General features: G+C 38.1%; 1 protein-coding gene across 1 annotated transcript; it reads right to left on the reverse strand.

Annotated features, from left to right (window-relative positions):
- Positions 1-22,863: 22,863 nt before the first annotated feature.
- Positions 22,864-24,033, reverse strand: LOC111917679 (F-box protein At2g27310). The gene has a single exon (XM_023913341.3). It carries the CDS (start codon positions 23,907-23,909, stop codon positions 22,875-22,877), a length of 1,035 nt encoding a protein of 344 aa, XP_023769109.1. The 5' UTR covers positions 23,910-24,033; the 3' UTR covers positions 22,864-22,874.
- Positions 24,034-72,089: the final 48,056 nt, after the last annotated feature.

A 72,089-nucleotide genomic window follows, 5' to 3' on the forward strand; every position in this document is an offset into this window, starting at 1 on the left:
CTAAGTTCCACTTTTACCACTACCGATTTCTACAATGATGTTACACACTAATGACTCTCTAATCGAAATCTAATACTAGTATACTTCACTTCTACAATAGAATTATGTCAATATTGTGTCAAAGTTAGGCTTTGTATAAGTTGCAAATACTTTTTCGAAAATTCATATTTCCATATACCAAATGACTTATTGACATTTGCAAGTGACAAATCCCATTTTGTGTTATTATTTTTAATGCATTTTAGCACTTTTGGAAGGGCTTTAGAAGCTAAAAATCCAAAACTAAATCAAACCAATTCTAAAAATTTCCAAACATTATATTTCAATTCTAACTATAATTTAGAACCCTCTTGAAATTTTTCATGATTTTTAAATATGTTTAACTACTTTTCCACCATTTAATTCCTTGAAAGCATCATAAAATCGTGAAAAATAATAAATAGTTAACAAAAATTCCCAATCTTTTTGTAAAACTATTATAGAATGTATATAGACTAGGAAAAATACTCAAATTGATTATCAAACAATTTAACCCGATTTTATGATTTTTGTGTGTTTATTCTAACAAAAATAGTGATAATTAGAAAACAGTTTCTAAAATTTCCCAAACTTTTTGTACTAGCGTTATTAGATATATAAAAGTTGGTAAAATATAAAAGTTGGTTTCTAAACAACTTAGTGATTTTCTTTGTTTTATTCACTTAAATAAGCATTAATTCTTGGATAATTATTAAAAAGTAAATGAAATAGTGTATATAAGCTCGGAAAATTAGCAAAATTGATTTTCATATAATGGAATCCGAGTTTTCGATTTATGCACATTTACTGTAAGAAATATATCATAAATAGCAAAATGATTCATTATTGCGTCAAATTTTTATATAATTATCATTTGATGTCTGCAAATTGGGAAAAATATAAAAACTGGTTTTTGAATAACATATCCTGTTTTATGATTTTTGTGTATTTATTCTATTAAAAATTAAAATAAATAATAAATTGTTTAAAAATTATCCAAGCTTTTTATTTGTGGTTAAAATGTAATGCGCGATGTTATGAAAAATTATTATTATTTTTAGAATAGTTTCACTATTTTTCCCTGATTTATTCTCATAAATGAGCATTAATTCATGAAAAATTAGTAAACAATAAGATAAATTCATTAAACTTTTTTTTTCGAAGTTAACATGTATCATAATAAATTCTGGTAAAGGTTTATAATTTTTGGTCAAGTATAACTATTTCTTACCAATTTAACCCATTAAACAATCATTAAATCGGGGAAACTAAGAAATACTCATGAAAAAATATGTAAATTTTGGCATGCAGTCTTTATGACATCCAAAAAATGAGAAATTTATTAAATATGTTTTTGGACATTTATAACTAAATTTTACTATTTATTTCTCTTCAACAAAAATAAATTCGAAATCAATAGAAGACAGTCACATAAATGCATGAAACTTCATGGAACATCTTTAATCAGTACATGAGTAATATAAGAAATTTGCCAGAATTTATTGACCGCACAAAAGTATTTTATGTGAATTATTGCTCTATTTTCTTGCAAAAATTACAATAAATCGAGAAAAACGATTTATTTTATGAAAATTTACAAATCATCTTATTTTATTGTTTGGATTCTGGGAAAAATTATATTTGAACAGAAAAGAAGTTTTAGATATTTAGTTTTGAATAAATCTTTTATGAACATATTTGAAAGCTTTTAACAACAAACTTTGATCATCTAGCATCTAAGCTTGAAGATCATTACATGCATGTTAGTTTGATGACCATTCATGAGTTTGAAATGTTTAAAAGTTGTTTTTGAAAGAAAACTTAGGGTGCATGTGGTGATTTTCCACCAAAACTTGTAGAAAAGTGCATTATGTTGATGTTGACTTAGGTTTTGGTCATGGGACTTCACCATTTACAACATGCATGTTGTTTTTGGGTGAAATCTTGCCACCATCAACATCAAAACCGAAATTCATGGTTATGAACATGAATGTTCATAAAGAATGGTGTAGAAGAAGAAGAAAGTGTGAGAAACTTGTAAAACTTTAAAGAAAAGTGAAGAAGAATGACACAGAGATTGAGGTATTTTACCGAGAATCCGATTTTAAGCTTCAAGAACACAAATGAATCTTCAAAATTTCGAGATTAAAGGCTATTAATGACTGATTTTAGAGAGTGTTTTGAGAGAGAGAGAGAGAGATAGAGAGAGAGAGAGAGAGAGAAAGAGAGAGCGTCTTCTTGGAAGGTGGAAGAAGTGGTGGAGTGAATTTTAAGAGAAAATGAGTGAATATGTGGGTTTCCAAGTAAGAAAGGGAGAAAGAGAGAGAGAGAGAGAGAGAGAGAGAGAGACAAAGAGAGAGGTGGGAGAGAGAGATAGATGAATTTCTTGGAGGGAGAGAGGGTTTTAAGAGGCTTTGAAAGCTTTAGTTTGAATAAATGTGGCATCTTAATCATTTTTATAAAATCACCTTTAGTTTTTATAAAAATTCTTAGTGCATTTACAAGGATCATAATTAAGGTTCATATTGTAAGGTTCATAATTATTTTCATATAATTTTGAGGTTAAGGTTTATAAAATCAGGTATTTAGGGTTTTTCAGATTTTGCTAAACTTTGAGTATCAAAATAAATTGAATTTTTGAGACTGCAAATTATTTTTGTGTTTCCTAACTCTTATTCAAGTTAGAAATAATGTTTTTAATTTACTTTTATTGGTATATTGGCATTCTATGTAGTGGTTCCGAGATTCAAGTGAAATTGAATAGCCAAGTATAATAGTCATAGTTTCAACTTTAACTTAAGTTCCTACGAGATTCAGACCTAATTTATACTACTAGGTCAAGTACTTAATGTGTCTACATTAGTATACCAAAATGCTCGAGTCAAGGAATGAATCAAATGTGGATAGTTGTTACAGTTAAAGTAACTATAGAAGTCACGTATCAATGTGAAATCTAAGTACACTATCCATCGATTCTACTTGTTTCCATGTTTCTAGTAGGTTATAACTTAGCTTCTAGTTACAAGGTGTAGTATGTGTCGTGCCTATGCGTGTAACTAGGTTTTGTCAAATCTCGAACCGACTCAAATATTTAATGGTTGTCACAGAAGTCCACAAAGTAACCTGGGTGAGAAGTCTCAAGAACCAATACCAGACTCCTGTATCAGTTTACAAGAAACATAGAGGATACAATCTGATAACATTGATGTGGTGGGATGTTGGGATCAATGGATTTTGAATTTGTTGTAATCCTAGCCACTGGTAGATCTAGTGGACTTCTAAGCATTTGGGATAGTCGATTGTTTAAGGTCGATAAGGTGATTAAATATCAACACTTTTTAATTATTAGTCGTTCATAGAATGGAATTCAAGGAGTAGTAGTCTTTGTCAATATATATGGACATCAAGCATTATTAGGGAAAAAGGAAACTTTGGGAAGACTGGTTACAAATCAAATGAGAAAAGAGTGGAACTTGGATAGCATTTGGGGGCTTCAATACGGTCAAAAGCCACGAGGAGAGATGTAATTCCCACTTTTTTCATCTACCACATTCTCGTTTAATTGATTTATCGAGGAGTCCATGCTTCATGACTTGTGAATAGATGGACACTAGTTTATGTACTTCTGCTAATCAGACTTAAAATTGAGTAAAATAGACTTATTTTTTTATTTGCCCTACATTCCTTACTAGATTCCCAGGCACTTTTGTAATGGCTCTCCCCTGAGAATTATCAGATTACTGTCATGTTCTTCTACAAACCACTACACCTGACTTTGGAAGCTGCCTTTCAGATTCTTTAACTCATGGGTGGATCGAGAAGGGTTTGACCAGGTAATATGAAATTGTTAACGTTACCATGAACGGCCACAATAAATATAACAGAAAGTATAACAGAGACGTTACTGCGCTAGAACCTTGGCCAAGACCCGATATCGGCCTAAGTGAGCCAGCACCAGGGTGACAGTTCACTTTGTCTCAAGAGGTAAGAATATTCCCCGTGATCCTCTCATTCACGCACGACCAATCAAGACGTGACAAGAAGCTTAGGTGATGCCCAGAACTGACGTCACCAGGCAGTTAGTTAACGTGGGCGTGATCCTCCTAGTCAGAGGAGGCCACGTCTCACACTGATTGGACGAGGTGTCCACAATCCGTTAGAAACCGGTATAAAATGATCTTTTCCGCATCAAGGAAGTGATCCATCTTCTCTCTCAAAAATATTACCCTAAAGTTCTCTCTCTCAGGAAACTAACTTGATCATCGGAGTGACATCCCGGGACAACACTCGGATGTCCTTTAACGATTCTTATGTGTTGTGTTCTCAGGAAAGTCTCCAGGACAGATCCATCATCCAACATCCTAACCCCTATGGAACATGTCAAAACATTTGGCACCATCCGGACGTATCGTCAGAGTGATACAACCAATAAACGATGCATGTTCTTTGCAAAAGGGGGATCTAAGCCCAATAGTATATTGGACGGCAGTAGAAGATCTGTTCAGAATACTGGTGATGTTCAACAACAACCACCGCGAGCGTAGAACATAGGCCCCACTCCAGGTGCTAATGGCACAGGTCCCACAGATTATGGTAGGAACAACAGAGCCAGTACTCCAGAGCAATTTCTGGCAACTATCTTCGAATGTTTCACTGCCTCAGATGACGATCACATCTTGATCTGTTGCAGAAAAATCTGTATGACGACAATTAGGTACTCACTATCTCTAACTCCCGTAAGAGGAACACACCTCACTACACAGAAGACGAGATTGAGGCACTCTCGAGAAGCCTACTCAACATCAGTTTCTCGAGCGGCGATCCCAGATCGTCGAACTGGGATCCACGAGACCCACTCCTTATATTTGGATTCATTCGTAGCACGAAAGTCCACCGAATATACATTGACAATGTTAGTTGCTCTGATATACTCTATGAGCATTGTTTCTGGCAACTACCAGATGCGTGGAAGGAGGGGCTACAGCCCCCAACCGGTGGACCATTGGTAGGATTCACTGGACATAGCTTGTGGCCATCGGGCACTATCCGGCTGCCCTTAACATTGGTCAGTCACGACGAGAGGGACCGAATCACAAGAACAATCAAATTCTCTATGATCCAGTACCTAGAAGAACACAATATTCTGCTCGGACGATGGGTAATCTCCTTACTGCACCTCATACCATCGACGATCCATGACATCATTAAATTTAGCACATGTCAGGGATCGGCAACGGTCCTCGCCACAAATACCAGGGCATAACATTGCCACCAGATCATAGCCACCTCAGAACTCGTGCATGCATTAAAGAAGTCTAAGGAGGGATTTTCTACCGAGCAACACCAGATAAACATGGAATATCTAGAACAGCTAGTGCGAATCAGTGCTCACTTATCAGACGAGACCAGGGCATGACTGATTGCACTCCTGAAGCAATACTCCACCATCTTCGCCTAGAAACCAATAGATCTGACAGACGTTGATCGACATGTTGTAGAACACAGCCTTAATATCTTTCCTAGAAGCAATCCGGTTAAGAAAAAAAAGAGGGGCCAGGCGGCAAAATGGAGCAAGGTCATAAATGCAGAGGTAGCCGATCTGCTAAGCACCGACATCCTCAGGGAAGTCATGTTCCCAACATGGATTCAAAATCCTATCATGGTAAAGAAAGCCAATGTGACATGGTGAATGTGCATTGATTATTGAAACCCTAACAACGCCTACCCGAACGATTGTTATCCTCTCCTAGAGATTGATCAAAAGGTCCAATCGCTCAAAGGATTTCACCTCAGATGTTTCCTTGACGAATACAACGTATACCATCAATTATAGATGAAACGAGAGGACGAAGTGAAAATTGCCTTCCACACTGAAAAGTGCACCTTTCGCTACCATAAAATGTTTTTTGGACTCAAAAATGCGGGTGCTACTTATCAAAGGCTTATGGACAAAGTATTCGTCGATCAAATTGGTAGGAATATCGAAGTCTATGTCGATAACATGGTAGTTAAGAGCCGCAATGAATAAGCATTACTCCACAATGTGGAAGAAACTTTCCAAACGATAGCCAAAGCGAAGATGAAGTTAAACCCAGCTAAGTGTACTTTTAGAGTAGAGGAAGGGCAATTCCTTGGTTATCAGATATCCAAGGAAGGAATTCTTCCCAATTCCACCAAAATCTAGGAGTTCCTCAAGTCGAAAACTCCTCAAAACCTCAAGGTTGTGCTGGAGATCAACAGCAGGTTGACGACATTGGGAAGATTCATCGAGTCGAAAACTCCTCACAACCCCTATACCAAACACTTAAAGGGTGCATAGACAAAAAGCAGTTTAAATGGACAGAAAAAGTGGATGCGGCATTGCAACAACTGAAAGATGCCATACACTAATTACCTGCTCTCGCCTGCCTGCTACCAGGGGAAACACTATAGATGTATCTAGTAGCTTCCGAAGAAGTTATCTCCTCTGTGTTAGCGGTGGAGAAGGAAGGAAAGCAGGTTCCCATCCATTTTGTTAGCAGGGCCCTACAAGGACCAGAGGCCAATTACCCGGCCTTGGAAAAACTGGTCCTCGCCCTGGTATACACCGTCAGACGGCTACGGAGGTATTTTCATGCCCATAAGGTGGATGTTCGGACTAGTTATCCAATTAAGCAAGTGTTTCTAAAGTCGGAAAAGTTTGAGCGCCTGGCCAAGTGGGCCATAGAGTTAGGCAAACATGATATCCATTATCACCCCCGGACTAGCATCAAGGTCCGGGCGCTCGCATACTTCCTGGTTGAAATTCCAGATAACATTAAGGGAGTGTCAACGACAATCTCCGTTGTCCCACTCGAGCCTGAAGCCAACAAAGAACTCTTGAAGCTATACACCGATGGTGCAACAAGAAAGGAAGGTTTAGGCCTAGGCCTGATCCTGCAAAGCCCCAAGGGTGAAGAGATCACTTACGCGCTGCGATTCTAATTCCAAGTGTCAAACAACGAGGCAGAGTATGAAGTGCTCTTAGTAGGTCTGAGGCTAGCCAAGGAGGTTGGCGCAAAACAACTAGCAGCTCTCAGTGATTCGTTACTTGTCACAAACCAAATAAACGGAACATATGAGGCAAAGGACCCCAGGATGCAGAAATACCTAGATGCAGTCCATACCTTAGCCAGTACATTCAAAAGTTTTTCAACAAAACAAATCTGTCGGGGGAAAAATGCAAGGGCAGACGCCCTCAACAAACTGGCCTCTACATCATATGATCATCTCACAAAGAAAGTGTTGGTTGAAGTACTCCCGGAAATAAGTATCTATAACCAAAAGTTCAATACAATATCGGCCCCTCCAGAAGGGACCAAACCCTATCTCGATTACTTGCACCATGGCATGCTCCCAGACGACCCATAGGAGGCAAGAAAAGTCAAAATCGGGCACCGCATTTCGCAATTAGGGAAAATAAACTATACCGAATAAGGTGTTTAAGCCCATGGATCAAGTGCATCTCTAAAGGAGAGGGGCAAGAGTTCCTCGAAGAAAGCCATTCCATATACGCTGCATACGAAGGCACTCACGCACTCATAGGAAAAATACTCCACCAAGTGGTATACTGGACAGACGTGTAAAATGACGCCACAACCCTAACCAAGAAATGAAAAGAGTGCCAAACATTCGCCCCTTTCCAAAATCAATCGGTCATACCGTTAACCAGCATCATCAGCCTCTGGCCTTTCCATCAATGGGGGATCAACATAGTGGGACCTTTCCCACTGGCGTCAGGAAGAGTGAAGTTTTTGCTGGTAGCCATGGATTATTTTACGGAATGGATAGAGGTGGAACCACTGGCCACTGTCACTGGAAAGAAAATGATAAAATTTATGACCAAGAACATCTTGGCCCATTTTGGAACTCCTAGGATCCTTATAAGTGACAACGACACACAATTTGAAGGAAGTCCCTTCAAGGAGTGTTGCAAAGACAAGAAAATCCATCGTCGGTTTACATCAGTAGCGCATCCTCAGGCTAATAGAGAAACTAAGATATCAAACAAAATGATAGTTAATGGTTTGAAGAAAAGGTTACTCAGATCAAAGTCCGCCTGGGTAGATTAGCTCCCGACAGTGATGTGGTCATATCATACCACAGCAAGATCAAGCATGGGATAAACACCCTTTAGTCTAATCAATGGGACAGAAGCAGTCTTGCCATTGGAAATAGTAGTCGGCTCCCTGCGAACAGAGAGTTTCGAGTAAGCATCTAACGAGGAAGGTCGACGCCAGGACCTGGACAAGCTCAATGAAAAGCGTGAGGCGACACAAATGCGCCAGGCACTATACACATCACAAACTTAGAACTATTACAACCACCAAGTCCGGGTCCAGAACTTCAAAGTTGGGGAATGGGTGATAAGAAAGAACGAGTTTAGCTATGTTGAACCATTGGGGAAACTCAGTGTCACGTGGGAAGGACCGTACAAAATCGTGGAAGCCCATAAGAATGGTGCTTATGTCCTAGGAGCTCAGAACGGGTGTGCCATTCCAAGAACATCGAATGCGCTAAACCTGCGTCACTTTTACTCTTAATACAGGTGTTAAAGGTAGAACAATGCTAGAAAAGGCATTGCGCATTAGTTTTAACATGTAAATGTAATTAGCAAAAAATATTTTACCACTCTCACTCTTATTACGCTCTAAACAAAACGAGAGTAAACAGAAAGGGCAATTTAGATGCTCCTTATTTTCAAGTTTGAAAAATAAAATAAATAGGCTGTCTACATTTACCATGTGACAACAAGGATTGATCATCCAACGTCACATGATCGAAATCATTACAAGGAGGCAGCCATGGAGTTTGCATAAAAAAAGGCTCATAACCTTTCTCCTAAAATGTGTTCATCAATTACACTATAGCGAACATACGAACAAACATGTGACATGTGTGTAGAAGGGTCATAACCTTCCACTAATAAAAAAACAAGTGAGCCTCAAGATCACAATCTTGGATACACCTAGGGTCTTTCAGCAGCAAATTAGAACAAATTTCTCAAAGACCAGCAATACTAAAGCATAAAGAGTTCACCAATAATAGAACTCAAACCAGGGGTACAAGCAAACCCTGCGTAAATACTATATGATGGCCAACATAAACCATACGTAAAGCAACCAAACAACAAGAATATATGAGGTGGTGGAAAACATTCATATCCAACAACCAAAAGTAGAAATTGTCGGATTGTCGGACTCCTGGACTTTCAGGTTGCCTCTGAGGCCAACAAAGACAAAAGAGAGAGAGAGAGAGAGAGAGAGAGAGAAATAGAAAATTGTTCACTGAGATTACATCACAGCAAATCAAATAAACAACGCTACTTGTGGGCAGGAGCGTTACCCTCACCAGGGGAAGAGCTTGGGCCATGGCCCGATCCATCACTCTGAGTATCTTGGCAAAGTTCGCGAAGCCCCACTATGTCCAGATTACCTAGGCGAAGATAGCTAGTAAAATCCGTTTCATTAAAAGCATCCAGGATATCTTCCATTTATTGGACCTTGGTGGCCATGTCTATCTCAACCTCTGAATTAAACTCCCCAACGATCACCAGCTCTTTAGCAGCCCTCTTTCCCTGCTCCACCTCCACCGCCACACACGCTACCCGCACCTGAACCAAACCCTGGAGAAACTAAGGGCTCTCGATCACCCTGTCCACCACCCGGTTGAGCCCGTCGCTAAGGATCCATAAAATATTCTTCTCCAGCGCTCCATTTGCATCGTTCTTAGCGACCAGATCGACCTCTAGTTCTGCCGTCCACCCGCTCAGACTAGCATTCTCCAAACTCAGGGATCCCACATGACCATTCAGGTGGCGTACCTCTTCATCTAGCTTTTCCACTTGATTTGCCTAGATTTCCTTCTCAAGAAACACCATCTCCTGCTTGGCCTCCCAGCTGCACTTTTCAGCTTCTAACATTGCCACCTGGGCTTTCAGCTCTTTGCATTCAACGCTCCTCCTATCAAAGTCAGACTTCAGGGTCTCCATATTAGATATACGTTCAGCGGCCGCGACTAAGTAATTGGGCGTCGGCGTAGCGCAAGCCATCGTCCATGTGTTCATCTGACAGGACAGTTAGGAACTCAGTGGTAGCAGGAGGAAAAGCATACCGACACCACTCGAGAGCGTTGTCGTGATCGGAGACAAGGTCTTGGGCAGTTAGCCTCCAAGCTGGCTTATAGACATCCGGATAAGAACCTACAAGAAGGACGATGGTTACAGTTGAGGCGAAACCTTGGGGAGGCGAAGATCCAGTCTTCGCCTCTGCTCCCCCAATCATGGGAACAAGGCTGGTTTTCTCGGTGCTTCCTTCTCCCATATGACAGGGTCGTTCAGTTGCCCTGGTTTGTGCCACCTTCAGCAGTTTCGGAGGACTTTCATCGGGGGCACGGTTGAAATCCTTGGTACCCCCAATAAGAAACTCAGATTACATTACTTACGAAGAGGGGGCCTGGTGTTGGCTGTCTCGATTCGACCACTGGAAGAGGCTTCTAAGAAAGCAAAATGCGTCTTGCCCTGGAAAAGACTCCTCAGGGACCTGGAAGGTGTAGGATCCTTCTGAGAAACACCAGTGATAACAATGTACTGCAGATCTGGATCCTCTCCGGCGCTGGTAACATTGTCAAAACCGACAGTCGCCTCGATTCCTCGGCCAGAAATAGAGGGTAGAAGAGCCTCCATAAGATCGAGATTACGACACTGAAGCTCACTGTCGAATAGACCCTAAAGAGATTTCACTAAAGAAACAACCACCTCCACACCTGGCAACAAAACAGAAAAACAACAGTTAACCAAAACGTCGAATAGACCCTAAAGAGATTTCACTAAACAAAAAGCATAACAGAGACGTTACTGCACCAGAACCTTCGCCAAGACCTGGTCTCGGCCTGAGTGTGCAAGCACCAAGGTGACATTTCACTTTCCCTCACGAGGTAAGAATATTCCCCGTGATCCTCTCATTCATGTAGGACCAATCAAGACGTGACAAAAAGCTTAGGTGACACCCAAAACTAACGTCACTAGGCAGTTAGTTAAGGTGGGTGTAATCCTCCCAGTCAGAGGAGGCCACGTCTCATACTCATTGGACGAGGTCCCCACGATCCGTTAGAAACAGGGATAAAAGGATATTTTCTGCCTCAATGAAGGGATCCATCTTCTCTCTAAAAAATATTACCCTAAAGTTCTCTCTGTCAAGAAACTATCTTGGTCGTCGGAGTGACATCCTGGGAGAACACCCAGACATCCTTTAACGATTCTTCTGTGTTGTGTTCTCAGGAAAGTCTCCAAGACAGATTCATCATCCAGCATCCTAACCCATGTGGACCATGTCATAACAAAAATGTATCAAGCTCTTTTGTCAGTTATGGAGCACCAGATGGGTACTTAAAAGCAAAGATTAAATTCCTAAAAAACGAAATCAAAAGTGGTGGGATTCAGATTTTTCCTAAGGAGACTATGGAACTTCAAAGGTTGAAACAGAGAATGCATGATCTTGATTTGGTTGTAGAGTTTCGAGACTCTAGTGAGATGGAGGTCCAGGAAATCAGGTCTGGGTTCCAAAAGATTTCAAATATAAAGGATGGTGGTTCTTGATCTCAAGCAAAAAGCTAGACTAGATTGGAAGATTGATGGTGATGAAAATATGCACTTCTTTCATGGGTACGTCAATAAAAGAAATTCAAGTCTCATTCATGGTCTCGTAATTGAAAAAACATGGAACACGGAGGTGAACATAATTAAACAAGATACATACCATTATTTGCTAAAAGTTCTAGGAGAAGTGGCCAAAATGGCCAAAACTTATAAGCCTTAAGTTTTGGTCCTTCGACCTACAGAATAAAACTAGTCTTGAGGTGCCATTCTCTATTGATTAAATTTAAAGTGTCGTATGGGGCATGTAGGAATGAAAAGTCTCAGCTCAGGGGTTAGATGGATTTATTTTTAAATTCAAAAAGAAACATTAGGAATTAATACAAGAAGATACTTTGCATTTGTTAAACACATGGAGAGACATGTGAGATTAAATACAGAATGTAATTCATCCTTTATCACATTTATGCCAAAAGTTATTCACACTTGGAGTTTTGGCTGATTAGTCTTATCAGGTGTCTTTACAAGATAATCATGAACACCCTTGTTATCCACTTAAAGAGTGTGATTGGCTACAATGTAGATGAGGTAAAATCGATGTTCGTAGAAGGAATAAGCATATTAGATGGTCCATTAATAATTAGCAAACTATGCTCATGGGAAAAACAGTACAAAAAGTAAATTCTTTTATTTAAAGTGGTCTTTAAGGCATCTGATAGAATAAATTGGGAATAACTCGACTCCAACCTAGATCAAATGGGATATGGAAGGAAATGGAGAATATGGATTAGGGGTGCTTACAATCGGATAGAGCCTTCGTGCTTTTGAATGGGTCCCCCACGGATGAGTTCGCAATGGAAAAGGGGTTAGACAATGTGACCCTTGATCATTTTTCTTGTGTATAAATTCAATGTACATGTTTCATGTATCCATGAAGATGATATGCGACATAGGCTTATTCAAAGGCATGAAAATTCCTAATATAGACATAACTATCTCTCACCTTTTTTACATGGATGATGCACTATTCATCGGTGAGTGGAATAAGAGCAATATCAAAAACCTTGCCCAAGTTATTAGGTGCTTCCATGTGTTTACGGAACTCAAACTCAATTTCCACAAATCTCGAATGTTTAGTATTGGGGTGAGCTTGTAGGAGGTGTCGAGATGGGCATCACCTTTTGGTTATGATTCATCATCGCTTCTATTCACCTATATTGGTGTGCCAGTTTGAGCAAACATGAACTTAAAGAACTATTGGAAACCAGTGGTGGATAGGTTCCATGCAAACTCTCATTATGGAAATATAAAACATTTTCATTTAGGGGAAGATTGACATCAATAAAGGTTGTTATTTGGAAATCTTCCGACCTTCTTTTTTAGATCTTTGTTGTCCTAGTAAGGGTAATTAACACGCTAGAGAGCATCCAGATACGGTTCTTGTAGAGATGCTATGAGGAGAAAAAGAAAGTATAATGGGTGGCATGGGAGAAAGTGATTGCTACAAAGGATATGGGCGAGATGCGTATAGGCTCACTGAGGGCCTTAAACGTCTGCTTATTTGTTTAATGATGGTGGCGATTTAGGGTAGAATCTTCATCGATTTAGGCTTGGGCCATTAAAGAAATCCATAATCTCCCAATTAGAACCTCCAACTATATCTCTAAAAGGTAATCATTGGAGTTTGGAACAATGTTGGAAGTGTTAAACAATCTTCAAGGTATAAGAGTAGAAATTGGAGATGTACTAGTGAAATAATTAGTAAGAGGAAATGATACAATGTTCTAGCTTGATCAGTGGGTTAGTAATAAGCCCCTAAAACTCGCATTTTCAGAGATCTGTCGAATGGAAAAGTAAAAACGATTCAAAGTGATGGATACATCACAAATTGGAGGCCCATTGTGGGATTGGTTACCACCACCATGTAATGACGAGCAGGAACATAAGTTATAGAGGATTTCTTCGCTACTTGTACCTTTCAGCTAATCATGATATATGATCATTAGAACTATGCTTTAACCTCTAATGGGATATTTCGTAAGGAGGCTGTAAGGAAGATGATCAATAAGCCTCAAAACCCATTCACTAGTAGGAAAATTGACTCGTTATGTAAGGTTCCTATCAAGGTAATTTTTTTTTTATTTGGAGAGCAAATCAGGGTCGAATTCCAACCTCATTTGAACTAGCAAAAATGTGAATATTAAATGGAGATCCGACATGCATCTATTGCTTAACTAAAGAGGAGACGACTGAGCACATTCTCATAAATTGCTTATTCGCCAAAACGGCATACGAGTGGATCTTTAATGGTGCGATATATCCACACCCGAGTTTACATCGATATTGGAGATTATGAATTTCTTGGCTATACGGGGCAAATGCAAGAAAAGGAGGAATAACTTCATTAACATATGCTATGGAAAGATATGGTGGATTTGGAAGGCAAGGTGTGATAGAATGTTTAAGCACCCTTGTGTTCCTTCGAAACGACAAGGTGACAGACAACATTAAATCCCAGGTTTTTACGTACGTAAAAAATAGAAAGAGAAATTTTAATTATAAGTGAGTTCAATGGGCCATTAACCCTTTCATTTGACTATAAAAATTGTTTGACTCTTTTCTTTCTCCTCTTCTAGTTCGTTGCTAGAAGGGTGGAGGGATCTTATTTTATTATTATTTGCAGGTTAAAAAAACCTATCATCTATCAACAAACATTAAATATGTTAATTAAAATGATTTTTAAAATTTTAGTTATAAGAACTAATTTATTTTACAAGAAATTTCAAATTAAAATTTGTAACAGAAATTCTGAATATTATATATATATATATATATATATATATATATATATATATATATATATATATATATATATATATATATATATATATATATATATATATATTTATATATAATAATGAAATTACAGGTCACTATAAAAATAGAAACATATTTCAAGCCATATTTTATTTTACCTTTCATTATGAAAGGTTTTCATCTTAAATCTTCATCAAAGCCTGGTATTAACACTCGGTTCATCACATGCATGTTCAATGTCCCAAACCAATCTTCTTTAACGCCAACTTCACAATTAAAGATCAAAACATCTAAATTCTAAGCTCAGATCGAGGCTGTAATTTTGACGTTCTCTTATTGTGTCCTAGACCTTATCAAATAGACAAATACTATGAAAAATAAAAATAAACACGCACCCCACCGCACCACATTAGGCGAAATTATTTCATTTTGTTGGAATTACACATAAATCAACATGAGAAAATCTATTTTTATTCGTAAGTAATAAACTATTGTATTTCTTCAATGATTACATACAAGTACTATTTTAATATAAAAATTGGACTACCCAACTCTAAAACAAAAAAAGAATGTTATCAAAAGATCCACATTATGCCCGCATCTTAATAAACTTTTATTATTATTATTATTATTATTATTATTATTATTATTATTATTATTATTATTTTGCTTTTTGGAAATAAAAACATAAAACATTGCGTCATCTATTTTGTATACGATGGCATGGTTTCTAAAAAATAGAATGCGGCATAAAAAATAATTTGTATATCATGACCTGGTTTCAAGTATTCTAAACATTTATGTGGTACGAGATAATTAACGAGTAATAAGAGGGGCTATCTTGTATAGGATGTAAAATTGTATCACGAAAAACCAACCAACATGTTACCAACCGAACAAATAAACTTGGTAGCCAATATATTTGGTAATCAATACGTTTGGTTGGTAGTACCGTACCAATTGATCAATGTTGGTACGGTAATGATACAAAAATTTGAATACCATGGTAATACCGTACCAACCAATTTATTATATATATATATATATATATATATATATATATATATATATATATATATATATATATATATATATATATATATATATATATATATATATATATATGAAATCATATATTTCAACTATTAATTGTGTTTAGTGTTTACAGTTTTAATAACATTATATTAGTCATTTGATTGTATTAGTCGATAATTATTACCACGTTAAAACACAAAATTAAAACATTACTTTAGCGTTACTTTAGTATAATTCTTTTGTAAACAGAAAGAACTACGTAACTAATTTCTATACTAAACATTAAAATCCCGATGTCTTTATTTTAGTAGAATTCTTTTGTAAACAAAAAGAACTACGTAACTAATTTTTATACTAAACATCAAAATCTCGATGTCTTTGCTTATTTTTAAATGTTACAATAGAAAATTAAAATAACTTGGTATATACCATTACCAATTTGTACTGACCAAACATGTTGGTAGCCAAATAAGTTGGTACCAAGTATACTTGGTACGGTACCAGTAGAAATTTTTTTATATCAATTATAGTTGGTACGGTACACGGTTTAGAGAAAAATAAATTGGTACCATACCAATTCTACCCTAATATGATGACATCGTTTCTAGAAAATAGATTGTGGCATAAAAAATAATTTGTATATGATGACCTAGTTTCAAGAAATATTTAGCTAAAAGTTGGTGGTATCTCACATATCAAATAAACAATGGTGTTATAACACCAATGATCATCATATTATAATAACATATAACAAAAACTTTTTTCCATGTCTTAATTTTTTTTTTTCAAGTTTTTTTTTTATTATTATAGTTAAAACAAATATATTTTAAATAAAACATAATATTTAAAAACTAACATAGCATTTAAATTGCACATAGCATTTAAATTGCACATAACATTCAAATTCAAAAAAACATTACAAAAAAAAATTATTTTATTTTTCCTAAACAACGCAATTCGTTATCTTTACCGTGGAAGATATAATCTGTCAAGTCCTTCCGAAGTTTTCTGTGTTTATTTGCGTCCTGAATGTCAACGAATCTATGTACTCTATTGTTCCCGGTTGAAATTAAACATGTTTGGGATCCGTTGGAATATAGTGTGCAATATTTTGTCTTTTATCTTCTACTACCATGTTATGCATTATGATACATGAATACATGATATATCGTAGAGTTTCTAAGTCCAATGGTCGTGTTGCATGTTCAACTATGTACCACTTCGCCTTTAGCACTCCAAAAACACGTTCCACATCCTTACATGCTCCTTTTCTTCTCTTAAAAATTTTATCTCTTTCTTCAACCGGGTGTCAGAATGCCTTCACAAATGTGGAATACTATGGATATATTTCATCTGTAAGGTAATACCCATATTTGTATTCGTTTCTGCAAATATACATCTCCAAATGTTTCAACGAAACTCTTGATAATGTATACAAACTCTCCCTTGTTGTTCTTTTGGACATTCTCATATAGCCGTCCATAGTGTCGGATAACTCCCCCATAGCCATTAAACAAATGGCCACAACACATTTCTGCAATGTTGTAAACCCTCGTCTACCTCTAGCATCATATCTCAATTGAAAAAATTCATACCTAAAATATAAATTAACTATAGTAAAAAAAAATATAGTACATTTGTATTAAAGTTAATGAAACATGTAGTACATTTGTATTTATTTCGTATAAAAGTATAGTAAATATCTATTAAGACGAAAGAAACGATACCGGCTTTTCAAGGAGTTGGTGATCCGTAGGAACAGATTCCTACTCAAACAAAATCTTCTTTTGAAGTCCTTCGACCCATATACATAATTATCCGTAAAGTAATCGTGATATAGATGTTCGTGTCCTTCCTTGTGGTTTCTGTTTAACATCACACGTCTTGTTAGTAGTGGAGTTGGGTTTGGCTGTAGCAACTCGTTAGTGTAATAATGATACATCATCCTGAAGAATATCTCGTCATCGGAATCATCGGACGAGTCGAAAGGATCCTTAATTTTTTTGAAGATAATTGAAATTATATAGAGAGAAAGAGAGAAATTGTGTGGAAAAAATTATATAGATAATAGATATTTATATAGGAAAAGAATAATTAAATTTAAAGTTATTATTATTATTATTATTATTATTATTATTATTATTATTATTATTATTATTATTATTAATTTGACCGTTTGAGTTTAAATTCAAACGAAATAATACGCGTTTCGCCCGGTGGTAACGAGTAGAGGTCTAATACAACGAGAAGAAATGAGGGGGGGGGGGGTGTTCCCCCCGTTATGACGTCGTTATGGCGTGTACACGTAGACCATAAAGAGCACGAATGTGCCCATACAGATCGCTCTAAACATTGATGTTGGTGGAGATAATTAACGGATAATAAGAGAGACTATTTCTCTTAGGCTAAAGGGAGTGATGCCGACTATACCGAGCTTCATCTTAGCTCCAACTAAGAAAAGAAAGAAGGAATAAAATAGGAGAGACTTGGTGCCGAGTGGAGAAGAAAAGATGGGGGTGAGACAAAGGGGGTGGAGGGAAGATGAGAAGGTGGAGACAGACTCGATAAGCACTTGTCGAGTTAGGCCGCCGAACTCGTGGCATAGTGTTTGCCTTGTCCACCTCGGATTTATTGAGCCTCACCGAGATCCACTCTGCCTGGCCTTAGGCTGAAGGGAGTGATGTCGCCTATACCGAGCTTCATCTTAGCTCCAGCTAAGAAAAGAAAGAAGGAAGAAGATATGAGGCATTGGGTGCCGAGTGGAGAAGAAAAGATGGGGGCGAGACAAAGGGGGTGGAGGGAAGATGAGAAGGTGGAGATAGATTTGATAAGCACTTGTCGAGTTAGGCCACCGAACTCGTGGCATGGTGTTTGTCGTGTCCACCTCGGATACGACAACCCTTAATTCCCTTTATCACTCCTAAAACCTAAATCAATAGAACATCACCAATGAATTCATTGTCCCTCACCTACCTGATTGGTGGCCACTGTCAACAACTCTATTGGAGTAGATGAAGCTCTTATCCATCTACCACACATCGTTGACGAAGGTCTTCTCCCTTCAACACCGTTTAACAAAAAACCCTTATTTGAAGCCCTTATCCCTTTAGTTCCAATGTTAAACACCTCTGATGACATACACTTTTGGTGAAAAACACCATTCACTCTTCTACTTCGTTCAACAAAAACTTAGAAATTAGAGTTATATCAACTAGATCAGATCACATATATAGTAATTCAGATTGCTTCAGACAACATCTAAAGTCATTCACGCTCTTTTCATCATCGATGATAAAGTTAGTCAGATGAGCTTTTTCCCAAAGATGTAAAAACTGATCCTTCTCTATAGTTTCCTGGTTTGATTTTAGGTTCCATGTCTAATTATATGTGTTTAGTTTGGTTACAGGTCTGTATTTTATTTTATTTTGATTACAAGCCTGTACTTTGGTTTCGATTGCGTATATGCCAAGTTTTTTGTAATTGTTCAAACTGAATTTTGGTTTTTGATAAGTACATATCAGATTTTAATTGAGTATACGTCTAATTTTTGTTTTGGTCGATTATAGTTCCAATTTCAATTGGGTATATCTTTGATTTTCGGTTTTGCTTGTGTACATGTTTGATGTTGGTCATCTGGGTTTTGTTTTCTGATTATTAGAGTCTATTTTTTTATTATTAAAGACGAATTTGCACATCAATTATAGGAGGATTGAGACAGAAACAAGAAATTTCTTCGATGAGTGGTGGTTGTTAAAAAACCAAAAGAAGCGAGGATCCTAGAAGATGAGCAGAGATGGAGATGCAGTTCCAGTTATGGTGGTAGTGGGGGTGGCCGGTAGGCTGATGGAGGTGTTGTTTGTTTTTTTTTTTTTTTGTAGAGGCAGAGGGAGAAAGATCAAGACAGTGAAGTTTGGGGGTTTGTTGGGTAGGGGTGGGCGGATTTATTTTTATTTTATAATAATAAAAAGGTAAAAGAATTAAATTAATATGTAAACGAAATTAAAAGGATAAAATAGACATTTTAAGTTTCACAAGGACTAAATCCATAATGAAACCAGCTTATTAAGACGTTCTATGTAATTTTTAAAGTTTAGGGACCCAATCCACATAAAATCGCAAACTATAGTGACAAAATTTGACGTTCTTTAAGGGTATGAACATCATTTTATTTTTCTATATATTTAGAAACATTAATATTAATTCCTAAAATTAGAATAAAAATAAAATTTTTAGATTAAAAAAAATCATGATTTTCATTACTTAAAAGAAACATAGATTTTTCGTTTTTTAAGTAGTATTTCTTTAAATTTCAATTTTTTAAGAAATGTAGATTTTTAATTTTTAAAAAAAAAAATTGTATTTTTTTAGCAAATAATAATTATTTTAAAATGATATTTTTCAAAAAGAAAATGTAATATTTTTGAACACCTTTAGATTTAAAAAAACTGTAAATTTTTAACAAAAACATTATTTTGTTCCACTTTTATATATATATATATATATATATATATATATATATATATATATATATATATATATATATATATATATATATATATATATATATATAGAGAGAGAGAGAGAGAGAGAGAGAGAGAGAGAGAGAGAGAGAGAGAGAGAGAGAGAGAGAGAGAGAGAGAGAGAGAGAGGGGATGAAGGGCTAGTGCACATGGCCTATTTTCTTTTTCAGGGTCATAATTTGCTTTACTAATTTTTCAGCCTAAAGCAACGATAGTCCAATATCCGAGAAGTCAACATTGATTGGTCACAACAAAACAATCGATCATTGATGATTCATACGGGTGGAGGGTTAGTGTGATTTTGTGAATGAGTTTAAGGTTAGAAAAGGATTTCAATAGAATGATAATCAAGGTAGATAAGAACTTAATCAACCTACATTTTATTCCACCTCAATGACAAAGTTTGGATGTCTTATGGCGTATACGTTTTACAAAAGTCCAAGTTTCACAAAATCAATAATGCGATAATCCAACAAGAATACTTCTAATTTCGGTACAAAACTAAGAAGAAATGCATTTGATTTATGTAAATATGTTTGTTCTAAGTTCTAGGTTCTAAGAGAAACAAAAATAACTTGGTGTGTACTCCAAAATTATGATGGATCTCAAATTTTAACATCCCAAATTTTAGTTTCAAAAGCTCCAAAAATTACATAACAAAGAACACCGAGGGGGTTGAAAAGTGATGGATTACTACTAAAAAAAACTTCCAATTTGGTATAAAAACTAACAAACATTGATCAAAATAGAAAACACAGTTGTAACTTCAACAAGCCGTTTAAGGTACATATAACATACATGGTGACTTGTTATCGTTGTTTAAAAAAAACTTTAGTTTATATAATTAAAATTTAATACGTTAGTTCCTAATGACATTTTTTCTTCGGCTCGTCCTAAACACGTGAATACTTCAAGGTCGGTCATATATATATATATATATATATATATATATATATATATATATATATATATATATATATATATATATATATATATATATATATATATATATATATATATATATGTGTATGTGTGTGTGTGTGATTTCAATTGAGAAAATAAAAAAGATAAAAAATGTGAGAATCATTCTCAGACAATCATTTATTTTTGCCGTAAAACTCTCCATCATATATGCGAAAAGGAGGAAATGAATACACATGTTTTCCAACCAAACATATTTCCGTAAATTATGTTAATCATTACCTTAATATAAACAAAAACATAGTTTTTTTAATAGTAATTTTTAAGAAGCTATTTTTATCGAAAAATTATTTTAAATATATCAAAATTCATAATTTTTATTCTTTATAAATAGACATTCATATTGATATAGTTTTAAGATAACATAAGAATTTTTTTTTTCTTTTTTTCTTTTTATAGTTTCAGTTCTTGTTATTCATAAGTGAATGAAAATGAATTAAATCTTTATTACCGTATATTCGTTAATCGCTTATAAAAAATAGTATTTTAATTTTTTATAATACAGTTTAAGTATCACTTATATATGAATATAACACGTAATAATTTTTTTATAGTTTACATTGCCCTCGTCAAATGTTATGTTCACATATGAGTAAAACATGAATTAACTTTTATCACAAGTTATTTTCATATATAAATAACACATTTATCAGAATTTTCTTAGAGTTCATTTTTTATTCATATATGAATATGAAGTTCGAATTTTCAAAACACTTATTCTTTTATTAACATACGACTTATTCATATATAAATATCAAATTAATTGTAACAAAAATCTGATAAATGTTTACTCATGTATGTATATAGCATATGACGAAAGCTAATAAACGTTTTATTCATATACAAGGTTCTAAATGGCGTGAGGCGTGACGTGGTGGCAAGGTCAAGCCTCAGGCTTAACGAGCCATGGCGAGCCATAGTGTTTTTCAAGGCGTGATGTAAGGCGGCGATTTTGTATTAATTTAAAACTATATTACCACATAAATATAAATTTATATTAAATATAACTACTTTTTATAAGTGTTAGATCAATAACTAGAAACAAAAATTTAACGAAAACCACAATACCTGTATCTCCGATTAAAAAAGACATAACAAAGAGCAAAAAAACGTGTCTCAAACGAAAAAACACGCGTCATAACGCACCATGGCGCGCCATATCACGCCTTGCCACGCGCCACGCCTAACAACAATGTTATGAGATTTTTCGTAACGGCGGAGTCACGCCTCACGCCATGGCGCGCCTTTTAGAACACTGTTCATATATAAATGTAAATTTGATGAAAGATGATGTAAAAAGTTATATTTTAGGTAAAAGAACTTTATTACATATTATATTCATTAATAAATAATACTTAAACGATAAATAAAAAAATTAAGAATATGTTTTGTTCATAAATGAATAAAGAAAAATTAAACATAAATTTTATTTATAAATGAATAAAGAATGTATTTCAATAAAATGTAATTCATTGTTGTTTACTTATCAATAACAAAAGTTGAAACTATAAAACAATAATATTTATAAAAAAAATAAATTATATATATATATATATATATATATATATATATATATATATATATATATATATATATATATTAAGGTAATGATTATTATATTTTTAAAATTATGTTTGGTTTTTAAAATTATGTTTGGTTTGAAAAAACATTTATATCTTTTGTCTATTTTCTTTGATACAACCAAATATTTTACGGCAAAATAAATATATGATATTTGGTTACGGCAAAATAAATATAAGATTTGGATTGTTTCACCGATTCATAACATTTTTATATATAAAAGTACACTATCTCGATTTATTCATATACAAAAGCAAGTAGTACAAGAGAATATAATTAAATTAGTAATTAAACCAAAAGTTGGTTGAACATCATATTATATTACAATATAATATATGCAAAAAGCAAAAGCACAATAAGAATGACACCCTGGGAATAATATAACAGTGACCCACGAAACCGCTAATGGTTTCATCACCTTTTACACATTTTGTTTGATTCCTTCCAGCCTCACACTCGACTACATCCCTCCTGATATTATATCTTTCCAAAAATGCCTTCCTTGTAATTACCAAAAAGTCCTTCCCGCTCAAATGATTACAAGCCACGTTTTGTACATTGACTATAACCTCCCTTACGTACAACGCGACCCCTCCTTTACCAGCGCCCAGCTTCACCTCTATTCTACATTCAACCGTTTCATTTGCGTTGCACCCGGGTAGAACGACGACGTATCGGAGATAGATGCTGTCAGTTATCCATGCAAGAACAGGTTTAATGCTGGATAGGTTTACCGCTTGTTTCAGGGTCGGATCAATTAAGATCCAGTTTAGTGTTATAGATTCTTGAAGGTGTGATATTGTTGCGTCGTCGGAGTCTACCACGTCCTCGACATTAAAGTCAATGGATCGAGGCATTCCGGTGACTTCTGGATCATCGTTTAGCACAATCTTGAACGCCGATGATAGAAAATCGGTTGTGGTGTCGGTGAATTCGGCTCTGGAGTAAATGATGTCGTCATGGTAGCGTATATCCACAGCCGAGATGAGTTCAGATGGAAAAGGTTGATGAGTTAAGGAGCAATCTGGGTGGGAGATAGAGTAGGAACGATGGTGGTTAGGGTGTTTGACGACTGTGATTGGAGGCTGAAAAGAGTCTTGGAAGAAAGAGCGGTGACCGGCGGGGAAGGTGGAGATGAGGTGGTGAATACGTGGGTGGGTTATCGACGGCCATGTGGACTTGCAGATGTCAGCCCAGAGCATGTCATCGGCGCATAGGGCTCGTATATACGATGATGCAGTTGCGGCGGAGGAGAGTGATTGACCGTCGAGTCGTGGTAGGATATGGGTCTGGATGATGAGTGGGTGGAGATCGGTGAAAGTTGATGGAGAAGAAGCAGATGCCATGGCTAACAGAAGTAAAGGTTGTCGGATTGGTATGGGCAGAGACGAGGTATAATTATAGCTGGGGTTTGAAAATGATGTGGATTAAAGTCGAAATATACACATAATAAAGTCGGCCATAAAAACAAAAATCGAAATTAAACAAGAAGACCACATGAGAATATGTATATTTAAAATATTGTGTAAAGCAGATTCGAAGACAGTGAACTTAACATCAAATTTAGAGTAAATTTCTTTGTGTAGTTCCAAACATATTTTGGGTCACCGCGAGAACAAAAACTGGACCCTTAAAATACACAAATTTCATCAAATTTTTTACAATAACTCAATAATTATAAGAAAATTATTTGTATTATCTTCTAAATATAAAAATTTCCATAAAAAATTTGGGCCCCTTTAAAAGATGGGCCCTAGACGGTCGTCCCTATTGCCCACCTTCTAGGACGGGCCTGATTTCTTCCGACGACCATTTATAATTTGTAGGTTTGGTCTCTAATCCTTTTTTAACTTTGAATGCCCATAAAATCAATTTTTCTTCCGCATTTAGTCCCTGTCATTCTTAAAAAAGATTATATAGCCCTTTTGATTTTATTTTTAATTTTCTATTATTTATTTATAATTAATCTAATAATAATAAAATAGTTTAATTACACAAATGGGACCCACCACCCACATTCATTACCCATACTTCACTTTCTCCATTGACTATCGACACCATCACCTGCGTACTTATCAACCCCGGTGAACACCAAATCTCCGACAAACTCCCCTGCAATCGTTCTGACACCCATATCCATCATCTGCGTATTGTCTTTCCCTTTTTTTTTTGTCCCTTACCCTTTTGTCTTCTTTTCCTGTGATCCATAAAAAAAATTCTGAAGTATTGAATCGAAAACGCCCCAAAAAATTAAGCTTATGCTGAAATCAAAATCTCCAATTAAACTTGAACACAAGATGAAAACAAAACCCAAAATCAAAATTAAACATGAATATAAAATCAATTTCTGAAATCTAAACCTGAAATTTTTGTTAACTGATTTCTTCTTCAACTGAAATCAAATTCATGGATTTCGACAGAATATAATCAAAATTGGCACCAAGTCATGGATGAAACTAAAAGAATATGGATGAATCAGAGTTGTAAATAGTTAGGCCTTTCAACTAGATATATTGGTATCGATTTTGTTCATGTTGATGATGTTCCGCCTACCCACACCACCGAACTGAGAATAGCTAAATGGAATTGATGGATGACGGTCACGACTTGTGAGGAGCTGAACAAAAAAGATGGGATTGTGGTTGATCGTGTGTTCCAAAACTTGACCTACCTCTTTGGAACCTCGAGGTGTGGATGTGACGGTGGTTATGGGTGGTTGTTTCATCGATTTAGGGTTACAATGTAACATCCATAAAAATTAGGCCAAATTTAAACTTTTTCAAAACATTTCAAAACTATTAATTATTACAAAACTTGTTTTCAAAATAGTATAATATCATAGTGTCCCAGAAACAAATCATAAACATGAGGAGCTTTATTATGATCACGCCTTTGCCTTCCCACAATCATCTGATGTACCTGAAACAAAAACTGAAACTGTAAGTCTGAAGCCTAGCGAGTCTCCCCAAAATACCCATGACATACAGATATAACCATAAACATATAAACATATACTCAGGGACTTCAGCATATCCGGACCGCTTGCTGGGCCTTCGGCCTGACTAGATTTGCTCGGCCCGGGCGTGCAGTCTACCCGGTCCACCCAGGGTATCTTGGCCTACTGCACACAGCAGGGTCTGCCACAACCCTTTCGCAAACCAACAAACATGTGCACATACATATAAAAAAGTAAACATGCAGATCTAACCGATCACTAATCATGGCAACCATCCTACAACCAGGATACCGATCTAACCGCTCACTAACATAATAACCATCCTATAACTAGGATACTGGTCTAACCGATCTCTTACATGGAAACCATCCTAACTACCAGGATGTAAATCAACAAACATATCATGCAATAAACCCAAATGCAAAAATCCGAAATGGGTCGACATTAGTGCCTTCGACCCTATTAGTATAGTGAGGACAACTCACGTCTCAACTATCGAATTAAAGTGATAACGCAACTCTTGAACCACGACCACAAAATCTACCACTTATATTTACCATGAGACCTTTTCCATAAATTCCAATATACTAAAATACCCTAGAAGTCAACTATTCAACCCTTGGTCAAAGTCCAAATCAATGGTCGAGGTCAACAGTCCATGTTGACCCGACTCGTCAAGTGCAGTTCATTGACTCGTCGAGTCCTTCCTGAACTCGAGAAACCGTGAAATCCCCCGTTGACTCGTCGAGTTTCCTTGAAACTTGCTGAGTTCATGTATGTCCATGATGTGACCTTGCTCTTGTTCTGGGTGTGAGAACTAGAATTTGATCAGTTGCGCAAGGACAAGGTTTGAGAATACAAACCTTGAATGAATGCTTAAGATTAATGTCTACCTACAATATGAAGTTTAAGTCTAGACTAGAAAGACCAGTCAAGTCTTAGATATTATATTCAATAAACGATCAAGACATTAAATGAAGAATAAAAGTTAATGATCAAGGTAAAGCTAATAAATGAAGAACAAGAAGAATGTTTGAAAAAGATTTGAGATAACTAAGTAATTGCCAAAAGATGAACAAAAGCTCTGTCTTTAATTTGTATTGAATGCTCCTTTATATAGGAGAGAATGTTACAATGACTTAACTGAGTAACTTACATCGGTCTAGACAATAGAACTATTTCTGACATTCTGATTGTCGAATACAACAAAAGGTTAAGTCCTATGTAACGTTACATCAATAGATAATAAATGACAAAAGACAAAAAGATTTTCTTCCGGATCAGCATACATTCCGAACGTGAGTGTCACTCCGGAATGTGTTCCTCTTCAAAATATTCTTCATCTTCTTTTCTTCAGCTCCAGACAGATTCCGGAGCACTTTTCACTTCGGAACCAATAAGCTTCAGAATAGGTACTTAGGATTGCTAGATGTTCACTTTCAGGTTCCAACAATCTCCCCCTAAGTGAACTTAGCAATCCAACAAGCTTAGATATTTTCTTCCTTGATGAAGGTGTAGGTCCGGAACAACTAATCGCGAACTTCAATGGACCATGCCAACTGACTCACGAACTTTGCCTTCACATGTTCCGGAGCATCAGACTTGGATGCATGTGAAATGAACTTCTTTAGAACTTTGGTAGGAATCAGGTGTTTGTCCAGGACTCGGAAGCAGTCCTTTTTTTGTTTTTCTTGTAGTGTAGATAAACCCTAGAACATGCTCTTCAATAGGACCATCTGTGAGGAGTTCAGCTTCCGGAAGGATGAAATCTATCTTAAAAACAAATTTCTCAGTTCTATAAAGATAGGCAAGTTCATAATCTCTTCCGCTGAACTCTGCAACGTAATCTTTCAGGAAGCTTAGTGCAACATGATAGGCTCCCATACTGAGGTCATCCTTCTGATTTTATCTGAAGTAGGCAGCCAAAGTAAGAATGCCATTCAGATTCATTGATGGCAAATTGGCATCAGTAAGTGCCAGGGGAGTGGGCTTGTTCCGGAGAATATGAAAACGGAACAACGGACAATGTAGTTCAAACTTCACCAGGATTTTTCTTCTGAAGTCATTGACCTGAGTAATCTTCTTCATCGACCATACTTCCTTGAATGGCATTGCATTCTTAGAGTAGAAAGTATCAATTCTTTCTCTTTATGTTCGAATGATCACTTCCGGAGGGTCTGTGGGATGAAGTGGAGCGAACTTGGTGTAATACTTGCTGTAGGGAGAGAGATGAAGATCAAGTTTCTCAAAGTGGCTTGTAGGAATGTCATAGGACATTGCTGGAATGATTTCGTGACTCTGAAGGATGCCTTCATAGCAAAGAGGAGATATCCCACACATTAGGTCAGGATTATCTTTCAGAGCCTAGATCCAAATGCTTTCTTCAAGAGCTTGATTTATTTCCTCCTGAGACCATCCATGTTTTCATTTGAGAGGAGGTCCAGAGTGCAGAGCTGTCATTGGTTTCTTGCCTTTGTCTCTTTGAAGTGCAGAGATGACCATCTTTATATTCTCATCAATCGTGAATTCCGGAGTAGGATATGGAAGAGGTTCTTCCAAAATATCATATGGGATCCGGAGTGGAGAGCCCTGATCGATTGGAGCAATCTTGGGATCCGGAATGGGAGGCGGTACTGAAAGAGTGGCCCGGAATGCTTGTACTGTCAGGAGATTTTTCACCTTAGCCATTTTAACAGCTTGATAAAAAACGTCCAGAAGAGAGGATGGCCAGGAAACTGCGGATCATATCCTCTTTTGTTCTTCAGTAATGACCTTCGGAATGGACATCTTGGGAGCTTAAAGAGCAAGGATGCCCTTAGGAGCGTTATCAGAAATATATTTGCTTTCATCTTCACTTTCTTCATCTTTGTCGCATTTGGAAGGAGAGAGAATCTGAACTTCATCGTCTTCTGATTCTTCTTCATCTCGGAGAAAGAACTGAGTGCGAGGTTTCCATGGTTAACTGGGTCCTTCTCCCCTTCTTGCATCGGTAACCCGGTGGACCGGTGCAAGAAATAAAGAGTCTTTGAGATCATCAAACTTGGAAAAGGATTTCTAAAGTCCTGTTGTAAGTTGAAGAGAGAGAGAGAGAGAGAGAGAGTATCGTAGGCTTCAACGGTGGGAGCTTGCTCATAAAGGTGCTTGAACATGCTGCTAAGGATAACAATCATCTCATCAAATTTCCGGTTCGGAACATCAACAATGTTCCAAGTTGAATGAAGACGTTTGATGAGGACTTGTTGAATGATCATGTTTATCTCATCCTTTTGCTTAATCTCCTTCTCCAATCTTTGAATTTTCTTCTCATGGAGAATGTGGGTCTGCTTGATTAGATCATTAGTAGCAGACAACAAGTCGTCGTGGAATTTGAGCATTGAAGAGATGGTGTTGAGGTAGTTGTCAACCAGTACGTCGTATTTGGAGTCAACCTGTTCCATGGTATGCTTGAGCCTGAGAGAGATCAATTATCTAACTGAGCTTATCTTTCCACAATCGATGGTCCAGACTGTTGGGAGAAAGATTTGAGAATAGTATCAAGTTTGGCATCAAGTCCGGAGACTTTTGATCCAGTTTGGAGTTCAGGTGTGTTACTGAGGTTTCAATTGAGGATGCTTTAGCCATAGTGTCTGAGACATTGTTGCGGATCTTTAGTAGAGCGAAGGGGTCAACATAATCACAAACAGAGAATTCTGAATTAGATTCAAAGTGTTGCGGAGGAGACTTGTGATGAGTTGAAGGACCAGGTTTGGTGGTAGCATCAGCTTCTTGATGTTTAGAGATTGAGTCTCTAGACGAAGTGGTTGAGGATGAGGATCCGAAGTCATAGGCAGAATTAGAACCGGATTGTAACACCGTAAATTTCAAGACAAAATTTTTCATTTAAATAATCATTTTAATCTTAGAACACTTGTTTAAAATCCCATTCAAAATTAAATTACAAAACATAGCCTTATTTTCACTTGCATAGAAAACCAGGATCCTCCAAAATATGACTCTTTCCCTGGTGTGTACAATCAAGTCGGTGCCGTCCCGTGATACTGAAAGAAACCTGAAAACAACATAACACCAAAACACTGTAAGCACGAGGCTTAGTGAGTTCCCCAAAATACCACCCATGTAACACATATAAGCCACTCGAGGCAATAACTCTATGGGTCCGTGCACCCAACTCTATGAACCCTCAGGTTCTAACTCTAGGAACCCTTCGGTTCCAACTCTGCAAACAGGCACAGCATAAATCACATAGAAATAATGCAGTACAACACATAGCATACAAATACTCTGCCACATAACTCTGGTTACATACTCATATCATACATAGCATACAAATACTCTGTCACATAACTCTGGTTACATACTCATATCATACATAGCATACAAATACTCTGTCACATAACTCTGGTTACATACTCAAGGTAAAGTATAGTGAGAGGACTCACCTCGCGTGTCTCGATATCTCACAACCTGGGAATCCCTCGTGCCCGATTCTCCGAGCTTTAATCCTCCTATAACATCATAATGTCCCTAGTTAACACTTTATATCTCTAATGTTGACTATCCCTAAGAAGTCAACACAGGTCCACTCTGGTCAACGGTCAACTTTGACCAGACTCGGCGAGTGCTAGGGCGACTCGGCGAGTCTACACGTTCTCACCAATTCTCTAAGATTCCCTTTCTACACGTCGAGTATCCCCCTTGACCCGACGAGTTCCTCCTGGAAGAATCGCGGGGCCACCCCGACTCAACTCCCCGAGTCTGAAGAACAACTCGGCGAGTCCCAGTTAATCTTCAAGCTACTCGCCGAGTCTGTTCATCGGACTCGGCGAGTCCATGCCATGCAACCGCTCAAACTGCTTCCTAAGGTCAGATCTGCTTCGACAATTCATAGGTCTGGCCTTCCTAGACTGGTTCATCACGTAAAGTCCTCATTTCGGTGCTCATAATACACCCCATGACTCATAATTTACATTTTGACCTAAGGCATAAGGATTCCAATCCAAAACCTCCATTGATTCCCGAAAAGCTCAGGCATGGGACATTCTGGACTTCCAAGGGTCCCAATATAGGGTTCCAATCGCTTGGGGGACTAAGGAAACACTCAATATAGCCACAAAAGGGTTCAATAAACCCTAAATCCATATACACATCAACATAGAAGAATGCAACTCAAAAATATTACCTGAATAATGTTGCTCTGTGTCCCCAATCCTCAGAATGTGGCTTCTCTTGTTGTTCCCTTAACCAAGCCTCCTCCTCCTTACAAAATAACACTTCCAAGATCAATAATGGTCTTCTACCTTGCTCCAGATGCTCACAGTCGAATTAGGGTTTCTCTCAAAGGACTAGGATGAACAATGACGGCCATAAGGCCCCTGATATATGTCCCAAACCTGGACGGTTAGGGTTTCGCTAAACAGCGCGGACTCGCCGAGTCCATATCCGGACTCGTCGAGTCCAGTCGTGAACCCGCGACCAGATCCGCGATCCTACTCGGCGAGTCTGAGCTCCAACTCGCCGAGTCCCCTCTTAAAACACCCAAAATCATAAATATAACACTACCTGGAATTCTGGGCTGTTACACGGATGGCTTAGATTTAAAGTGAGCAGAAGCCTTGAAGGTGTGTTGGGGAATGACCCCTGCTTCATCATCCAACATTACTTCTTCGGAGATCTCTTCTTTCGGATCGATCTGGAAAGCAGTTTGATGAGTGGTGACATGTGGGTGTTTTGAGGTAAGCTCAACATATGCATCTGCGTCAGTAGGAGGAACATAGGAAAAGTTGCTCTAAATAACCCTATTCCTCATAGAAATCATAGTGGATTCCACTTGAACTCTAGTTAGGTCCAGATGCCGAGGTGCCGCCCTATTAACATAATCTTCCCAATCGGGATCATTAGTCCCTGGTCGTCCTTTACTCCTTCCGGGTATCAGACCAGTTTAGGCATCGGAAGTTGGAAGGACTGCTCTTCTTTCCGGATGCATGGGGTCCGGAACAAAGGTTTCGGAGTGTGTGCGTGTAGAAGAGATAATAGGAATATCAGATTTGACACGTGAGTGTGCTCAAGGGGGCTTCAAGGAACTCTAGTCAACACCGGCATCACCCTTTCAGGAGGGTGAGGGTGGATTATGTGGAGACTCCCCGTGAGTGTGTGCTTGTGATATTGAAACATTGAGGGGTACCTCAGATGAGTGGGTAGGTGGGGTATGTGGACGGATAGAATCAGCCAAAATGTCATGAGTGCCAACCTCTTGAGAGGGGGCACTGACTTTGGTTCTCTTTTTGGCTTTAGGTTTTGTGGGTTCATCTTAAAATCATTTGGTATTCCGAATGGGTGAGTCCGGAATGGCTATGATCTGGTATGTGCATTGGTGAGTTTTGGATATCTTCTTTTAAGGCAGTTCCAGAGAGAGAAATATTTCGGAGCAATGTTTGTGATTCCGGAGCAAGGTTTGAGGTTTCGGAGCAAGATTTGTAATTCTGGAGCAAGGTGTGAGGTTCTGGAGCAAGGTTTGTGGTTCCGGAGCAAGGTTTGTAATTTCGGAGCAAGGTTTGTAATTCCGGAGCAAAATTTGAGAAGAGGTTCAGAAGATAATAGCTTTCCGGATTTGAATTCCAGGATGTTATTTGTGCAGTAAATCCCGAGATAAAATCCAGGAAGACTATATAGTCTTGACACGGTGTATACTTGGGGTGAAATGTTCAGCTTAACACTTAGGAGATAATTAGAAATAAAGACAAGTAAAATGATCCTTTGTATTCGTAAGGAAAATAGTTCTGAAAAGGAAATTTGACTTCAGAACCGATTTTTCTACGGAATACTTCAATCAAAGAGAACAGGTCTCGTGAAAGAACTAAGGATCTAGCATCATCATACCCATTTTGTTAAAAAAACCATTGAATTTGGTTTCGTCTAGTTCCTTAGTAAAGACATTAGCAATCTCATCGTCAGATGGAACAAAAATAAGTTCAATGTTACCATTTAGAATATGATCTTTAATAAAATGGTACCTGATATCAATGTGCTTCGTCATGGAGTGCTGAATTGGATTGTGCGAAATTGAAATAGCACTTTGAGAGTCACAGTAGATAGGAATGCGTTGAAATCGGTAACCATAATCCAGGAGTTGGGATTTCATCCAAAGAACTTGTGAGGTACAGCTGGCAGCAGCAATGTATTCAGCTTCGGCTGTAGAGAGAGCAATGTAGTTCTGTTTCTTGGATGACCAGCTGACTAATCGACCACCTAGGAATTGATATTCTCTAGATGTACTTTTCCTATCAAAATGAAGTCCACCATAGTTTGAATCTGCATAGGCTTGGAGAAGGAAACTTTCATTTGCTGGGTACCAGATTCCGAGAGATTTAGTGCCTTTAAGGTATCGAAAAGTTTGCTTAATAGCCAAAAGATGAGACATCTTGGGATTGACTTGAAATCTGGCACATAAGCATGTGGAAAACATGATATCCGGACGACTTGCTGTAAGATAAAGCAGAGATCCAATCATTCCTCTATAGTTCTTTTCATCAACTGCAACACGTGAAGGACCAACAAAGATCTTGTGACCAAAGCCCATAGGTACCTTGGCAGAGGCACAGGTGTCCATAGAGTACTTTTAGAGAAGTTCAAAAATGTACTTCTCTTGTTGAATAAAGATTCCTCGGTTGGTCTATTTGACTTGGAGACCAATGAAGAAACTTAATTCCTTGTTCATACTCATTTGAAATCGATTGATCATAAGTTTAGCAAAGTCTTCAACCGTGGATGAATCCATAGATCCAAAAATAATGTCATCTACATAAATTTATACCAGCATGAGATGCTTTCTATTTGATCTTCAAAATAGTGTTGGATCCAGAAATCCTCTTTGAAATCCTGAGCGTTTAAGAAAGTCGGTGAGGGTCTCGTACCATGCATAAGGAGCTTGCTTAAGGCCATAGACTGCCATCCAGAGTTTGTAGCAGTGATTTGGAAATGCAAGATTAACGAATCCGGGAGGCTGTTAAAAATATACTTTGGTGTCAAGTTCACCATTGAGAAAAGCACTTTTAATGTCAATTTGGTAGACTTTGAAGCCTTTGTGAGCAACGTAAGCAAGGAAGATTCTGACAGTTTCAAGTCGTGCAACAGGGGCAAAGGTCTTGTCGTAGTTGAGCCCTTCAATATGAGTAAAACCTTTGGCCACCAGTCTTGCTTTATTTCGAATTATGACTCATGCATCGTCTATCTTGTTGCGAAATACCTATCTTGTGCCGACAATAGGATGGTTTGGAGGAGGAGGTACGAGAGTCCATACTTCATTGTGGTCAAATTCTGCCAATTCTTCTTGCATGGATATGATCCAGTCAACATGCTCTAATGCTTCCTTAATGGATTTAGGTTCGATCATGGATATGAATGCTGAGAAATAACATTCATTTTGGATACTTGAGGCAGAGAGAGTTTGTACACCAGCATTGAGGTTTTCAATCACTTGGTTTTGAGGATGATCTTTGGTCCAAACGTGCAATCTTGGAAGTTCTTGAGCAACGGATGAGCCAATATCAACAATAGGATTGAGTTGCTCCCCATGAATAATTTGAACTTGAGGATGATGATCCCCTTGAACTTCTGAACCAGAGAGATTGACATCATCATCAGAAGGAAACTCAAAGAACTTTTCTTTGTCATTGATATTGTTCAGATTGGATTCATCGAAATTAGCATTCGCATCTTGGAATCTGTCTATGTTTGATTCAAGAGAGGATTGAGCATTGCCCCCCTCAACCTGAGAAGGTTGAAATGGTTCAGAATCAAATGGAGGGAGACTTGGAATTGGACCGGAGACATTTTAAGAGACGGGAGCTTCAGGAGTCGGAATTGAGCTTTTCCTTGCTCGAGATTCCAAATCAAGGGCTGTTTCGGACGGTCCAAAGAGAGTATCAAAATCAACTTCATGAATTACTTGGATGTTTGGACATTACGGGGAAGGAGCATCGGACTCCGTGATGTGAGTTGTAACGTGAGTAGGACTGGAATTTCGAATGAAGTTGTCATCAAAGGTAACATCAAAACTTTCTTCAATAACTTGAGTACGTCGGTTGAGGTCCTGATAAGCCTTTGATTTAGAGGAGTACCCAAGGAAAATTGCTTCATCAGCTTTGGGTTGAAACTTGGTAAGTTTATCACGATTGTTCTTGATGAAGAATTTGCATCCAAAGACATGCAGAAATGAGATTGTAGGCTTCCGACTATTCATTGCTTCGTATGGTGTTTTGTTGAGGCGACGATTTATGATCGAGCAGTAGAGACGGCTTCAGCCCAAAGATAGAGTGGAAGATTTGCAAAATTTAGCATTGATCGAGCAGCTTCAAAAAGAGTTCTGTTTCTTCGTTCAACTACACCATTTTGTTGAGGAGTATATGGAGCAGAGAAATTTTGGTAAATACCCTTTTTGGAAATGAAGTTATCAATGGAAGAATTTGTGAATTCCGAACCATTGTCACTTCGGATACGTCTGCTGGGAGCTTGATGAGAACTTCTATTCCTTTGATAAAATTGATGAGTTCGGAGGCTGTTTCTGACTTTAACCTGAGGCAGAAAACCCAAGTGAACTTAGTGAAACCATCCACAATCACAAGAATGTACTTTTTGTGATGTAAACTTTCCACTATTGATGGTCCACATAAATCGATATGTAGAAGTTCTAGAGCTTCCAAAATAGATTTTTCAATGATGACGGGATGACCTTTCTTTGACTGCTTGCCACATTCACACGTAGCACATAAATGATTATTTTCAAATTTGAGGAGTGGCAGACCTCGGACCATTTCTCCTGACACAAGATCATTCATGTATCTAAAGTTTAAGTGTGCAAGTCTTCAGGCCACAACCAAATAACATTAGGGACTGCTTTGGATAGTAAGCACATCTGAGGCTTGCCAATGATAATGTTGATGTCAAGAGGGTACATGGTCTTGTTGCGATTGGACTTGATTAAACATTTTCTTTGGTCTTTGGTCATGATGTAACCGTGTTTCTTGCAAAATTCAACTCGACGATTTGCATCCGTGAGTTGAGCAACACTTATCAAGTTGTGCTTTAGGCCGGCTACATATTCCATATTTGAGATTGAGAAGTCGCCATTTGTAATAGTGCCATAACCTCGGTTTTGAGAGTTTGAATTGTTGTCGTATGTTACATATCCAACATTTGATGAAAGCTTTAGATCTCAAAGAAAGTTCTTCTGTCCCGTCATGTACATGGAGCAAGCACAATCAATATACCATACTGTTTCTTGCTCCGAAGCACAAAGTGCCTGCAAAATTAGTGAGTTTTGGAGTTTTTAGACTCCGAGTTAGGTTTTAGGACAAAGGCATAAGTCTTGGCTTCGAAAGGGACTTGTGAGCAACAAAAGATTTACATGGTGTGCTCTGAGATCCTTTAGGAAATATACAGAAGGACAATGTTCTTTCATCAATCCAATAGTTGTACTCAATGACATGAACTTTTAGAGCATTGTGCTTCAGAACATGATCTTCAGGAGAGGTGGTATTAACTGATTTTTCCGGAGTCATTTTTTCTTTAGAGGAATATTTGACTTTCTAGACAAGATTTTATGTAGAAGATTTTGAAAAACTTGTGTTATGAGTACTCTTTGATTTGTTAGACAGCATACTATTTTTTTTTGAAGAATTTTATATAAAAAATGTGCCATCAGTATTAGCTATGAAGACTGAGGAAACATTCCGAGAGGGAGTGTTTTGGATAGGTGAGGCACTTTCATGGATTTTAGACAGAGTGGTACTGACTCCTGTCTTGCATTGTGCGGAACTAGGAACACTTGATGGTCTTTTGAGTATCTTTGTGGGAACAAAGGATTTTTTGTCTAGGTGCGGAAGAGCTAAGGTTCCGTGATATACTGTTTTAGGAGTTTTCAAGGAATCGAGAGTTTTGTCTGGACCTAACTTCCTTTTTGTGAGCATTTCTTGCTTCCACTTTAGGATCGATGACATCCTTTCTATTGAGCATTGGTTTTTGATTTGACAGAGATACAGACTTTGAGGTTTAACCTGTTGAAGGATTGTTAAACTTGGGATCAATGGGAACCAATGTTGTTTTTGAAACAACAAGGATCCAAGGATGTCCATACAAACTTAGATGAAGTGGTTTCACTAAGATTGGGAATAATTTCCTAAATTACACAATTGTTCGGAGGTTTGTTGTTCGGAATGTGATCTATTCTATTGGAGACACTATGATGAAATGTCGTGGTCCGATTTAGGTCCAGGTTTATTAGAAGCGGAAGAGGTGTGGAATCAAGACACTTAACAACAATTGGTTGAAACTCAGGGATCAAAGATGCAAAGTGGTCATTTGTCTCAAGAAGGGGTGAGAAAGGAGAAACAGGGGTGTCCGAATGTTTGATGTTCATAACTTCTCCTAGAAAAGTCAGATTTTGCAATTCCTTCAGAAGACTAGCAATTAGCTTTGGAAATTCGCTTCCGAGGCAGGTTGCTTTGGACCATGGATGACGAAAATTATGAGTCATCCATTCATTTTCTTCAAGCATGTCAATAGAGTTTTGCAAAGCATCTATTTTAGCATTGAGACGTTTCTTATCAGAAATCAAAACATTTCTTTCAGAGTAGGTAATTTCACACTTGTCTTTCAAAATGATACATTCATCTTTTGACATTACAATCTCTCGTTCTAAAGACTCAATTTTTAACTTCTTATCCTCGAAACGTAATCTAAGACGATTCAATTCGATATCCTTTTTCTCACTGGCTTCTATGGCTGACTCATAGGCTTTGTAAATGATGTTCATGCCCGATTGAATCTGAGTTAGATATGGTTCAAAAATTCATAAATCAAAATTATTTTCAGTGATTAAGCTTTTTACTTATTGAATGATGCTTCTTCCTGGAGCGTCGTTTGTAGCCATATAGTAGTAGCTGGGTTCAGCATCTTCATCATCTTTCTCAAATCTAGACGACCAATAACCATCTTCACATTCAACATCTTGTCATGCCATCAATCACATATTTCTTCCAATCATCGTAGCATCATCATCATCTCCGGATGACCAGTAACCTTCAATGTCTCTTGAAATAGTTGTTATAAAAGCTTTTTCACTTTTAGCCATTTCTTGAGCCTTTTGGACATAGTAGGTAGATTCCTTGATTTTTGGTTTTAGTTCAGAGTCAGCTCGACAATCTTTGGCGAAGTGGTTTGCATGTCCACACTTGTGACACACAATTTTTTGTTTGTCTGAGATGGAATTTTGAGGGGACTCAGCGGCAGAGTTTGACTTAGAGAGGTTTGGTTTGTATGTAGGAGGATTTTCGGAAGTTGGTTTAGGTTTCGGAGTTGAGTATGGTTGAGGATTGTTGTGGTGAGGAGCTTGGAATCTGTTTTGGTATAGTTTGAATGAAGGGTTAAAAGGAAGTTTGTATTTCATTGAAAAAAGAGCGAACTCCTGTTGGAAACGGAGTTCTGAGTCCATGGCTTCGGAGTCATCAATAGGATAGCTTTTAGAGAGTGTGGATGAATTAACCAGTGGAACAGTGGTTTTGAAAAGGTTCAAAGCAGAAGAATTTGGAATAGTTGATTTGAAGGAACTGAGAAGAGCAAGAGGACCTCTGGAAAGTTCCCTTATGGTTTGAGCAACATTTGACTCATGTCCTTGAAGTTCATCAAAAAGTTGATAGAGCTTTAACTTTTTCAAGGAACCAGTACTCTGAAGACAAGATTTTACTTTTCCCCATCCTTTGCCAAGACTGTTTATGAATTTAAGATTGTACTCCAGGGGAGTTCGGACAATCGCATGAGCAGTCATGTTATTGACCACTATTCGGTAACAGTTGGAGGTAGAGGCTACAGATTCACTAGGAGTGGTTGTGAAAATGTCAAAGTTGTTGACAACTAAAGTAAGGAACTTGCCTTTCATGTTTTCCAAACCCTTAATTAGGTTCTGAATAATGTCCCAAATCTCTTTAGTTGATTTGCATAACTTGATGTGCTCGAAAAGTGAAGGAGGAAAACCAAACACCATTTCAGAGAAAGCAATTTGATCTACATATAGCTTTTCAATGTCATCAGCAGTTAGAGGGGCTGGACGATTTTCATCTTGACCCATAAGCCGAGCATCAGCATCTCTTACAACGATTCTTACAGGAACATGAGGACCTTCTTTCATGGATCTCTAAATCTCTTCACCTTTATCTTTGTCCAAAAGAAATCTTTCCATTCTAACTTTCCAGTGATCATATTATTCCACAAGTAGTAATGGGGCACGTGTAGGGCCACCCACACTATTTGCAATTTGCATAGAAATCATTTGTTGAAGATTAGAAGCATCCATTGAAGTTAAGATATCTTGAGAAAAATGTAACACCTTGAATTTTTTTTCAAAACAAATTTTCAATTTTAAAATTTATAATTTCATTCATAAATATTCTCAATCCCAATGTATCACATATCAAATCCATAAAAACGCATCCCAAGATCAAAATGTATAAAAACTCCTACAATGTGTATTGATCATGCCGACGCCTTCCTGCGATCCTCACTGGTATCGAAAACACATAACACAAAACACTGTAAGCATAAATGCTTAGTGAGTTCCCCAAAACACCCCATTTAGCACATAATAGCCATTTGAGGATATAACTCCGTGAGCCCTCTGGCTCTAACTCTGTGGACCCTCTGGTCTTATCTCTATGAACTCTGACATACACACAACATAAATCAAATAGAAATAATGTTGTGCAACACATCACATAAATAGTATACAAGATACTCTATCACATTACCCTAATTACCACTCAAGGTAAAGTATAGTGAGAAGACTCACCTTGGATAACTCGGTAAACCTCGAACTCTGAATATTGCACTAGCCTCCGCCTAATCACATAACAATTAATCTAATTAATACAACTTCTAAAGGCTAGGCTAATCCCTCTCTATAAGTTCTCTAAGCAAGGTAAAAAGCCATTCTACCCCTCTAATGGCTCATAAGTCCAAACATTGACTAAACCCTAAAAGTCAATGGTAAAACTTGACCAGAATCGTTGAGTGCACTCGGGCAACTCAGCGCGTCCACACTAGTCCTATGAATCCTTCCAATCCTCACTTGGCACGACGAGTCCCCTCTCCACTCGCCGAGTTACTAAGTAACGAATCGCAGGGGCAACCCCGACTCGACTCGTCGAGTCCACTTATGAACTCGACGAGTTGCTCCCAAGACAACACTCAAATGACCTTCTGAGGTCAGATCTGTTCCTCTAACCTATAGATTTGACTTTCTCATGACCAATAACCACATAAAGGTCGAATCTTGGTACACATGCAAGGCACTCTAATCTTATCTTGGTGAAATCCCTTCTAACATGGCAACCTATGTCCCTTTCCTCCATGGAACCACAAAAAGCAAGGTGGTTCAAGCTCCTTGGACCTCAAAAGGTCCGGATCCAGAGTTTTACTCAATAGGACACTAAATCTCAACCATACAAGCCATAAAAGATGTAGAAAACCCTATATTCAATGCTCTTAAGCAAAAACAGAGGAACAAGATCGAATTGCTACCTCAAAATGAAGATCCAAGCTGGAAACCTCCTGAAATGAAATCCTCTTGCCCCCTTCTTGCTGGAAACCCTTCCTCCTTGGCTAAATCATACCGAAAATGAACAAAGAAGCTCAAACTCTCTCACAACACGCTCAAAATCGCTAGGGTACCTCTCTCTGGACTGGTAGCCACAAATGGAGGCTATAAAGTCCTTTAAATAGGGCTCAGACTCGGGGATTTAGGGTTTCAGTCATCAGCACGGACTCGGCGATTCCACCCTTACCGACTCGTCGAGTCCCCTCATTTATCAGTCAACAAATCGCGATCCTACTCAACGATTCTAGATGTCAACTCGTCGAGTCCTCTCTCTTAACTCCAAAATAAATGATACAATATAATACCTGGAAATCCGATTGTTACACAAAAGTGGTTTATAGAAGAACTTTTATCCTTAACACAGAAATGGTTTAGATACCAAGGTATATTCAAACCAACTATAATATGCTCTTATGGATTCCAAGGACAACCACTCAAGCTCTAATACCAATTGTGAGAACTAGAATTTGATCAGTTGCGTAGGGATAAGGTTTGAGAATACAAACCTTGAATGAATGCTTAAGATCAATTTCTACTTACAATATGAAGTTCAAATCTAGACTGGAAAGACCAGTCAAGTCTTAGATATTATATTCAACAAACGATCAAAACATTAAATGAAGAATAAAAGTAAATGATCAAGGTAAAGCTAATAAATGAGGAAAAAGAAGAATGTTTTAAAAAGATTTGAGATAACTAAGTAATTGCCAAAAGATGAGCAAAAGATCCGTCTTTAACTTTGTCACAACTAGGAATTCTGATGTTTTGTAAACACTTAACAAGGATAACATTGTAACTAAAACTTGAAAGCATGTATGACGCTTATTCAATGACAACAAAATTTCCATCAAACACTCTATACAAACATTCAAATAGTCAACAAAAAGTTGGAAACCCGAGAAATCCCGGTTTAAGTCCATTATGGACTAGCATTTTCTTATTGGGCCTAATGGACCAATAAGCGTCCAATTTGGCTATGTTGGGTTTAGAACCTTCAAATGGGCCATAATTCGACTCACATTCATGAAACCTAATCTTTTGGTCCTCATTGAGCCCTAACGAATCCAATTAGCCCTAATGGACCATAAATCAATTCTTTTATGCATAATTGGCCGTAAACCCTCCTAAGGGCCCAATGGGCCGAAAACCATCAAATTGGACTTCATATTATCGGACTCAAGCACTAAAGTCCCAAACCACCTCTCTCCTTTCTCCCTCTCGGCCCTATATATATATATATATATATATATATATATATATATATATATATATATAAAGGAAATGGAGGTTGACTTTAGAGGTGCAACCTCTATATTACACAACAAATAATAAGACAATTGCATCTCATACTTCCATGCAAGCTTGTATGATCCAACATGCATCAAGGTTTCTCTCTCTCTCTCTCTCTCTCTCTCTCTCTCTCTCTCTGTCTCCCCTCTCTTCTTGATATCTCAGCCAACAGCCACAATCCACACACATAAACTTATTCAAACATCTTCCTTAATCACTCTTAAGTATTCTCTTCCTTCTCCCTTAAAAAATCTCTAAGTGTTGCTTGTATATCAAGGGGATATCCACAAGAACATCATCATTTCTTGAATCATCTCAAGTTCGAGATCTACTCAAATGTGTTGCTAGGACCAAAAACCTCTTCACCGTTTCTTCAAAAACCAAACCCAAAAATCTAAGGTAAGTTCATACACCTCTATTTTCCGGTTTCACATGTTTTATGGGGGAGAATACAAGTAAAATGTGTAGATCTATGTGTATTTGTATGTTATGTGTGATTTCTTGTGTTTATGTGGTAAATATGTGCCAAAAATGAAAGTTATTTCGAGATCTATAGTTCAAGAAGGAAAAATATGTGATCTAGGATGTACTACACTTAACAAGTTAAGAAAAACTACCATATAAGGTTTATAATAAGTATGTTACAACATAAAACTCATTATTGGACTATTTTTGTCAAATAAACAAAAGTTGGGGAAATAGTTGTCATTTACGGTTTTTAAAAGGATCACAAAAGGTCAAAATATTCAAAATAGAAGTTTTTATAAACACCATGCTTTTTAAAGGATTAAAATGTAAATTTTAGCCTAATGGGGTAAAATTTAGGGCTTTTCGGCCCATAGACCCAAATTTGCAAAAAATATGGTTTTAAGGGGGCTGAAATGGTAAATCTCTCAAAATAGTGGGTAGAAAAGTAATTAAATCTATTTCAGGGGTCAAAATGACCTTATTTGCCAAAAAGGATTTCCAATATAAAGTTTTTGGGTTTTGGGTCAAATTTGTAAAAGTTGCAAAAAGTTTGGATTATAAATGAAAATCTTTTTATTGTAGGGTCTGAAACTGCCAAAAGTAAAAATTGGGCTGAAAACATTATTTAAATAAGTCTTTGGGCCAAAATGTCAAGAAAAATAGTTTAAGGACCTAAAATGTCATTTTTTTTATAAAAAGGGACTAAAATTGTCATTTTTATTAAAGAAGGGCTGAATAGGTCAAACCAATATTTTTGAGTCAATTATTTTATTATTAAGATATTTTGGTCAAAAATACCAAATTATAACTTATGAATTTAGAATGAAAAATATACACATATTTTCATAAATCTAAATATCGTTAAAAAATAATCGACAAACTTTGTGCCTTTGCGATTCAAGAATTGTTCAACCAGAATTACCGACAATTATACTATACAAAACAAGTAAACATTCAAATTGTTGGGCTTGAAAGATTCTAATCATGCTTATTGGGCCTTCGTGACCCATTAACATGACTTTTGGGCCTAACATAAATAATACATGTTTATTGGGCCTCTTATGAGCCAATTACATGCCTAAGGGACCCTCAATGGCTTTTACATGTTATTGGGCCTCAGTGGCCCATTAGCATTGCTAGTAAGATCCAAATAAATCATATGCGAAATAGGCCAACGCATCCTTCGTATACTCGACAACCTTAAATATCAAACATGATTAGTAGGATCTTGTGGCCCTCTTCTCCTCGTCTGTTAGGCTTACCTTCTATTCAAGTAAACAAAAATCAGGTCGTTAATCAAGCTTAATCAAATTCATTTGGATTAAGTGAGTAATAATGGGCGACACCAATAAGTGTCGGTCGTTGTCTGTAGTTATAATCAAAGTCTCCTGGAGGGAGAGCGAGAGTTTGTGTATAGATCTATACGGGGGTGACTCCCCTAAACCTAAGTTGTTCGCTACAGTTAGAATCGGCCAGTCTAGGGTGAGAAAATCTTAAGATCAATTCCGGCATTCACTAGAATGCCAAGACAAAAGAACTAGTCATTATCATGCAAGGTTATAACGACTCACATAAAATTCCAATACAATCTAAGTAATTAGGGGAAATCATATTCATTCGATGTGGCGATACAATAATACAAAACGATCATACCGTTTTATCGGAAAACATCGGGTTTTCCGGGGAAATCACCATTATTCACTTGTACTTTCAATAACTATAATACAAAACTTCTCATTTATACACGATTTGAAATCATTCATGCATATACCTATGGATCATCACACTTTTTGTATAAACAATTACCGTTTTAGAAAATATCGGATTTTCTCGGTTTTATAAACTACACAAAACATTTTAATATCAAACCTTCTTATGAACTCACCAACATTCTATATGTTGACATTTTCAAAATAACTTGTATTCTCAGGTAACAGATAAGCTGAAGAACAATACCAAGTGTGTTAGGATGTTATGTTTTGAAAACTCTCAAACAATTTATGCTGTGGATATGTTATATTTAGACAATGCAATTGATGTGAACAAGGTCAGTTGTAATGTATTAATGCATGGTGATGTTTATGTTATGTTTCATGTATATTCATTGTGATGCTATTTCAATTTAAGTCACGCGAGCCCTCGGACGTTTCCGCCGTCTGGTTCGGCGGTGTGACAGGTTGGTATTAGAGCTCTGTTTATAGTGAACTGGCATATCTTACCGCACATTGATATGCAACTATAAACCCAACAAGGGACTAAATAACTCTGAACAAAACAAATAAAAATATAATAATAAACACTCTTACTTGTGCGACTTAGGAAAATGAACATAATAACCAGGTGAATAAGATGATTTGAAAATCCCGACATCTCGGTTAAGACAGGACGGTTCACAGTTGTATTAGGGGAGAATGTAGCCTGATCAACTACATTTCCTCCGAAATACAACTATCACATGCCCTGGGGTGACCGCGATGGTCGGCAAACCTAAAAACATACCCTTTTGATTTTCACGAAGAGAACATCAAACTCAAATAATATAACAACTAAAACATCTTAGGAATAATAGTAGTTTATATACAACTAGCTTATAGTATTACAAACTCACAAAAATTTTAGGCACTCAACATCTTCCCGTTCCATGATAGAAGGATGCCTTAACGACCCACCCGTGGAAACCCCGAGCCGACACCACCAGAAATCAACTCAGTTGCATTTCAAGCAGCTGTATCTGTTGCAGTCACAGCGACACTAGCATAGACCCACAATCGGAACAATGGTGGAGGCAACGAGCAAGGGGATGGAAGGTCAAACAACGGAATGAACCAGGGGCCTACCAAGACTTGATCCTACAAAGATTTCACCAACGCCAAGCCATGAACCTTTAATGGCATAGGGGGAATGATAACCCTAAAGAGATGGATTGAAAAGGTGGAATCGGTGTTCGAGATATGTGAATGCCCCGAAGAGGTGAATGTGAAGTTTGCAACATGCACATTTGTTGATCAAGCTCTCACCTGGTGGAATGCACATGTGGAGGCCATGAATCTTCCCGTAGCTAATGCCATGTCGTGGGCGGAATTGAAAGAAATGTTGATGGCCGAGTACTGCCCACATGGAGAAATTCAGAAAATGGAGCAAGATTTATGGAACGCTGGGGCAAGTCATACCTGTTATGGATCTGGAAAGACTGGGCATTTCCGTCCAAATTGCCCCAATGTTAACAACTCTGGGAATGGAGGAGCAGGGAGAGTGCTGACTATGGGTCAAGGAGAAGTGGTTCAGGATCCTGTTGTTGTCACTGGTACGTTTCTCCTAAACCACACATATGCATGCATCCTATTTGATACCGGGACAGAGCAAAGCTTTGTGAGTAATAAATTCAAACACTTGCTAAAACAACAACCCTAGAAGCTTAATGAAACCTTTACGGTGGAAATGGCTAACGGGAAAACAAAATCAACTAGGGAAATCTACGTAGGATGTAACCTGACCTTAAATCATCATGTCTTTCAAATAAAATTGATGCCTATAATTGTTAGGAGTTTTGATGTGATTATCGGCATGGACTGGTTAAGCCCCCACCATGCTGAAATTATGTGTCACGAAAAAGCCGTTCGCCTTCATCTCCCTAATCACGAAACCCTAATTATATTCGGGGACAAACCCAGTACGAACCTTCGTCTTATCTCTTGCATTAAGGCACAAAAATATCTACAAAAGAAGGACTTGGTGTTTCTGGATCACATTATGGATAAGTCCAAGGAAGAGGTCAATATTCGATACATTGCAGTGGCTTGCGATTTCCCAGATGTTTTTCCTGAAGATCTCTCGGGGATACCCCCAGAAAGACAAGTCGAGTTCCGAATTAACCTTGTGCCGGGAGCTACACCTATTGTCAAACCACCCTATAGGTTGGCTCATGCGGAGATGCAAGAACTGTCCAGCCAACTCAAAGAACTCTTGACACAAAGGATTCATCCGACCCAACTTCTCACCTTGGGGAGCTCCGGTCCTCTTTGTTAAGAAAAAGGACGGATCCTTTAGGATGTGTATCGATTACAGAGAACTAAAAAGCTCACTATCAAAAATCGCTACCCACTTCCGCGAATCGACGATCTATGCGACCAGCTCCATGGAGCAAGTTACTTCTCTAAGATAGATCTGCGATCCGGATACCACCAACTCAAAGTCCGGGAAGAGGATATCCCCAAAACCGCTTTCCGAACTCGCTATGGACATTATGAATTTGTTGTAATTCCCTTTGGTCTAACGAATACCCCTACCACATTCATGGACCTGATGAATCGAATCTGCCGACCATTCCTCGACAATTTTGTCATTGTTTTCATCGACGATATCCTAGTCTATTCTCGAAGCGTAGAAGAGCATGGCCGAAATCTCCGGAAAATCTTGGAAACCCTACGAACCGAAAAGTTATACGCAAAACTCTCTAAGTGTGAGTTCTGGCTCCGTAGAGTTAACTTTTTAGGTCATGTTGTCAGTCAAGAAGGAATACATGTGGACCCTTCTAAGGTCAAAGCCATTGATGGATGGACAGTACCGACGACACTCACTGAAATTCGTCTGTTTTTAGGTCTTGTAGGCTATTATAGGAGATTCATTCAGAACTTCTACAAAGCAGCCAAGCCACTTACCATGCTTACACAGAAGGGCATACCCTTTGAATGGATAGAGAAGCAAGAAGTTGTCTTCCAAACTCTGAAGCGAGCTCTCTGTAGTGCACCGGTACTATCATTACCAGAAGGAACAGAGGACTTTGTACTTTACTGTGATGCTTCGAATCAGGGATTTGGCAGTGTACTCATGCAGCGTGGGAAGGTGATAGCTTGTGCGTCCCGACAACTAAAGACACATGAGGTGAGTTATACCACTCATGATCTCGAATTGGGAGCTGTGGTTTTTGCCTTGAAGATTTGGAGGAACTACCTTTATGGTACAAAGTGCACCATTTTCACTAACCACAAGACTCTCCAACACATTTTAAATCAAAAGGAGTTAAACATGAGGCAGCGAAGATGGGTTGAGCTGCTAAATGATTATGAGTGCGAAATCAAGTACCACCCAGGCAAGGCTAACGTGGTAGCCGATACCCTAAGCTGGAAGGAATACTCAAATCACCATGTGAGAACACTCTCGATAGCCATTCAATCCCATCTGTACTCGCAAATCAAAGCAGCCCAGTTCGATGCCATGAAGACAGAAAACAAAACAAGCGAAGCATTACGTGGAATGGAAAAGAACTTTGAAGTCAAGGAGGACGGAGCACATTATTTCATGAACCGAATTTGGATCCCTAAACTTGGGGGATTCAGAGAGGTAGTCATGAATGAAGCCCATAAGACACGACAATCCATCCATCTGGGTTCAGATAAAATGTACTTGCATATCAAGCAACATTATTGGTGGCCTAACTTGAAGGCAGAAATTGCCACTTACATTAGAAAGTGCCTCACTTGTGCTAAAGTGAAGGTAGAATATCAGAAGCCCTCATGACTATTACAACAACCTATAATACCCGAGTGGAAATGGGAAAGGATTACCATGGACTTCGTGACTAAATTACCCAAGACAGCTGATGGACTAGATACAATATGGATAATAGTCGACAGATTGACGAAATCCGCGCATATCCTGCCAATAAAAGAATTCTACATGATGGAAAGGTTGACCAAGATATACATCAAGGAAATGGTGAGACTTCATGGAGTACCAATATATATCATCTCAGATCGAGATAGTAGATTTACTTCACGCTTCTGGAAATCGCTTCAAAAGGCTATGGGAACACAACTTGATATGAGCACTGCTTATCATCCACAGACGGATGGTCAAAGTGAGCGAACCATTTAAACGCTTGAAGATATGCATTGCGCATGTGTGATAGACTTTGGAAGGTTGTGGGATACCCACTTTCCTTTAATTGAATTTTCGTACAACAACAGTTATCACTCAAGCAGTAAAGTTGCTCCTTTTGAAGCATTATATGGGCATAAATGTAGATCACCGTTGTGTTGGGCTGAGGTAGGTGACACTCAGCTAGCCAGAGGATAGACACCAAACAATGCATGAACAGGACCAGAAATCATACGCGAAACCACAGAGAAGATAATTCAAATCAGAGCTCGACTACAAGCATCACGAGACCGACAGAGGAGCTACGCTAATAAACGACAAAAGCCCTTGGAATTTAAATTCGGGGATCAGGTGTTGTTAAAGGTCTCTACCTGGAAAAGGGTGATTCATTTTGGGAAACTGGGAAAACTAAACCCACGATACATTGGACCCTTCGAGATTCTTTCCCGAATCGGTCTAGTGGCTTATAGAATGCAGATACCTGCCGAGCTTAGCAGTGTACACCCCGTGTTCCATGTTTCAAATTTGAAGAGGTGCTTATCCGACAAAACTCTCATCATCCCATTGGAAGAAATCGAAATCAACAAGAATCTCCTGTTCGTCGAAGAACCGGTTGAAATCATGGACAGGGAAGTGAAGCATACTAAGAAAAGTCACATTCCAATTGTGAAAGTTCGGTGGAACACGAAACATGGACCGGAATTCACATGGGAACGCGAAGACCAGATGAAACAGAAGTACCCTCACCTATTCTCGCATTCTAAAATCTAGCTTAAAAAAGAATTTCGGGATGAAATTTCCTCTAACGAGGGGATGATGTCACAACTAGGAATTCTGATGCTTTGTAAACACTTAACAAGGATAATATTGTAACTAAAACTTGAAAGCATGTATGAAGCTTATTTATATGACAACAAAATTTACATCAAACACTCTATACAAACATTCAAATAGTCAACAAAAGGTTGGAAACCCTAGAAATCCCGGTTTAAGTCCATTGTGGACTAGGATTTTCTTAATTGGCCTAATGGACCAATAAGCCTCCAATTTGGCTATGTTGGGCTTAGAACCTTCAAATGGGCCATAATTGGACTCACATTCATGAAACCCAATCTTTTGGGCCTCATAGGGCCCTAACGAATCCAATTAGCCCTAATGGACCATAAATCAATTCTTTTATGCACATTGGGCTGTAAACCCTCCTAAGGTCCCAATGGGCCGAATACCATCAAATTGGACTTCATATTATCGGACTCAAGCACTAAAGGCCCAAACCACCTCTCACCTTTCTCCCTCTCGGCCCAACATATATATATATATATATATATATATATATATATATATATATATATATATATATATATATATATATATATATAAAGGAAATGGAGGTTGACTTTGGAGGTGCCACCTCTATATTACACAACAAATAATAAGACAATTGCATATCATACTTCCATGGAAGCATGTATGATCCAACATGCATCAAGGTTTCTCTCTCTCCTATCACTACTAGAAAAACAGCCTTTTACGATGCTCATTGCGCGTCGTAAAAGTCTTATACGACGCGCAAATGCGCGTCAAGGAAGGCCCTGTCATAAAGAGAGACGACGCTCAATTACTACGCGTGTTTACGACACACAATGCGTATCAAGGAAGGCCCTGTCATAAAGGAAGACGACACGCATTCGCGTGTCGTAAACTTACGACGCGCGTGTTAATGACACACAATTCGTATCAAGAAAGCCCCTGTCAAGAAAGGCCATGTCATAAATGAAGACGACACACTTTTTTGTGTATCATAATTTTAAATGTTTAAAAAAAATATTATTTATAGATTTACTTATTTTCAAATTAAATATGTATTTAATGTTTCATAATAGAAAATAAAATTTCATATATAAAAAATAGACTCCATTGCATAAATTTAATGTCATACAAATAATCGTTCCATGGAAATATAAAACAAATCAATAGAAATTGTAACAAAAATTTACAAACAAATTAGATACAAAAAATATAATTCATTGCCTCTTTGCTTATTCAAGATCAACCTGCAAGTAGCTAACTAATCTGTACAAATTCACCCTTGTTTCTAATCATTTTCTTAAATACTTTACAATCATAATTCATCCATAGTACCTGAACTATAGTTGCAACCTTTTTTCTTCTTCTTCTGAACTCATCACTTGCAACCATTGCTCTAAGCCTAACGTATACACAATTACACATTGCATGAAAGGACTGGATTTAATAATATTAATATTTATACCATCCAGTTGTCGATTGGTTCCCATGGCTACAGTAACTCTTCTTCCAGGCTCAACTGCTTCATCAATCACCACATTCTGCAGTGAATCAAATCAAATATTAAATATAATGATAATGATTGAAAACAATTAATGGCCTTCATTCAAAAATCAAAACCTAAAGGTCTATGCATGTTAAGGATCTTGAAACTTGTCTAATGTCTATTCAATTACAAGTACAACATGATAATTTCATTTTTAGTCCTATCTTCTTTTAATTTAGCAAGTACTATATATATATATATATATATATATATATATATATATATATATATATATATATATATATATATATATATATATATATAGCTAACTTTATATTCTTACGTAGAATAGCATCTCTTCACATTTCATGCTTAGATCCTTTTAATTGTCCCACAAAACAGAAAAAATGTCACTTGATCAGAAAACTACATTAAAGATGGTCAGTTGGTCGCATCACAATTTGTAAAAGTTATCCCAATTCACACTTTAATATATATATATATATATATATATATATATATATATATATATATATATATATATATATATATATATTATGACATTTCAAGCTAGCTTTAGAGATGGATTGGAGGGATAAGAAAATTGGGCACAAGGTATCTACTGCTTTCATTATTTAACCAAATATTTATTTATATGCACAAGGTTAATTAGGGTCTCTAGTAGTCTAAATCAGCCTCTAAATGGCTTGACTATTATTAGGCATGGGTAAACTCTACACTGCATCACTAGGTAGGTTATTATGTTTACAACTAAGATACACTAATAATAATAATAATAATAATAATAATAATAATAATATGATCAATTTAACTATCATTGACAACAGATGCATGTAATACAAGTAGTATAACATGGAGACTCAGTGACATGAATTCCAAATGTTGAGGTTGGTTTTCCCTTAAATGCATATGACCATGAAGGATACTGAATCCCATGTGTATGTGTGAGTGAAAACAGGATCACTGCTGTCAAGCCTTTTCACAAGAGCACAAGTCAGAATGCACATCATTTCAGTTTTTTTCAACAAAAAATTAAAATAAAATAGAAAATGGAATGGGTATGAGTTTGACTCTTATTTTGAGTGCTAAAGGGGGGTGGGGGTCTTGTCTTAGTGTTCATTCCGTAAACAAGCCTTGTACTTCATTGTAAACTCTTTCTCCTTCAACAATTACTTTGTAGCTTTGCTCTTTATTTTCTGTGCTCTAAGAAATCTAAATTCTACAAGCGTTTTGACATTCATGAACATAAATAATGCATTGAAAATGATATCTTTATGTTTATATGTAAGAGGAACCTTCTCTGTATGAAGCCCATTCTTGCTTTCGAAGATGATATGGGGCATCAAGCGGTGGCAGCTTATTTCACCTATCACTTTCCTTCATTAAACCTTCTTCTTTTGCTCCTGATGGATAAGAAAAGTCTTCATTAGCCTGTACTTTGGACAAATAAACCACTAACACAAAATAAAAATCATAATCTCTCAGCTTACAAACAAAAAATGTCTACCCACCTCAACACTAGGAGTATCACTACTGTTGTCACCGGTAGTATCTTGTTGACGTTTTTTCTCAATATATATTGCAAGCTTTGAAGCAAATATTGTAAAAAAAAGTTTATAAAAATAATGATATAAAAAAATAAGGACGAAACAATTACCATTTGCATATTTTTGTGAACTAAAGAGGTTGATAGATCAATTGCAGGTTTGTTTGGCCTTCGTGGTAATGGTTGTGACTCTTCCCAACACCAACTTACTTCTCTAATAAGAAGTGACTCTTGTACAGAAATGGCTAAACAACATAAAAACAACAACAACAAACTTTTTTAGTACTAGCACAAAATCTTCCATGAATTTAACATCCAAGGACATGGCTAATGCATCAATCAGAAGGCGAAGTTATGAAGCAAATCCAACCATGTTTCTAGTATAATCACCAGTGCTATAAGACAGAATTGTGTCATTTCATACATACATATGTTGAAACTAAATTTAACAACATAATTCCAATTCCATTCCTTATAGATAAGAAGAGAATTTGGGAAGAATGAACCAATTTTGAGCATCATGAATAGAAGCATTTTCAAGTTCAGCCATCTCCATGGATCTTTCCACCATTTCCTCTCCCCACATAGCAACCAGTTAAACAGCTGCACACATTCTATGAAATTATCAGTAACAAAAAAAAGTTACATTTCCCCATTATACACAAATATCTTTGTTGGCGACATCACCGGTGATGATGGATATTGATTTCCCATAGTTAAAAAATCAACAATCTTTATCTTTTCTGCAATACCTATTGGATAACCTAGAGAAATTGGGACAATTTTAGACCAGGGGTATTTTACGATTTTTTTAGTAAACTTGCATTCTTATGTGGTATTGAATTAGACTAGGTTTCATTTGTGTTTAGTATAAAATTGGACTTGCATTATATTGTAATTTCATTCAAAATCAAAATTTTAATAAGAAAGTACGGCTTCAAGAAATACGGTATGGAACATGAAACGAATGAATCCCTCTATAAGGTAGAGAAAAACTAGTGCATCAGCAATAATAAATAAATAAAGTATGGCTTCAAGTAACATGGCCTTATATTTCATATTCTAGAATCTCTTCAGTCTCCCTGTATTTCGCCTACGCCAAAAACAAAATCAAAAAAAGAAAAAAGAAAAACACATCAAGAATCTAAATTCTAAAACAATAACTCAATAAAATCATCTACTCACAAGAACAATGGTACATGCAAAGTGGTGATAACATCATAAACATTAACAACAGAATAATATAACAATGGTACATAGTAGCTAATTGGTCTCACAAGAATCAATGTTTTAAACAGGTTTGTTGGTGCTAACATGCTGCTATTTGATCTACAGCAAAATAATATAACAAAGATATTGAATTGTTAAATTAATCAATGAATTTTAACTTTTATTTGATTTACAAAGTGGTGATAACATCATAAACATTAACAACCAACAACATCTAATGTCAGTATATCATTATTAAATGCTTGCTGCCTTCCCTTCATGATATTCAAACACTTCAACTAAATATCAATCTGTGTGAGGATGAAGTCTTGTATGTGATCCACATTCATATTAACAGGAAACTTTATCCTAGAGTTATATAAAAATTAGACCAACTATTAAAGTAATTTAAGTTGAACCAACCATAAGAGAAATTAATAATAATCTGTATGTAACGAAAGAAGAAAAAGATCATGGTGATACAAAATCGAATTTTAAAACATACATTGGGCCGATCGTCAGTCTTCTTACTCTGGAGCATCAAAATTCATGAAATTAATTAGAAGATAATTCTGTAAGAATTAAAAACAGGGTAAGCCTATGTGTTTACTATATAGCATCTTACTCACATTTAACATTATCCTAGAAAACAGAGGTTAAGTTGTTGCTAGAAAGTAGAATACATGCCTCAATTTTAATCAACCATGCTTACTTTCTCCATATGTATCACTGGATGTTGATGATTCTAATCTTTTTCTAATGCATCTAACTGCTTCTGTGGGCAACTGGGCAGTTGTGGTGGAGATTGGGAGATTTTAGGGAAGATCGACCAGAAGGGAATGTGAGATACTGGGATTCAGGAATCAGAAAGAAGAAGAGTGAGAAACCGCATAAGAAAGGAATCGAAGTAAACGTTGGCTCTCCTGAAGAAGTGGAACCATTACGATAACATTGATGAGTCTTGGAAATCGATAATTTACATCTCAATGCAGGTAATCTCGCTCCTGCTCCTTTGGCGCCCGATAACATTAGGTATTGGGCCTTTTACTAGTCCGTTAGGATAAAAACAATGGACTGCCATTATAAATTATAAATTTCAATATAACAAAAATAAAATAGAGGCCCTTTGGCATTTGCACCTTCAAGCAATTCAACAAGAGGAGGGATTCCACCTTCAACCCTTAACCTAAGAATAAGAATGTGATGTCAAACAAGCTCAAAAATACCCAAAACTGTAACAGAAAAAGGGTAGAAAAAAACTGACCTAACATGGGCGGGTCTTGATGATGCTATTCTTGTTTGTGATTGCATCTGCTGCACTCCTTATAACACCATTCACTGCATCCCTGTGTCGCTTAAGGAGAGCAACAAGATGAGGTAGGGCTCCAACATTGACAATGAGTTGCTGGTGTGTACACAACAATAAAAATTGGTTATGTTCGGTGGATGAGGATGTTATTTTTAACCCAAATTGCAAGGAGAAGAAACTGTGTTGGTCAGGTCACTTTTCATACCTGAGAACCTTCTTGCAAACCTTCAACATCACTTTATGGTGACTCTCTATATACGATCTCCCACAAACCATTATCACTTTACTACTCTTGGGAGTTGAAGGAGGTGCTACTTAAACAAAAGATTTTAAAAAAAATTAAGCATATAAAACCCTTATATTGGAGTTCAACATCACGGTTCACACCATGGAAATAAAATCAATCACGATGGCAAAAACTCCATCAAGAAATTAATACTTTCCAGATACAAGAAAAACTAAGGAACGATAATAGGGTAAAAACATTTTTTTTTTCAAAATAGTATGATCAACCAATTCCATAAAATTATAAAAGCTTACAATTTAATTTTTAGAGGAGGCATGGTCATCTGTACGTTACACATTGCTTGAATCCTCATCTAGTCATTCTTTTCATATGAACCACGAGGCTTCTTGAAAGTTTTTCCATATGAAAGTGGTGGTGATGGAAGAGATGGTAGGGCGGCGGCGGATGGTAGTAATGGTGGTGATGGTCGATTGTGTAGAGGTGAGTATGAGGTAAGGTGGAATGAGATTTTATGAAAAAAAGCCCTAGATTTGGACGCCTTTTGTAACTAAGGATAATGGATGTGCGTTTGGTAAAAGAATTATAAAACGATGCATTTACAATCCAGAAGGTGGAGGATAGAGATGAGAGAAAACCTGGTGGAGAAGGAGAGACGAGAAGGTGGTGGTGTCGATTAGAGGTTGTTCAACTGGTAGCTTCGATAAGGGGGTGGAGACGAGGGAGAAGAAGGCGGGGGTCTAAAAAATTTGGGGATTTCATTTTCCCTCTAAGGAGAAGCGCGTTTCTAAAAAAAATATAAGACGACATGCACAGACAACGCACCTTTTAGATAAAGTGCCTTCCGTGTTTTTAATTTTTTTATATGAGACACTAATTTAAGGGTACGCAATAATGCGCGACCTAAATCCTTAAATTTTTTTGAAGAGATGACACTTTTTTAACGTCACTCTCTTTTGCCTAACATAAATCTCCGAGTGTCGTTGTTTGCGCGTCGTAAAAGGGTCGTTTTCTTGTAGTGTCTCTTCTTGATATCTCGGCCAAGAGCTATAACCCACACACATAAACTTCTTCAAACATATTCCTTAATAAATTTTAAGTATTCTCTTCCTTCTCCCTCCAAAAATCTCGAAGTGTTGCTTGTGTATCAAGGGGATTTCCACAAGAACATCATCATTTTTTGAATCATCTGAAGTTCAAGATCTACTCAAAGGTGTTGCTAGGACCAAAATCCTCTTCATGTTTTCTTAAAAAACCAAACCCATAAACCCAAGGTGAGTTCATACCCCTCTATTTTCGGTTTTAACATGTTTTATGGGGGAGAATACAAGTAAAATGTGTAGATCTATGTGTATTTGTATGTTATGTGTGATTTCTTGTGTTTATGTGGTAAATATGTGCCAAAAATGAAAGTTATTTCGAGATCTATAGTTCAAGAAGGAAAAATATGTGATCTAGGATGTACTACACTTAACAAGTTAAGAAAAACTACCATATAAGGTTTATAATAAGTATGTTACAACATAAAACTCATTATTGGACTATTTTTGTCAAACAAACAAAAGTTGGGGAAATAGTTGTCATTTACGGTTTTTAAAAGGATCACAAAAGGTCAAAATATTCAAAATAGAAGTTTTTATAAACACCATGCTTTTTAAAGGATTAAAATGTAAATTTTAGCCTAATGGGGTAAAATTTAGGGCTTTTCGGCCCATAGACCCAAATTTGCGAAAAATATGGTTTTAAGGGGGCTGAAATGGTAAATCTCTCAAAATAGTGGGTAGAAAAGTAATTAAATCTATTTCAGGGGTCAAAATGACCTTATTTGCCAAAAAGGATTTCAAATATAAAGTTTTTGGGTTTTGGGTCAAATTTGTAAAAGTTGCGAAAAGTTTGGATTATAAATGAAAATCTTTTTATTGTAGGGTCTGAAACTGCCAAAAGTAAAAATTGGGCTGAAAACATTATTTAAATAAGTCTTTGGGCCAAAATGTCAAGAAAAATAGTTTAAGGACCTAAAATGTCATTTTTTTTATAAAAAGGGACTAAAATTGTCATTTTTATTAAAGAAACGCTGAATAGGTCAAACCAATATTTTTGAGTCAATTATTTTATTATTAAGATATTTGGGTCAAAAATACCAAATTATAACTTATGAATTTATAATGAAAAATATACACATATTTTCATAAATCTAAATATCGTTATAAAATAATCGACAAACTTTGTGCCTTTGCAATTCAACAATTGTTCAAACAGAATTCCCGGCAATTATACTATACAAAACAAGTAAACATTCAAATTGTTGGGCTTGAAAGATTCTAAGCATGCTTATTGGGCCTTCGTGACCCATTAACATGACTTTTGGGCCTAACATAAATAATACATGTTTATTGGGCCTCTTATGAGCCAATTACATGCCTAAGGGACCCTCAATGGCTTTTACATGTTATTGGGCCTCATTGGCCCATTAGCATTGCTAGTAAGATCCAAATAATTCATATGCGAAATTGGCCAACGCATCCTTCGTATACTCGACAACCTTAAATAACAAACGTGATTAGTAGGATCTCGTGGCCCTCTTCTCCTCGTCTGTTAGGTTTACCTTCTATTCAAGTAAACAAAAATCAGGTCGTTAATCAAGGCTAATAAATTCATTTGGATTAAGTGAGTAATAACCGGCAACACCAATAAGTGTCGGTCGTTGTCTATAGTTATAATCAAAGTCTCCTGGAGGGAGAGCGAGAGTTTGTGTATAGATCTATACGGGGGTGACACCCCAAAACCTAAGTTGTTCGGTACAGTTAGACTCGGCCAGTCTAGGGTGACAAAATCTCAAGATCAATTCTGGCGTTCACTAGAATGCCAAGACAAAAGAACTAGTCATTATCACACATAGTTATAACGACTCACATAAAATTCCAATACCATCTAAGTAATTAGGGGAAATCATATTCATTCGATGCGGCGATACAATAATACAAAACGATCATACCGTTTTATCAGAAAACATCGGGTTTTTAGGGGAAATCGACATTATTCACTTGTACTTTCAATAACTATAATGCAAAACTTCTCATTTATACGTGATTTGAAATCATTCATGCATATACCAATGGATCATCTCACTTTTTGTATAAACAATTACCGTTTTAGAAAATATCGTACTTTCTGGGTTTTATAAACTACATAAAACATTTTCACATCAAACCTGCTTATGAACTCACCAACATTCTATATGTTGACATTCTCAAAATAACTTGTATTCTCAGGTGACAGATAAGCCGAAGAACAATACCAAGTGTGTTAGGATGTTATGTTTTGAAAACTCTCAAACAATTTATGCTATGGATATGTAATATTTAGACATTGTACTTGATGTGAACAAGGTCTGTTGTAATGTATTAATGCATGGTGATGTTTATGTTATGTTTCATGTATATTCATTGTGATGGTATTTCAATTTAAGTCACGCGAGCCCTCGGACATTTCCGCCGTCTGGTTCAAGGGTGTGACAAACTTGTATTGAATGCTCCTTTATATAGGAGAGAATGTTACAATGAATTAACTGAGTAACTTACATCGGACTGGACAATAGAATTATTTCTGACATTCTGATTGTCGAATACAATAAAAGGCTAAGTCCTATGTAACGTTACATCAATACAAGGAAAATAAATGACAAAAGACAAAAATATTTCTTCCGGATCAGCATACATTCCAGACATGAGTGTCACTCCGGAATGTGTTACTCTTCAAAATATTCTTCCTCTTCTTCTCTTCAGCTCCGGATAGATTCCGGAGCACTTTTCACTTTAGAACCAATAAACTTCGGAATAGGTACTTGGGATTGCTAGATGTTCACTTTCAGGTTCCAACACTAGGTAAACTGTGACAACAGTTCTTGAGTTGCTCCTACAAGATCACAGAGAAAAGTAGCCATCAACAATTTCCCAGGAAGGCATTCTCAAAAAAACGCTCCGATGGTCAAATGAGTATGGTTTAGAGTGTCTGTATGAGCGTAGCTTGGAGAATAAGTATTACCTTCCGGGGTCATGAGCTATGCCTTTTATAGTCAACGATCTTGCTCGGCCGTACGAGACAGGATCTCCTGAACCGATAGGATCCGGGGCACTGATTGGAGGGTCGTGCTCATCTACTTGTCAGAGCGCTGCCATTGGTTCTTCCGGTAATGCTCTGATCCCTTGCCATATCTTTTGTCGTGGAGCTCCGGGGCGTCCTTGGCGGGCGCGAGCCTCTTGCGAGGACGCCTTTAGCGGGCACTTTATACTAATATAATATGAATTCAATTAAGTTAAGGGCTTTCTTTTTGCTTACACTTCTTCGTCAAGCTTTCGGGCAGAATATCCATACCTTTCTTTTAGTATCCTTTTGCTAGAGCGCCCTGCCCTTATGGGCATTGGTGTGCGCTAAGCCCGCTGGGCCTGGTCTGCCAGGTGCGCCAGCCTTCTGAGCTGGGCACGACCCTTTCGTGCTGGCTAGGGCACATTATCAAGTCCCCCAGTCTGGTATACGTAGCGTTGCTGCGCTAGCTACAACGTTCTGGACTTAATTGCTCTATACATGCCAATTTTCTATTCGCCCACCATTCCGTTTTTTAATGACAATGTGATCGCTCATCATGGGTAGCGGTTACTTCATTTTTCAGGGATTTTGAATATCCCGCTTTCCTTTTCTCATATAAGAACACTTATCGTTATTTTTTTTCCATTTTCTTCACGCTTCCTCTCTTCTGTTTTTCTTTTTTCTACAATTCTTTTTCTCCCTTCTTCCATGGCTGATTCATATGGAAATCTTCTTTCTGGTGCTGAGTACAAGTATCTGGAGGAGACATATGGCCTTTCTTCAATGGATGGGGTCGATTTCCCATTGCCTGGTTCGTCTATTACGTCTCCTCCTCCTGGCAAAGTGGGGGTTTATCTGAAGTCCCTTGACGTCGGGCTGTTCCTTCCTCTTACCGACTTCTGGGAGGAGGTTCTGCGAAAAGAAGGTTGTAGCATCCAGATGTTGACTCCTAACACTGTAAATAAGGTAGTGGCATTTGAGATGATCCGCTATGCCAATGGTGTTCTCCCTGACTACTTTGTCTTTAAATACTTCTTTAGTTTCTACTGCACTGGTGACAAGTGCACTTTTTCCATCCGGCGATGGGGCACACATTGGTTCCTGATGGGAAGACCCTAAAGAACTAGCAAGACAAGTGGTTGTGGGTGAACCACGGTTTTGCGGGTAGTGGACGATATTATGCTAACTCTTTTACCGATCTTACTCCCAAACTGTTTCTGCACAACCAAAGTGACGCCGAGCTTCTAAAGAACATCCAGGTTACTCTTGAGGATTATTCTGAGGTGCTGCTGGCAGGCATGGGAATGAGTCCCTCTTGGAGGTGGCGGGGGAAAATGGTGATATTCTTCTCCATTGCCGATGGTAATTGTTTATATTATCTCCTTTATTCTTCCTCCCCGCCTTTTTTTTCCTTGTCTATTGGTTAGGGTTTTTAGTTTAGTTGATCCGTACACGTTGGCTATATGTTTTCCTCATGTCTCATCGTTTTGCAGGTGTTGAGTCCTCTCTATCCATGGGCAAAGTGTTACGGAAGTGATACCGTGGGAAACTGGAACAACGAGAGGTAGATTTGGTTGATTGCCTTCCTCTCCCTCGACGTGTTGACCAGATTGCCCTGAATATTGCCGCCTCTGCTCCCTCTGCAGTTGGTAGGACGCCGACAACATCGGTTGCTGTGGGCGTTGTAGCCACTCATCCCTATACCACTATCGCACCTATCAGTGGTACTTGTTCCAGTTCGGTTGGGGTGGATGAGTACAACAAAGATGGCATTATCTTTGACGTCCGTCGTGTGCAGACCAAGAGAAAAACCGTCTTAGCCATGGGCAAGACGGTTACTGGAGCTCCTAACGTCACTAAACGAGTTCAAACGAGACTTGTTTTCGCCCGCCTCCTGAATTCATTATCTTCAACATCGCTTGCACTTGTTGAGATCCTCGATGACAACGTTCAACAGTCCGAGGGGGTCCTAGGGGGATCTGAGCAACCCAATGTTTTTGTTCAAGTTATGTCTGAAGTTCCTCCAAATTCTTCTCTGATCAAAGGTTCTGGTAGTGTGGAGCATGGCTCAACTCCTCCTAGTGTGGGTATTGGCAAGGGTTCTTTCGGTCCTACGACTTTTTTCCCTGCTTGGAATCTCAATAATGAGTCTCGCCTCTCTATGCGCACCAATGCAGTAGAGTTTGCCCGACATGCATTTCCTCCTGCTGCAGTTACTGACATGGAGGCCATGGGCAGTTCCACTCTTTCTTATAATATGTCTTATGCCACCGCACAGTCTATGTTTTAATTTTTTTGCAGGTGCTCGACGTGTCCAACTACTCAGCAAGATGGAGACAGTTTACACGGGGTGTGATTCTAGTGAGATTGGGTAGAAGCATCAAGTGTCTGAGTTAGGAAGTGACATGCGAGGTTTGGAGCAGAAGTTTCAGGTGCTTACTGCTGAGAAGGCAACTATGGTAGAAATTAGGGCTACCCTGGAGGCCAAGGTGGATTCCCTTACTCAAGTAAATGAAGGTTTGATGATTCAGGTTGAAAGTCTGGAACACGATGTTGCTGATCGTGACAGGTTGATTGCCGTCGTTCAAGCAAGTGCTGAAGCTACCCACGTGATTTCGATTAGCTACTGCGTGTGGGTCTTGTGCGGATTATGTATAAGCTGATTAAGTACCCGGATTTTACAAATACTATAAGTCTCATCCGCCATGCTGCTTTCGTCGTTGGGGTGGAGTCTAGTCGCAATGCTCTGGCTTCTGCAGTGGGTTCTGATTATGTTGTTCTTGGTACTGGTATCCCCTCTACTTGTCTCGTTGTGAGTGTAAATGAGGCCCTTTTATTGTTTGCTAGTATGGACCATGCATCTTTGCTGGGGTTGGGGGATTGGATATCCAGGGGATCTGCGAGCTTTGTGATTTTGCAGGTTCTAAAGGGACTCCTGATGGTGTGGCGGTTGATGCTGTGGATGAGGATGATGGGAATGTTAATGGTGGAGGGGGTGCTGGTAATGTTGACAAGGGGGTTGGTGATGATGGCAAGGTTGTTGGCGTTGGTGGTGGGAACGTGGTTGAACCTGTTGGTGAGCTTGTTGTTAATGTTGATAAAGGTGCTCATGCACCTTGTGCTACCTCTTCTGGGGCGTGAAAATCTTTTCCTTACATGTCTATTGTCTTTTGAACTAGTACTGTTGAACTCATGTTTTGTTTGATGTTGCAGCCCTTAGGCCATGTTGTACTGGATATGTTTGTTCAACGTATGTTGGGCTTCTGTCGTTATTGCTCTATGCATTTTTGATTTGGTATGCCAATTTAGTGAATAGGGTCATCCATTTGGTGCTCTTTGTGGCAATCCCTGGTTAATACACCAGGTCTTGCACTTGATATGCTAATATCAATACTGAGTATGCGGGTTTTCGTGCTTGATACATTGGGTGTTTAATATTGACAAGTTGGGCGTGTGCTTAATACACTAAGTATTTAATCATCAATGCACTGAGCATTAGATTTCTCGCGCTTAATACACTAAGTATTTAACATTAATATGTCGAGCATGCGCTTAATAAACTAAGCATGTGCTTAATACACGAAGTATTTAATAATCTATACACCGAGTATGAGAATTTTCGCGCTTAATAGACTAAGTATTTTGTAACACACACGTTAATGACCATGTATAATTATCGTATTTTGTAACCTTGATAGCTTAAAATTGAATATTAATATATAATATATGATTTTGAGCATTGTGTTCTAACAAGATAGTTTTTACGAGAATTGAAGTAAAACTGTGTTTACAATCATTCAGAAAGTGATCAGAAGTCTTATCAGATTCCGATCAAAAAGTCAAATATTGAAATTAACGAAAATGTAAAATTTAAGTTAAAATAAGTAAAAATAATGTAATTGAAAGTTGTAAATTATCTCGGTAAAAACATTTAGGCAAAAACCTCACTGAAATCCGAGTTAAAACGAAGGAGTTATGGCTTATCAATGTTTCGCGATAGAACCGGCACGACACCGTATGACATAAAAAGTGATTTTTCAATAAAATACTTTTTAGACTTAGTGATCTAAATGAAAGTCACAATATTTGTTAAATCGAGAACTTTCATAATAAGAACGTTCAAATCTGACTTCGTATGAGGAAGTTATGATTTTTCTAATATTTGGCATAGCAATGTATAGCTCGAAATTCGAATTATAGATCGACCAATTTTTATTTGATACAAACTAAACGAGAATCGAAGATCTCGTCAATAGTAGTTCAACGGTTTAAAGACAGATGAAAACGGACGTTGAATGAAGAAGTTATGACTTTTTAACGGACTTTTCTTATCCCGGCCTATTAAAAATATAATATTAAAAATAAACTCAAAATTAGTTGACAGAGTCTAAATGAAAGTTTTAGAGTATAATTTCACCTACGCGTGGATATAAAGAACATCAAAAATGGATCTTGTATGCAAAAGATATGAATTTTTGAATATTTAGGCACAAACTTCGAGGTTGGAAGAACGCCCAACGTACCAGGTGGTACGCTTAGCGTACAAATATATATGCCCAACATGCTATGAAAGAAGGACACGTTTCATGCAGGTCCGACACGTCTGAGGCACGAAAATTGAACCATTGCCACGTCGCTTGGTATGCCCCACTTAGTAGGCTTACGCCCAATATAGAGCATTGCTACGCAGTACACCCTGCGTACTGAATATTACACCCAGCGTAATGCTGAGTTTCGGATACTATAAATAGAAAGCAAGGTTCTCTGAATTTAGGTTACCATTTTCACACTTTTACACCCCCTCTTCTCTCTCAATTTACCCTAACACCCCCGATGTCACACCCCCAAACCTGAACGGCGGAAACGTTCGGGGGCGGATGACTTCATGTGGTAACGTAACAAATGAATACATAGTAAAGAAAGCAATACAACCATCATATATATAATTGAAAGTTTACATTTGTCAAAAGTTACATGTTCAAAAACCAATTACAATATGATGTCAAAATATGAGGTTAAACTGGCGCCGCAGCATCCCTTCATCAAAAGCGAAATGAATACCTGAAATTACTGATTTCCTGGGACATACAAGTAATTTTGAAAGAGTAGATCAGCATTTAAGCTGGTGAATTTCATAAGTATTTAAGTGACAATTTTTGAATGAAATGAAATGTTTTATCTTTGTTTGTTTGTGTTTAGAAAATCCTATATTTTCTACTAGTATAAAAGTAGCCTTCACTCAAGACCAATGTTTGTTTCCAAAATGTATGTAAATGTAGAATAACCAATGAGTTTGAAAACCTTGTAAATCAATGCATTTTTAATACCCCTTGTGAGTTTTATAACCATACTATTGACTCTGAATGCCTATACACAACGTTCTTCAGGCGTTGGAATGTTATGACGTTTGTCACCCCAAACGGTGGACTGCAGCTAACAGTCAGGGCGCGGGTTGTCAAGCCCGTATAGATCTATACACAAACACCATGCTCCCCCTCCAAGGGATTCTGGTATATAATACAGGACTTGAAATGTGTACTCGAACGTACATGAAGTTAGTGTCTCACAAATCCGTGGTATAAAAACAAATCTACTTGTCAAAATGTTACGTTTGTTCTTGTATACGAAAGTAAACTTCTTGAAATATGTGTTTCTAGTACATAAGAGTTAGAAATCTGTTCGTAAAACTATACCTATTATAGTTTCCTAAAAGTGTGTCTTGTTTGTTTAGAAATATTGAGAAAAGGAATCACTTGTTCATGAAAGTATAGATTTTTTGTGTAGAGTCTAGGATAGACAAGAAAAATCTAAGAACAGTTTAGTTTATACATGCATTACAACAACATTATATTTTAAAAAGGTAAAATGCTACTGTGACATATGTTATATATATATAAAAGTTCCTTTAAATGTTTATAAATCGCATGTGATTTGAATATATAACAGTATATAAAAGAGTTTCTTTATGTAACACACGATAATACTCGTGTGTTTTACTTGTAATCCCCCCCTTGAAAGCATATAAAAGTATTTAGAATAATTAAAAAGGTTGATTAAGGGGTATGAAACTCACTTGAAAGTTTTGAAGATAGCGAGATGGAAAACCGGGCAGAGTTTTGTCTCGGGAAACGGATTTTCCTCGGGATTCTCGGGAATCTCGGGAGTAAAATCGACCTTCGGGACTTGAGCCAAAAAGACCAGAGCTTCGGGTTTGAACGGACACGGAAAATGAGGCAAAGTTGAGAGAGAGAGAAGAGAAATGAACCCTTTCTTTGGAAACCCTCGCATCCTATTTATAGTAAGGCTGGTCTGCCTCGGTACGCGGGGCGTACGCTCGTACGCAGCACGTACATGTACGTCATGCATGACCGAAGCCTCGACTGCCTCGGTTCGGATGGGACGGGTTGCTGGGTACGCGGGTCGGATGGGACGCCGGGTCGGATGAGACGTCGGGTCGGACGGGTCGGGGCTTCGGACGGGTCGGATGGGTCGGTTTCTTCGGATAGCGCGACGTGGACGATCAGAGGCCAATCCTCTCGGTTACGCGGGGCGTACAGGAGTACGTAGCGCGTACCTCGGATGAGGACGCTGACTCCCCTTCGGATAATATCCGAATTTTGAATAAAATAAATAATTAATTTATTTAATAAACTTCAAAAATTCATATATTCTTCATACGAACTCCGTTTTTGATGGTCTTTATATCCTCGCGTAGGTGAGACTACGCTCTATAACTTTCGTTTAGACTCCGTCGGCAAATTCCAAAATTATATTTTTATTATTTAATAAAAATCCATCGTGTTTAAGGAATTTCTTAGAAAATTCATAACTTCTTTATCTGATGTCGGTTTTTGCCAGACTTTTTACCGCTGGAATACCATTGTCGAGACCTTCGATTCTCGTTTAGGTAATTCCGGCCAAAAGTCGCTCGATTTCTGATTCGAGTTTTTAGCTGTCTGTTGCTAAGCCGAACCTGGAAAAATCATAACTTCGCTATATGAAGTCGGATTTGGGCGTTCTTTTCACGTACGATCATGGTTCAAAGACATTTAATCATAGAAGGAAATTAAATAGAACTTATTTATACATTTTATTATGAAAGTAACTTTTATTACTCAGAAGTGGTTACAATACTTGACCCACTTTGGTCGTTACAAAGAGTTGAAATATCGGGTTGTCACATCATCCCCCCGTTAGAGAGAATTTCGTCCCGAAATTTAAAGTAGTAAAGATACTAGTGAACATGAAAGAGATGAGGGTACTTTTGTTTCATCTGATCTTCGCGTTCCCATGTGAATTCGGGTCCCCGCTTGGCGTTCCATCGAACCTTCACGATGGGTATGCGACTTTGTTTTGTTTGTTTGACCTCTCGGTCCATGATTTCTACTGGTTCTTCCACAAAGTTGAGGCTCTCGTTGATCTCGATCTCGTCGAGTGGAATAACAAGAGTCTCGTCGGACAGACACTTTTTCAAGTTTGAGACGTGGAAGGTTGGATGGATGTTACTAAGTTCGCGCGGAAGGTTAAGCTTGTAAGCCACAGGGCCGATTCTGGCAAGAATCTCGAAAGGCCCTATGTATCTTGGATTTAGTTTCACCCGTTTTCCAAATCGTATTACACCCTTCCACGGTGAGACCTTTAATAAGGCGTGGTCTCCTACCTGGAATTCCAAAGGTTTCCTCCTTTGGTCAGCGTAGCTTTTCTGTCGGTCTCTTGAGGCTTTCAATCGTTGACGAATCTGAACGATCTTCTCTATTGTTTCACGTATGATCTCCGGACCGGTGAGAGTGCTTTCAGGAACTCTTCCTCTAGCTAACTGGGTATCACCCACTTCAGTCCAGCACAGAGGGGATCTGCACTTTCGACCATAGAGGGCTTCAAACGGAGCAGCCTTTATGCTTGTATGATAACTATTGTTGTATGAAAATTCGACAAGGGGTAAATGAATATCCCATGCCTTTCCAAAGTCAATCACGCAGGCGCCCAGCATGTCTTCTAAAGTTTGTATTGTTCTCTCACTTTGTCCGTCTGTCTGTGGGTGGTAGGCTGTACTCATGTCTAGCCTAGTTCCCAGGGAACTTTGTAGTGACTGCCAGAACCTTGAAGTGAATCTACTATCTCGATCGGAGATAATGGATATCGGAACACCATGCAGTCACACTACTTCTCTTAAGTAAGTTCTTGTAAGATTCTCCATTTTGTCAGTCTCCTTGATGGGTAGGAAATGTGCGGATTTGGTCAATCTGTCGACAATGACCCATATGGTATTGAGTCCACTTGTCGTCTTGGGTAACTTGGTTATGAAGTCCATAGTAATCCGCTCCCATTTCCATTCCGGTATCTCTGGTTGTTGTAGTAGTCCTGACGGTTTCTGATACTCGACCATAACCTTAGCGCAAGTAAGACATTTACTCACGAAGGTAGCAATTTCTGCTTTCATGTTAGGCCACCAGTACAGATTCTTAAGATCCAGATACATTTTATCTGAACCCGGGTGAACGGAATATCTTGAGTTGTGAGCCTCGGTCATGACTACGTTTCTGAAACCACCATGATTTGGGGTCCAGATTCGGTCCATGAGATAGTAGGCTCCGCCACCCTTGACTTCTAAATTCTTCTCCATTCCTCGCAGGGATTCACCCACTACATTTTCAGGTTGCAAAGCTTCTATTTGTGCTTCCTTAATTTGTATGGATAAGTGGGAATGGATAGTCATGGTCAGAGATTTGACCCTCCGACCAGTGTATTCCTTTCGACTGAGGGCGTCAGCTACTACGTTGGCCTTGCCAGGATGATAACGAATTTTGCATTCGTAGTCATTCAGTAACTCAACCCATCGTCGTTGTCGCATGTTGAGTTCCTTCTGATCGAAAATATGTTGAAGGCTCTTGTGATCGGTGAAAATAGTACTCTTTGTTCCGTATAAGTAGTGCCTCCAGATCTTCAGAGCAAATACCACTGCTCCTAATTCGAGATCGTGTGTCGTATAGTTCACTTCGTGTGTCTTAAGCTGTCGGGAGGCATAAGCTATAACCTTCCCTCTCTGCATAAGAACACAACCAAGTCCTTGATTTGACGCATCGCAATACACTACGAAGTCTTCTATCCCTTTGGGGAGGGATAGTATCGGTGCGGTGCACAAGGCCTGCTTTAGTGTCTGGAATGCCTTCTCTTGTTTCGCTTCCCAGTCAAAGGCCACACCTTTCTGGGTTAATGAAGTAAGAGGTTTCGCAATGCTCGAAAAGTTCTTTACGAATCTGTGATAGTAGCCAGCTAGACCTAGAAATTGACGAATTTCTGTAGGTGTCTTTGGTGCCGACCAGTTCTCAATAGCCTTAATTTTGGAGGGGTCCACGTGTATACCTTTCTCGCTAACAACGTGACCTAAAAATTCGACTCTTCGAATCCAAAATTTGCATTTAGAGAACTTCTCATAGAGTTTCTCCGTTCGTAGTGTTTCTAGGACTTTTCGTAGGTGTTGACTATGCTCTTCCTCACTTCGAGAGTAGATAAGTATATCATCGATAAAGACGATGACGAACTGATCCAATTAAGGGCGGCATACCCTATTCATTAGTTCCATAAATACTGCTGGTGCATTGGTTAATCCGAACGGCATCACCACGAATTCATAGTGTCCATAACGAGTTCGGAAGGCTGTCTTTGGACTGTCCCCCTCTAGAACTCGTAATTGGTGATATCCGGATCGCAGGTCTATTTTGGAGAAGTAGTTCGCCCCTTGAAGTTGATCGAATAGGTCGTCGATACGGGGTAGAGGATAGCGGTTCTTGACAGTAAGTTTGTTCAGCTCTCTGTAGTCGATGCACATACGGAACGATCCGTCTTTCTTCTTTACAAACAAGACCGGTGCTCCCCAAGGTGAGAAACTTGGTCTTATGAATCCTTTGTGAAGGAGCTCATTAAGTTGACTGGAAAGTTCCTGCATCTCTGCTGGTGCAAGACGATAAGGCGACTTCGCTACTGGGGTAGCTCCTGGAATTAAGTCGATTCTGAACTCGACTTGGCGTTGCGGTGGTAATCCTGGTAGTTCTTCTGGAAAGATATCGGGAAAGTCGCGTACTATCGAGATGCTCTTGATGTCCTTCAGTTCTTGACTTGTATCGACGATGTGCGCTAGGAATGCTCGACAATCCTTCCGCAAGCACTTTCGAGCTTGGATGCACGAAATGTTGCGAAGGTTTGCACTAGATTTGTCGCCGTAGATAACTAATGTTTCGTTGTTAGGGAGGTTAAGACGGACTGCTTTCTCAAAGCACATGATGTCGGCGCGAAGAAGACTCAACCAATCCATGCCGACTATGACGTCGAAACTTTTAATTTGAATCGGCATGAGATTGATTGGGAAAGAATGGCCGTCTAATGTTAACGTACAGCCCATGTATATGCAATTTGTGTTTTCGGTTTTTCCATTGGCCATCTCTACAGTGAATGAATTTTCTAACTTGCTAGGTTTAGGTTTAAGTAAATGAATAAAGTTTTGACTCACGAAGCTTCTCTCCGCTCCACTATCGAATAATATGCATGCGTATGAATTATCGAGAAGGAACGTACCAGCAACTATAGTTGGGTCAGCTACAGCTTCGTCATGGCCTCTTGCCAAAACTCGTCCCACACCTCCGGTGCCTGCTGTCTTAGGACAGTTTCTCTTGTAGTGGCCCACCTCGCCACAACCGTAACAAGCCTGCCCTATGCCCGCATCGGGAACTTGAGTGATCGGCTTTGCGGTTTCCTTGCAGAAACGGGCGGTGTGTCCTTTCCTGCTGCAGTTGGCGCACTGCATATCTCGACAAGGTCCATGGTGGTGGTAATTGCATTTGGTGCACTTTGGGAGGTTACCTATATAAGGCTTCGTTGGGTAGGTATTTGTAGGGGCTGTAGCAGGTACAGTGGCAGCATTTACTGACAGCAGTTGCTTCTTTGCGGATTCTTGGGAAGACCCACCCTTCCCTTTAATCCACGCTCTCTTCCTGCCATTGTTGTTGTTGTTGTTTCCTTTCTGTGGTGCTGGTGCAGAAGTGGTTGAGTTCTGATGACCTCCGTAGTCAATCAGAGATTGTGCCAGTTCCTTAGCACTTTCAAAGGTGTCAGGTTTAGAAGCTAACACGCTTGACCGCATTTGGGGCGTCAGTCCCCAGATGTACCTTTCTATTTTCTTGCTCTCGGGAGCAATCATATCTGGACAAAGGATTGCCAGCTCGCAGAATCTGTTGGTATAAGTAGCGATGTCGGTACCCACCATTCCGAGAGTCCATAGCTCGTGTTCAAGCTTTTGAATTTCTCCCCGTGGGCAGTATTCTCTCATCATCATGGCCTTCAAGCCCTCCCAGCTTATGGAGTTTGCCACGATTAGGGTAAGTACTTTAACGTGGCCATTCCACCAAGTTAAAGCTTTATCGAGAAGGGTGAAAGTTGCAAATTTGACCTTGCTGTGCTCGGGGCAGGAGCAGATTTCAAAGACTGCCTCCGTCCTTTCAATCCACCGCCTCAGGGCCATCACACCACCAGTACCATAAAACATCCGGGGCTTGGCATTAGTGAAGTCCTTATAGGTGCATTCTCGAGGTGGTCCATGACTCTCGCCATGGGTGGATAGGTGTGTGCCAGATCCCGAGCCATTAGTACTCGAGTTATTGATCTGCGACATGGCAGCTGCTACCGCTGCGGTGACTGCTGCTTGAAACATAACATCATCAAATTGGGGTGGTGGAGGTGGTGGTGGTATAGGTGCTTCCTCACCGTTGTTTCGCCTTGGATTCCTACGCGGAGGCATCCTTCAACTATAGATTGAAAAGACAAGGATAAGAATTTCATAGAATGGAAAATGTATGTGTCTCATGAACTAAATCGCTATAGTTCAACAACAGATGATAGTATGAGTCTTAAAATAGAAGAATGAAAGTTATTTGTAAGGCTGAAGGTATGAAACAAGTATTTGGGTTCACAAAGACCATTCAAGGTTTGAACAAAATACTTAACATAGTAGTAATAGTGCCACTTATATTAATATAAAAGTTGTTACAACGATCACGAAAATTTGACCCCTATAAGGGTCTCCGATTACAAAGTTTGAGAAATTTAAAGACTTTTAGCCGAGGTCCTAAGCTATAACAAAATTTGAGTCCTTGACAAGCACTACTTGCGTCGAAGGTTGCGCTTGGAGCTTGACTCCGTATCTGATTGCTTTGACTCCATTAGACGCCTATCGAAAGCGGCTTGTTGTTCCCTTAGTTCGGCGAGAGCTGCAATCATTTGCGCTTGAAACGCTTCGGCTTGGAATTGGGCGTTGTCTTGCATCTTGTCCAACCTACGGATGTCAGAAGTGTGAACCTGCACTTCCACGTTGATATCCCGGAGTCGACTAGCTTGTACTCCAGACTGATAGGACTGATTGGCTAACTTACCCACCATTACCAGGAGTGCTCGATCAGCCGAACCTCCGCCGCGGACATCATAGAAGTCCCGACACATGCCGTAGGGAGGGCGTAGGTTTTGCTGTTGGCTCCAATGGTGGAGGTGACTTCCCCAGACGGGAGTCGGTCCTTGAAAGTTCCTTACGAAGACGGGAGGTTGAATGGGTGGTGGATCGATAACTTCCGGCTCTGAGTCGGTACCGGAGTCATCACCCACTTCTATGGGTTCCTCGTCCTCTTCGGGATCATCTTCGATCCATCCTCCGTTGCCTTGGTTGGGAAAGTAGGGGTCGCCAGGGTGGTGAAATCCAGCCATTTGACTGTACGAGAAATAGGGTTATAAGAATTGAATAAAGTCGGAACATGTAAAACATGTAAGTTAAACTAGTTTAGATAGCAAATACTCCTATAGTATTTAAATTCTTGTGTTTGATTCTTGTAATGGTTTGGTAAGGTTTGACTTGTTGCTTACTACGATCATTCCTCGATATACGTTGGTCCAATCTTGGGCAAATATAGTTGATCACGCTATATTTGTCCAAAATCTGATTACATATATCGAGTCTCAATCGTAGTGTCAACTTGTCTAAATACTTGTATAGTTGCATAACATGAAAATAGTTTGTGGTATGCATGTAATTGTACTTAAATGAACTATCAATTTAAGTTGAACGAAATGCTGCTTAAGTGTAAAAAGGAAATTTGTTTTGTCAGAGAGTATTAGTCCCTTAAGCATTTATAGTTTGTATATCTTATGTGGTTCGATATACTTAATTCACTATAAACATTGCTCTGATACCAATCTGTCACACCCCCAAACCTGAACGGCGGAAACGTTCGGGGGCGGATGACTTCATGTGGTAACGTAACAAATGAATACATAGTAAAGAAAGCAATACAACCATCATATATATAATTGAAAGTTTACATTTGTCAAAAGTTACATGTTCAAAAACCAATTACAATATGATGTCAAAATATGAGGTTAAACTGGCGCCGCAGCATCCCTTCATCAAAAGCGAAATGAATACCTGAAATTACTGATTTCCTGGGACATACAAGTAATTTTGAAAGAGTAGATCAACATTTAAGCTGGTGAATTTCATAAGTATTTAAGTGACAATTTTTGAATGAAATGAAATGTTTTATCTT

This window comes from Lactuca sativa, chromosome 9, assembly GCF_002870075.4.
Source record: "Lactuca sativa cultivar Salinas chromosome 9, Lsat_Salinas_v11, whole genome shotgun sequence".
NCBI classification, from domain to species: Eukaryota; Viridiplantae; Streptophyta; class Magnoliopsida; order Asterales; family Asteraceae; genus Lactuca; species Lactuca sativa.

Bases quoted from the DNA above. Each gene is read 5' to 3' on its own strand.
- LOC111917679 (XM_023913341.3), bottom strand. From the start codon at position 23,909: ATGGCATCTGCTTCTTCTCCATCAACTTTCACCGATCTCCACCCACTC.